At 46.6% G+C, this 72,089-nt stretch overlaps 1 protein-coding gene across 1 annotated transcript; it reads right to left on the bottom strand.

Annotated features, from left to right (window-relative positions):
- Positions 1–16,580: 16,580 nt before the first annotated feature.
- Positions 16,581–69,284, bottom strand: LOC141153694 (alcohol dehydrogenase 1-like). Its single transcript, XM_073638745.1, has 9 exons — positions 69,113–69,284; positions 66,016–66,117; positions 60,645–60,786; positions 42,874–42,958; positions 39,677–39,896; positions 38,029–38,289; positions 30,231–30,366; positions 28,479–28,617; positions 16,581–16,819 (listed from the first exon to the last, which is right to left on the bottom strand). Exons 1-9 carry the CDS (start codon positions 69,128–69,130, stop codon positions 16,795–16,797), a joined length of 1,128 nt encoding a protein of 375 aa, XP_073494846.1. The 5' UTR covers positions 69,131–69,284; the 3' UTR covers positions 16,581–16,794.
- Between the last annotated feature and the right edge of the window lie 2,805 nt (positions 69,285–72,089).

Below are 72,089 nucleotides of genomic sequence, written 5' to 3'. Positions count from 1 at the left end.
TAAAAGAGGCGCTGCAGGATGAAGTTTCTGGACGTGATCAAAACCTAGAACGACTGCGCGAACAGTTCAACCAGGAGCTGTGTGAATCCAAGAAGAAGTGTGGTGAACTCAGTAAGGAACTGCAACAAATTAAGAGAGACTATGAGGATCTCCTCAAGGTTAAGGAAAAACTAGAGGATGATAAGGCGGATGCAGAGCACATGCGCCAAGTGATTGAGACCACTTTACAGGACACTCGTGATGAGAATGATGATCTCCGCAGAAGAATCCAGGGACTGGAAGCTCAGGTGAAAAAGCTGCAGATGTGGCGCCCTGCTGTGCATTGGTGCCACAGATCCTAGACGGGTGCATGGACGGATTCCTCCACAAGAGGCCCTCATAGCATTCACACACCTCCACCTTCCACCTCAGACCAGCAGAGGGAGCCCGTTAGGGATATAAATAGGGACGGTGGAGCTAGGCAGTCAGTCAGTCTGGAATCTACAGTCTCGAGTCCACAGAGAGTGAAGTCTGTGATAAAGTTAGCCTGCTGCAGCCAGAGAGGTTGGCAGTCCAGCCCAGACTCAAGGAGCTCAGGTTAGTGAGCCTAAGAGCGGTGAAGAGTAGCGAGGCCTACTGCCAGTGTGAAGCCTAGTGAGGGCCCCGAGCTTGGCCGAAGGCAAGTGGAGTAAGCGAGCTACATAGGGGGCAGAGGAGCTTAGTCAGCTCACCCCAAGACCATATACCGGACACCGGGTCCGCGTCTGCAGGGATCTCTACGACCAGCAGAAACTACAGGAACCCCTGGCGAACTACATGTCCCAGGAACACCAAAAGCTGACTGATATACCAGGGTCAGGAGTCACTGAGGCCCAAGAGACCAGGGAGTGTGAAATCCATCAGAAGGCCATACCACCAGGTCAGCCGGTGCAAGACAGAGACCAAGTTAGGCCTAGCTCCAGGCAGGTCATAAACTTATCAGGAAAAGGCAAGAAACAGGAGGCCCCACACCCGCTCACTGGGGAGAGTCCTGAAATGCACCCTTCACCCTACAGTGCCCTGGATCGTGCCTGAAACACCACCAGTAAAGGTACCGAAGTGAACTGATGAGTGTGCCTATTCTTCCTTTGACCCGGCTGGGTCCCCTCTGTCCTGCATCCCTTCTCCTACGCTTCCCTGAGGCCCTGCTCCACCTGTGGAGAGCCGCACCAACTAAGCTGCCTTATCACCGGCCTCAGAGGACTGTAGCAGCGCTGGTGAGTCTCACCAGACACCACGGGTGGCGTCACGAACTTTCCCCTTTCCCATACACCTTTTCCCCCATTAATCCCTGCTTTTAAGGGTGACCCCAGGGTACGGCCCCGGGAGCCGGCCACCGCGGCATCCCCCAAAACCAAACAGCAAGGCCCGGGCGCCGAGTCCCCATCCCTTGGGCGCGTCATCTCTTCCTGGCGTCACGAACAGGATTACGTGCCCACTGCAACGACGGAGTGTTGTGCCCGTTGCCACCGGGTACTGTGCGCCTTTAATCAGAACTGTGTATTTTACTGTGGTGAAGATTGCCGCCATTGTTGTGCCGCCGAGCGGGAAGAAGGGCGTAACCGCGGGAAACTGAGAGGCGTACCTGCTGAAGCGCGCGAAGCCCCGGACACGCCCCACGCCTCGACGTCAAACCAGGAAGCGCCAGGTCCTGGAAGGAGTGCCGGTGAACGCTCTGACATAGGACGCAAGCGACGCAAGGTCCTGAAGAAGACCCTCACCTGTGGAGCTGCGGCCTACCGGAAGAAAAGAAAAGAAGGTAGGCCACGGTTCGCTAGGGGGGCGCCAGAATGTCCGAAGAGCAGCACAACGCCAGAGTGCCGTTTAACCGCCCTGATGTTCAACCCGCGCTCGGCGCCGAGCAGGCCGGAGCAGCCGCTCCACCAGCAGGGCTTGTAACCCCTGTCATACCCATGGCCCTACCGTACATCCCTGGAGCGAAGTGGCTCCCCCAGTACAGCGGCAAACCAGATACCCTGTCTGGATTCAAAAGGAAAATATGCGGTATACTGGACATGTAGTCTATGACAGGCAAGCAAAGAGCCGCTGTTGTGTTGGGACAATTGACTGGTGCTGCGGAGCGAGAAGTAGAAACCTGGTCGGCCGCAGACCAGGAGTCAGTGTCCGCAATCTTTAAAAAGTTACAGATTGTATTTGAGAATCGTACTGAGACAGACCTCCGGATGAGGTTCTACAACTGCTCTCAGCAACCGGAGGACAGTGTTCGGGACTATGCCTGGCGTTTACAAGGGGCCCTGCGAGCTCTGAAACAGGTTAGTCCAACCAGCATTGATAGTGAAAATAAAATGCTTAAGGAACAGTTTATCTGGAGACTGAGGTCTCAAGAGGAGAGCAGGACTGTGCGTTGGTGGTCCCTGGATCATCCAGATGCCACCTTTGACACCCTTAAGGACATGGCTATAAAAGGAGCCCCTGGAAACAACTGCTATCCAATGTTACCAGGGTGGGGCAACCCCAGTGCCTGCAGCGTCCACCTTTTCCCTGGTGGCTGCTGAAGCCAAGGTTCCAGCAACGTCCCCTAGTGAGCTGGACAGCCTGCGCTCTGAAGTGAGTCAGTTGAGCAAAGCCCTGGCCACTGTACTGAGTGCCCTGCAGCTGCAGACGGAGCCCGAGGAGGAAGGAAGGATCCTGCTAGCCGACAGCCCTGAGGATGTACCCTGGATGAGAAGGAAGAGGAGGACAACGCCACCCCCTGGGAGGACCAGCGACTTAACTGCCAGAGGGGTAGTGGATGTATGCAATGGGAGGGTGCCCGTATGCCTCCTAAACTATGGGGAGGACGAGGTTAGATTACCACGCTACGCCACTGTTGCCAAACTGTACACAGTAAATAACAACTCCATACACGGCGGAGTCCTTAACCTCACCAGACGAAGTAGAGGATAATGACCCGGCAACCCAGGTGGAGGATTGGTGGCAACAGCTCCATGTTGGGACAGACACCACTCCTGCCCATCAGAAGCAGGGTGTACACCGGGTGGTTCAGGAATACGAGCAGGTATTCAGTAAGCACCCACTTGACTTTGGGAGGATTAAGGGGGTTCAACACCATATCCCCACAGGTGACCATCCACCCATCAAAGAACGTTACAGGCCTATACCACCAGCACACTACCAGAAGGCGAAGGAGATGTTGCACGGCATGAAGAAGGCAGGGGTAGTAAGGGATAGTTGTAGTCCCTGGGCAGCTCCCCTAGTTATAGTCAGGAAAAAGGACGGAAGCATGAGAATGTGTGTAGATTACAGACAAGTAAATCGCATTACACATAAAGATGCATACCCTTTACCACGTATAGAGGAATCCCTGGCTGCCTTAAAGTCTGCAAATTACTTCTCCACCCTTGACCTCACTAGTGGGTACTGGCAAGTAGCTGTTGCTGAGGAGGATCGGGAGAAGACGGCCTTCACCACCCCGATGGGACTCTGCGAGTTCAATAGTATGCCGTTTGGACTCTGCAACGCCCCCGGAACGTTCCAGAGATTGATGGAGTGCTGCCTGGGACACCGCAACTTCGAAACTGTACTACTATACCTGGACGACGTGATAGTGTACTCCAAAATGTATGAGGACCACTTGAAGTACCTGGCGGAGGTATTTGAGTCGCTGTCCCGGTATGGAATGAAGCTGAAGCCCTCAAAGTGCCACCTGCTCAAGCGAAAGGTACAGTACCTGGGGCACATCGTTAGTCCAGAGGGAGTAGCACCAGACCCAGAGAAGGTCACTGCCATCCAGAAATGGCCGGAGCCGAAGAGCCTCAAGGAGGTACATCAGTAATTGGGACTAGTCGGGTATTACCGGAGGTTTGTGAAGGACTATACTAAGAAAGCGGTGCCTCTGCAAGACCTCCTGGTAGGACAGTCCCCCAGAGGCAGAAATCCCCCGTTCCAGTGGGGTAAGGAGCAGGCTGAATCATTTAATGTGATGAAGGAGATCCTGACCGGCGAAGAGATCCTAGCCTACCCTGATTACAACCAACCGTTTCTGCTGTACACTGATGCCAGCAACAAAGGATTAGGAGCTGTACTGAGTCAGAAGCAGAATGGCCAAGAGAAGGAAATTGAACTACCTGCCTTTCATCGGAACGGGATGGTCCATGAGCAACGAGCCTCCAGGAGGCCTCGCGGCAAGACGTTAACCACAGCTGGAAGGAGACCCAGGACAGCGACCCGGTTGTCAGCCGTATCAAAGAACTGATAACCCAGGAAGGTTCCTCACTGGAGAAGGAAGCGTCTCTCCAAGCCAAGCAGCTGTGGAATGAGAAGAGCCGGCTGTTCATCTATAGAGAGAAGCTGTGCCGGAGGTACGTCAACCCCAAAACCCATGAGATGGTATGGCAGATAGTGGTACCCAAGACAGACATCCAGATGGTGTTGGAAGCCTACCACGATCAGGTGGGGCACTTTGGCTGGAAGAAGCTAGAAACCCTGCTGAAGTGTCGGTTTTATTGGTTAGGAATGCGCAGTTCCATTGAGAGGTGGTGCCGGAATTGTGGACGCTGTAGCCTCAGAAGAAAAGACTACAGCAGCCAGAAGGCACCCCTGCAACCCATCAAGACAACGCGACCTTTGGAGATCGTGGCCCTGGATCATGTCAAGCTGTCACCCAGCAGGTCAGGATATTCCTATGCCCTGACCATGGTGGATCACTACTCCCGGTTCCTGGTGGTTGCCCCGTCAAGGACCTGACGGCAGAAACTGCGGCGAAGACGTTTCAGGCGTACTTCTGCAGGCCCCATGGATACCCGGAGCAGGTGCTGACAGATCAAGGCCCAGCCTTTGAAACCGAACTGTTCAAGGAGTTCTGCCATCTGTACGGGTGTAAAAAGATCTGGACTACACCGTACCACCCCCAAACCAACAGTCTCTGTGAAAAGATGAATAACATCGTCATCGACCTGCTGAAGACCTTACCACTAGAGGAGAGAAATCAGTGGCCAGACCTACTACCTGATCTGGTAGATCTGTACAACCACATACCTGTGAGTTCCACCAATTGTACTCCAGCATATCTCATGCGAGCCAGACCCGGGAAGTTGCCCATGGACCTGGAGCTTGGTGTAGTAGAACCAGAAGAAGATTTGTCCACTGAGGACTGGGACACGACCAGACAGGAGCAGTACAGAAGAGTACAGGCCTGTGTCTAAGACAGTCTCACTCGGGTAAGGGACAAGCAGGAAGCCCACTACAATAAAAGTGCGCCCGCAGAACCCTTCACACCAGGAGAAGTGGTGTTAAAGAGGAAAAGGAGAAACCACAAACTTGATGACCAGTGGGAGAGAGAACCCTACACTGTGTTAAATTCAAGATTTGATAACAAGAAGACCTGTTTGATTAGCAAAGACGGAGGAATAACGACTGCAACGGTATCTAGAGACCATCTGAAGTTATGTCCAGACCTGCTAAAGCCCCAAGAAGAAGTTCCTCTCACCGTACCGGAGGAGCCTAAAGAAGCAGTACTCCATACTGACTTAGGAGATTTCCCGGCAGATTGGCCTCAACTAGGAGGAGCAGTAATAATACCTGTGATCCACTTCTTTTAACAGCCAGAAGACCCTCCACAGCAAGTAGAGCCTGTAAGTGCTTCAGAAGAGCCTGCTCATGAAGAATCCCCAGAAGAAGGATCCCCGGTTGGAGCAGAGCATGAAGGCCCAGCTAATGGTATACTTGCCAGTCCTGCAGAGAGGTTAAGGCAACCCTGCAGTTCCTCAAAACTGACAGAATGGGAGGTAGTGCAAATACTAGTGCCTCACGCATCCCAGTACCACGTAGGTCGACACGTAGCACACGAGGTCAGACCCCTGCCAGATACAGAGAGTAAAGAAGGAAACTCTGACAGTGTAGATAGTTGCCCCTGGGGTATTTTCTTGTGTATTTTCATGTATATGTATTTATTAACTTGTGTTTTGCCTTATAATGGACAATCTAAGTGAAATGGACACTTTTCTTCTTTGCCTCTAACTACCCGTTAGGGTACATACAGAACTTTGTGGCTGAGGACTATGTGCAGCCCAGAAACTGCTTCTTGTAAATAATTGCACTCCCTGGAGTGCCCCTTTAGGTGACCTCAGAAGAGAAACCTGTCTGGTGTGGCACAAGCGGAGGTCCAACTCAGGATCGCCATGCCCTGCAGCCACCCCAGGGCCTACGTGGAGGGTTTGCTTTGGACAGGTCCCTCAAGCTACCAAGTACTCTACCCTGTGAGATGGACATCCTGTAGGGGACCTCACCGGAAGAGACTTGAAATCTGAGGTTGCTTATTGAATTGTATATACCTATTTATTATTTACAATGTTTTATATGTAATGTTTAAGCAAAGTGCCTCCCATAAAGGGAAGAGTTATTGTTATTGTTGTTATAAAAAGTACTTCAGTCCTGGAGTACTGAGCTTTGCTAGGGGGGAATGTGGCACCCTGCTGTGCATTGGTGCCACAGATCCTAGACTGGTGCATGGATGGATTCCTCCACAAGAGGCCCTCATAGCATTCACACACCTCCACCTTCCACCTCAGACCAGCAGAGGGAGCCTGTTAGGGATATAAATAGGGAAGGTGGAGCTAGGCAGTCAGTCAGTCTGGAATCTACAGTCTGGAGTCCACAGAGAGTGAAGTCTGTGAGAAAGTTAGCCTGCTGCAGCTAGAGAGGTTGGCAGTCCAGCCCAGACTCAAGGAGCTCAGGTTAGTGAGCCTAAGGCATGCCGACGCCATAAGAGCGGTGAAAAGTAGCGAGGCCTACTGCCAGTGTGAAGCTTAGTGAGGGCCCCGAGCGTGGCCGAAGGCAAGTGGAGTAAGCAAGCTACATAGGGGGCAGAGGAGCTTAGTCAGCTCACCCCAAGACCATATACCGGACACCGGGTCCGCGTCTGCAGGGATCTCTACGACCAGCAGAAACTACCGGAACCCCTGGCGAACTACATGTCCCAGGAACACCAAAAGCTGACTGATCTACCAGGGTCAGGAGTCACTGAGGCCCAAGAGACCAGGGAGTGTGAAATCCATCAGAAGGCCCTACTACCAGGTCAGCCGGTGCAAGACAGAGACCAAGTTAGGCCTAGCTCCAGGCAGGTCATAAACTTATCAGGAAAAGGCAAGAAACAGGAGGCCCCACACCCGCTCACTGGGGAGAGTCCTGAAATGCACCCTTCACCCTACAGTGCCCTGGATCGTGCCTGAAACACCACCAGTAAAGGTACCGAAGTGAACTGTTGAGTGTGCCTATTCTTCCTTTGACCCGGCTGGGTCCCCTCTGTCCTGCATCCCTTCTCCTACGCTGCCCTGAGGCCCTGCTCCACCTGTGGAGAGCCGCACCAACTAAGCTGCCTGATCACCGGCCTCAGAGGACTGTAGCAGCGCTGGTGAGTCTTACCAGACACCACGGGTGGCGTCACGAACTTTCCCCTTTCCCATACACCTTTTCCCCCATTATTCCCTGCTTTTAAGGGTGACCCCAGGGTACGGCCCCGGGAGCCGGCCACCGCGGCATCCCCCAAAACCAAACAGCAAGGCCCGGGCGCCGAGTCCCCATCCCTTGGGCGCGTCACAGGCGTTCTGTGATGATCTCCAGAGGGCAGAGACGTGCCTTAAGGATAGAATCTGCAGGATGGAAGTGGAGCGGAAAAAGATGGAGGAGTCTATCGGAGAAGCCACAGACCAGGGTCAGGAGTTGACCACTGGAGATGGGAGGTATGAAACAAATACCTCCTCGAATAATACGAGCTCGGGTGATTCGGTGGATGTAAGAGCCGAGATCAAGGAGCTCAAGGAGTCGCTACAAGCCCATTTGAAGCAAGAGAAGCTTGAGAGACTGGCTGTTGAGAGCCGAGTGGGCGCATTGGAGACAGAGAGGTCTGAGAGAACTCTACTGTTAAAGGAGAAGTTGAAGCCGGAAGAGCTTCAGAGATGGGTTGCAGAGAGGCGAGTAGCTGAGCTAAAGGAAGAAGTTGTCGAGCTCAAAGGTCGCCTGGCAAAGTACCAATCAGTGAACGAGGCCTCCTTGGAGAAGGAGAAGGGCAAACAAATTGGGCTTAATCCTGTAGGCCATGAGAAGGTGAACCTCAGGAGAGCTGAGAGAGTGTTAAAAGAAGATAAGCCAAGACAACAACAAGCTGAATGTTTTTACATTCGAAACGCGTCTGGTAGTTACAAATATTAATAGCTTCACTATGTTCCCCTTTACTGTGGAGTATATCTCCGTCATTTTGTTGACCTCATCTCTTGGATTTTAACCATGAAAGAAATAAAGTATTCACATGTTTTTAATTATCCTTGGCTTCCTGGGCGCTGGATCAACTCTTCCTTCTTAGCAATTATCAGAGCGCCTGCAGTAGCGCTGATCACGGACTCCGGGCTGAATACAAGCAACAGAGGGTGAGCTGGTATTTTTATTTGTCTTTTTCTACTTTCTGCATTAGACCAGGTGGAAGATAATGCGAAGGAACTGGAGGCACTCTCAGCCATCCAATCTAACACCTTTTCAACGTCTTGTGGCCTCACCATTTGTGCAGCGTTATTCGGGCTGAAGGGAGGCATAGTGTCCTGTCGCCTGCGAACACCAGAGGAAGGTGTTGTATTTGGGCACATGGGAGGTACAGAACGACGACGTCTTCTGCCTGCATCAGCTACATCACCACCACCATCAGCAGCTACAACAGCACCACCATGGCCATGGCCACGTCCTCTATTGGATGCTCTCATCATTTTTGGAAGTTGTTTTTCTGCACACTACTTGCAAAGAGATGGCGGAAGAGTAGATTTATTTATTTGCAGCACTACTAGAAAACACACAGCGCTCCTAAAAAAATATTTTTGTGTCTAGAAATGGCAATGAGACAGTTGATGCCAATTATTTATTTCCCAGACAACTAAAAAACACATTTAACAACTAACGTCTAAATCAGCACAGTATATAGCTGTCTAGAAACAAGAGATTCCAGCTTCATGATAAAAATATAATTTTTATTTAATCAAAATTATAAAAACAACATTTAAAAAGAAGGGAAACAACCTCCCAGAAGGGAGAGGACACATGCATTAGTGGGATTATAATCCCCGTACAGTCTGTCAATAGTATAAAGATGAAAGTATGACACATATAGATATATAACAGGTCACACTCTGATATATGGAACAGGCAATATAAATACAATAAATACAATGAGAGTGTAATAGGTATAGGATTTAATTAAAAACATAGGGGATCTACATACTAAAGGTACAATAGATTACTTCGAAAACTATCAAGCAATCAATAATAAAAAAAGCCCCATAAATATGTGCAATATCTGAATATCAAATTCATTGAATGTTATTAAAATTAATACATTTAAGGGAAGAAAATGCTAAGTGCAAAAAGGTGCATATGTGAAAAGGAGTCAATGGGGATCAATGGGGAATAGTGCACATATAGAAATATCAAATAAGTGCTAAAGTGCTTCTGATGAGACAAATTACAGTATCTCCTATTAGGGCGCTGTGACCATATATTAATCAATAACTACATATGTTAGAAGAGGTATATAATACCATCTGAAAGGTAACGTATATAATACCATCTAAAAAAATAGATATAAATTAATAAGTAAATTAGAGGAAAGGGATAAAGTGACTATAGTGCCAAGGTGGAAATAAGAATGAAAAAGGATAAAAAAAATATATACATATCACATTCTCTAATGAGAAAGCAAAATTCTACATGAAAAACCTGTATACAGTAAATATATGCATATATACATACATCAATTGTATATGTGTATGCATATATACAAAAATGGTAAAAGTGCAAAAAGTGCTAGGATACTAAAAGAAAAGAGACGAAGATCCAAAATCCAATTAATTAATTACAGTGCCAGGAAGAAAGTATGTATATACCACATGATCATATAATTAATACTCCTAAACAGGAAACAAAGGTCTCCAAGAAAAAACAACTAGAAATTACCTATTGTCAAGTCAAGGACATGCAGAGCGAGGACAGCAGCACACAGGGGGTGGGAGGCAAAGCACCCCAACAGGCAGCAAGAAGCAGTGTGGTGGCCGTAGACAGAAGGCAGGCAACCGTTCCCCATAATACCAACACGAAGGAAGTTGCCAGTACAACTGTTAGGTCTTTCCGAGTCTGGTTGTTTTTTAAAGACTCTGCCGATAGCCCCAAAAAGGCCATTTGCACCACCTGCCAGGCCAGCATCATGAGGGGTGGCAAAACTACCAGCCTGACCACCACCAGCTTGATCAGGCACATGGCAGTAAAGCACCCGACTTTGTGGGCCGAACCCCAGGGTCCAGGAACAGTGTCAGCGGTGGCACCACTGCTTCTTCCGCTGTTGTGCATGCAAGCCAATCCCCTGTCCATGTTACATATGAAGATGCCTCCTGCCCTGCACCTGTTGTTGCACACTCTCAAGTAGCAGCATCAGGAAGCACGTCCACGTCCTTGTCCCAGCGCAGCGTTCAGTTGTCTATACACCAGTCCTTGGAACGCAAGCACAAATTCGCAGCCAACGCCCCACAGGCCACACTACTAAATTCCCACATTTCACGACTGCTTGTGCTCGAAATGTTGCCTTTTAGGCTCGTAGAGACGGAAGCATTCCGCAATCTGATGGCAGCGGCCGTCTCTCGGTACTCTGTCTCCAGCCGCCACTATTTCTCCCGGTGTGGCGTTCCCGCATTACACAAGCCGTGTCCTCAACAACGCTGTTACCGAGAAAGTCCAATTAACCACGGACATGTGGACAAGTGCTTGTGGGCAGGGACGGTACATCTCATTGATGGCACAATGGGTTAACATAGTGGAAGCCGGGACCTAAGGCTCACAATCCTTGGCATCGTGAGGACGTGTTTCGTGCCAAGGATTGTGAGCCTTAGGTCAATCAGAGTTGCCCCAACAGTCTACAGCTCCTGCACCTCATCCTCCGCAGCCTCTTCAGCCTCCATCCTCCTCTGCAGCCTCCATCTCTGAAATGACCACATCAGTCACAAGCTAGAAGCACTCCAGCACTGCCTCGGCCAAGCGGCAACAGGCTGTGCTGAAGCTAATATGCTTAGGTGACAAACCGCACAATGATGAAGAGTTGTGGACAGCTCTGAAAGAGAAAGCAGATCTGTGGCTCACACCGCTGAACCTACAGCCAGGCATAGTCGTGTGTGACAATTGCTGGAACCTGGTGGTGGCTCTGAGGCGAGGCAAGCTCACACACGTACCATGCCTGGCCCATGTGCTTAACCTCGTGGTTCAGCAGTTTCTCAAATCCTCCCTGGAGCTGCTGGATCCGCTTGTTAAAGTACGCCGCCTGTGTGCCCATTTTAGAAAGTCACCTACAGCTTCCGCCACCCTTGCCGTGTTTCAGCAGCGTTTGCAGCTTCCGGCTCACGGACTGTTGTGTGATGTCCCCACACGTTGGAACTCTACACTGCAGATGTTGGGAAGGATTTGTGAGCAGAAGAGGGCAGCTGTTGAGTACCAGCATCAACAAGGCCGTCGGTATTCAGTTCTGACTCCACACATGAGAACTCAGGAGTGGACATGAATGTCAGATATACAGTACAGACCAAAAGTTTGGACACACCTTCTCATTTAAAGATTTTTCTGTATTTTCATTACTATGAAAATTGTACATTCACACTAAAGGCATCAAAACTATGAATTAACACATTTGGAATTATATACTTAACAAAAAAGTGTGAAACAACTGAAAATATGTCTTATATTCTAGGTTCTTCAAAGTAGCCACCTTTTGCTTTGATGACTGCTTTGCACACTCTTGGCATTCTCTTGATGAGCTTCAAGAGGTAGTCACCGGAAATGGTTTTCACTTCACAGGTGTGCCCTGTCAGGTTTAATAAGTGGGATTTCTTGTCTTATAAATGGGGTTGGGACCATCAGTTGTGTTGTGCAGAAGTCTGGTGGATACACAGCTGATAGTCCTACTGAATAGACTGTTAGCTGCTTTTTTCTTGCCATAATACAAATTCTAAGTAAAGAAAAACGAGTGGCCATCATTACTTTAAGAAATGAAGGTCAGTCAGTGTGAAAACTTGGGAAAACTTTGAAAGTGTCCCCAAGTGCAGTTGCAAAAACCATCAAGCGCTACAAAGAAACTGGCTCACATGAGGACCGCCCCAGGAAAGGAAGACCAAGAGTCACCTCTGCTTCTAAGGATAAGTTTATCCGAGTCACCAGCCTCAGAAATCGCAGGTTAACAGCTGCTCAGATTAGAGACCAGGTCAATGCCACACAGAGTTCTAGCAGCAGACACATCTCTTCAACAACTGTTAAGAGGAGACTTTGTGCAGCAGGCCTTCATGGTAAAATAGCTGCTAGGAAACCACTGCTAAGGACAGGCAACAAGCAGAAGGGACTTGTTTGGGCTAAAGAACACAAGGAATGGACATTAGACCAGTGGAAATCTGTGCTTTGGTCTGATGAGTCCAAATTTGAGATCTTTGGTTCCAACCACCATGTCTTTGTGCGATGCAGAAAAGGTGAACGGATGGACTCTACATGCCTGGTTCCCCCCGTGAAGCATGGAGGAGGAGGTGTGATGGTGTGGGGGTGCTTTGCTGGTGACACTGTTGGGGATTTATTCAAAATTGAAGGCATACTGAACCAGCATGGCTACCACAGCATCCTGCAGCGGCATGCTATTCCATCCGGTTTGCGTTTAGTTGGACCATCATTTATTTTTCAACAGGACAATGACCCCAACACACAGAAGGAGAGTGATGGGGTGCTACGCCAGATGACCTGGCCTCCACAGTCACCAGACCTGAACCCAATCGAGATGGTTTGGGGTGAGCTAAACCGCAGAGTGAAGACAAAAGGGCCAACAAGTGCTAAGCATTTCTGGGAACTCCTTCAAGATTGTTGGAGGACCATTTCCAGTGACTACCTCTTGAATCTGATCAAGAGAATGTCTAGAGTGTGCAAAGCAGTCATCAAAGCAAAAGGTGGCTACTTTGAAGAACCTAGAATATAAGACATATTTTCAGTTGTTTCACACTTTTTTGTTAAGTATATAATTCCACATGTGTTAATTCATATTTTTGATGCCTTCAGTGTGAATGTACAATTTTCATAGTCATGAAAATACAGAAAAATCTTTAAATGAGAAGGTGTGTCCAAACTTTTGGTCTGTGCTGTATGTACCATCCTCCAAAACTTTGAGGACTCCACCAAGATGGTGAGCGGCGATGACGCCATAATTAGCGTCACCATCCCACTTCTCTGTCTTCTGAAACGCTCTCTGCTCACAAAGAGGATGCATTGCAGGCAGAGCACGATGAGATGGAGCAAGGAACCATTACACACAGCCCAGCCTCTTCTCATCCCAACGTGGATTGGGTGATAATGAGGAAGAGGAGGAGGAGGAAGAACAGGACTACTGTCTATAGTAATGCGCTATTGACGGTACTACCTGCACAACTGTCATACCGTCTGTTCAGCGTGGATGGCCTGAGGACAGAGAGGAGGAGTACATGGTCAGTCATCCTCTTGGTGAGGACACGGAAGTCTTGCCTGTTAGCAGTCTGGCACGCATGGCTGAGTTTATGTTACGTTGCATTTGCCATGACCCTCGCGTTCTCAAAATTATGGGTGACAGTCATTACTGGTTGGTGACACTTCTAGACCCACACTACAAGGAGAACTTTCTATCTCTTATTCCTGAGGCGAACAGGTCTACAAAAATGGGGCAGTACCAGAAGGCCCTTGTTGCAGAACTATTAAAAAATTCCCATCTGAAAACACTGGCGGCAGAGATCACAGTTCGTTGGACAACCAAGGAGTACAGGCGAGAGAGACACAACTCCAATCCAGCAGAGGCAGGGGAACACTGTCAAAATTCTGGGAGAATTTTCTCAGCCCCTCCAATCGCACAGGCCCTGAGTCGCGGGGTACTCTCACAAGGAGTGCAAAGTTTGGGAACATGCTGAGGGAGTACCTTGCCAACCGTACTAACGTCCTCCGTGATTCCTCTGTGCCTTATAATTATTGGGTATCCAAGCTGGACACATGGAATGAATTGGCTCTCTACGCCTTGGAGATCCTGGCCTGCCCTGCCGCCAGCATTTTATCAGAGCGGGTTTTTAGTGCCGCTGGTGGAATTATAACTGATAAGCGCATCCACCTGTCAACTGAAAATGCTGACAGGCTGACTCTTATAAAAATGAACAAGGACTGGATTGGGCCAGACTTCTCAACACCACCGAATGATAGCAGAGTAACATAAACTCAAATCCAGTGTTGTTTTTTGGGAGGTGTATTACCATGCACCTCTTCACACCCACACATGGGTATACGCTTCCTTATTTTGGCTATTTGCTCTTGTCCTCCTCCTTCTCCTCATCCTCATCCTTCACCACCATATCACCAGGGTGACCGTGGTCAGTGATGCAATACCCACATAATTTTTTTAAAGGGTGTTTATGATGCCCGTAAAAAAAAAAAATTATACAGTATGTTCATGTATACCCCTCAGGTGTAAATGCACTTAGTGCATGGGCATTACAAGTGTAGGAGACCCGCTCCTTTCTAATGGGAACATTTTTTTATGAGGTCCTCCTCCATGTCTCTTCCAAGGGGCATTGGAGTGCCTCCCAATTTTTGGTGGCCTTTGCATTCACTGTATAGGCCAACACAATGGGAGACCCACTTCCTAATAATGGGAACATTGTTTTCAGGAGGCCCTCTGATCTCCACATCTCTTCCAAGGGGCATTGGAGTGCCTCCAAATTTTTGGCAACCCTTGCATTTACTGCATAGGCAAACACAATGGGAGACCCACTTCCTAACAATGGGAACATTGTTTTCAGGAGGCCCTCCTTTAAGTCTCTTCAAAGGGGTATTGGGTTGCGTCCAAATTTTGGCAGCCCTGCCACTCACTGCATGCGCAATAACAGTATAGGAGACTCACTCTTTAGTAATGGGAAAAACAAAACATAGCCAGCTGATGGCTCTCTAAGAATAGTGAGGGCCGAATGCTGGCCCTTTAAGAATAGTAAAGGCCACCCGATGGTCCTATAAAATTAGGCTTTGTGACTTTCAGAGTCCCTCATTCATAAATGAAACAGGATGTGTCTGATGATATCTCACACACCACATGGCCAGATAAGGTTGTAAAATATTAAAATGACAAATCCCGGTGAATGCATTTGTCACGGTTAAAAGCAATGCAAAAGTGCAAAAACGCATCAAAAACGCTAAGTGTGAACATAGCCCAAGGTGTGGAGGAGTATTTTTGTATTTGGTTATTTATTTTGCTTTATATACAAGTCATTACCCTGTAAAGGATGTTCCTTAACATATTTCCCAGGAAAATACATTTTGGTTTCGTTTTTGTATGTTTTATTGTAAGTCCGTAAAATTGGCGTAATACATCTGACAACGTTGTTCACAGCAGTGACCTGGGAGTCAGAAATGCTCCCAGGGGTCTTCCCCATGCTGTTCCCTTGTCATTTGAGCTCTAGATTTGGGCAATTTTTAGGCCCTCTGCAGACTGCCAGGGGGAGCCGCCTGAAAAATGCTCAAATTTCCCATAGACTTACATTGGGCTCTTTGCTCGGGTCGAGCACCCGAGTATTCCAATGTACTCGACCCGAGCATTGAGCACCCGAGCATTTTAGTGCTCACCCATCACTACTCTTAATTAGGGTTGAGCGAGTATGTTCTGTCCGAGTATGCACGGGCCAAGCACCGAGTATTTACAGCTGCTCGGTGATAAGGTTAAATCGCTCCCGTGTGCATGAATTGCAACAGTTTGACAGCTTTATTACATGTGAGGAATGTGTAAGAAGTATACATTCCTCACATGTAATAAAGCTGTCATACAATTGCAAATCATGCACACGGGAGCGATTTAACCTTATCACCGAGCAGCTGTAAATACTCGGAGCTCGGCCCGAGCATACTCGGCGAAAGGGTTAATAGAACATACTCGCTCAACACTACTCTTAATGAATCAGAAGCGTCTGAAGATCAGGGCTTCCGTGCATTTCGCCACAAATCTTCTGCTAGTCAGAGACTGGAGAAATATTCTGGTGTAAGGTATGCCACAGCTTGTCATCAATTAGAAGACCTGTGGGGTCACATCCTTGTCCTGCTCCACCTCAACCCATTTTGGCAGAGCTGGTTGAAACTGTTGTGAAAACACCAAACGTTGCAACATTTTTGAATAATAACTCTGCTTTTCATCACCTGTCTTACCTATTGCATTTTTTTTTTCTTGTGTGTCTTATTGTGTATAAATATACGACTCTTCAGATTTTGTGTTATACTATGCCTGATGAAGAGACTTGCGTAGTCTCGAAAGCTTGCAATTTGTTACCATCTTTTCAGTTAGCCATTAAAAGGTATCAACCACTGAGGACTCTCAAATCTAAACATTTTTGAGAAATCTGGAGTTGCCAAAAATTTTGCAACTTATCAAAGTGTCTGGCGAAAATTATTTGATGAATCGGAGCAATCTTCTGCCACATGGCTAAATGGAGATAAATATGAAAAAGAGCTTCCTTTAAGTAGTTACGGTGAGGAAGACAAAGAAACCAGCAGGGGAGTAGTAAGAGTTTTATTTATTTAATTAAAGATGATGACATATAAACCTACACGACTGTTCCGGATAACACAATACCCCATAGCTAAATCCGCATGTACATTAATTTCTGTTATAATGAAGGACTGAATTGTGGAATAATGTGTATGAAATCCCAGAGCTGGTCCGATACCGTGGTGCTAAAAACATTACTTGTGTAATCTTGAAAAGCAGAGTCATATTGTCAAGACTGTCCTAATGCTGCAAAATAAACAAGAAAAAGTCATCTCAAAATTCATATGCAACTGTTTAAGATTACAGCTTATATTCCTTTTATACAATATCAATAATGATACTAGTCAGATGCCCCAATAATGATAGTGGTGAATCATTCATTTCATCTTTTCTGAATAGAGGTTTGATACTTACACCTGTTATATGATGCCCCAAAAAAGTAATACGCTTTATGATATATTACATTTTATTATGTGTGTGAGCGGAGACATAACTACAGTGGGTGCTGGGCTTTAGTCAAACCCGGACCCTAGAGCCAAGGGAGATCCAAAATGTTTAGTTGTCCCATATAAGAAGACCAATAATATTAAAGACTTATAACAGCTGGGAGCCCCGTTGTTGATTTTGCCACTGTGTGTGTGATAGTGGGTAGGAGCCAAAGTTAAATTACTTTTTTTATTAGTGAACCCCAACTAGAGTCTGTAACTAAGACAGACCCTTTTCAACTAGGCAAAAAAAGTTAGCAAGTGCTCCTGTGCAGACAAAAAGTATATATACCAAAATTCCACTTGGGGGTTCTGCAACAAAGTTCTGCCCCCTAATTGACCATGTCACACAAGGGCACTGGTATGTAAGTCATGTGGATCTGCTCAGTCGATTAGCCAAAGTGGGAGTTGTGTGTTACTTAGAGCTAGTTCTATCCAGGCTGGGTCCTTTCAATGAGACATATGGAACATTAAAACACACATATGACCAAATCATGTATTGCTGCCTATACCACACAGTTATTATTGCAGCAACAAAACTGATCAAAGTGAAAAAAAGAAATGATTATGCCAGTGATGCTACAGTGGGGAAAATAAGTATTTGATACACTGCCGATTTTGCAAGTTTTCCCACCTACAAAGAATGGAGAGATCTGTAAATAATTCAGAAAATCACATTGTATGATTTTTACATAATTAATAAGCATTTTATTATGCTGCAGCAGGGATTTTGGCCCACTCCTCCATAGAGATCTTCTCCAGATCTTTCAAGTTTTCGAGATGTCACTGGACAACCTTGAGTTTCAGCTCCCTCCAAAGATTTTCTATTGGGTACAGATCTGGAGACTGGCTATGCCACTCCAGGACCTTGATATGCCTCTTACAAAGCTACTGTGACGCTGAGTCACTTTTCACGGCCAGGCCATGAGACGGAATAGTCAAGGAGTCCAAAGTCAAAGCCAGGAGGGTACGTCATAAACAGAGGGAAGAGGCAAAGGCGTAGTCAGGTAACGTACAGTTGGTCAGAATTCCAGGAGGACAGCAGATCAGAGCAGAAGTGGTTAAAGAGACGGATGGTCAGAATAAGGTCCAAAGTCAGGCAGCAGAGGATCAATAAACAGAACGCAAGGCACAGAGAACAAACCACACACACTAGCTGAATGTACGTCTGGCAGAGATCTGGGACAAACAGCTCAGTTAAGTAGCCAGGCATTCACCTGGGATAAAGAACACCTGAAGATAGTCAGTGCTTCCCAGTCTCAGATTGGACAGCCGAGCTGTCAATCACCACACTGAGCTATTGCACGCCCCTGTACCAGATTGGACGGTCGAGCTGTCAATCACAGTACTGACAGCTCCAGCACACCCCTGTACAAGATTGGACAGCTGAGCTGTCAGCAACTGCATCCCAGACACAGTGAGGGGTGGAACCGTGACAGCTACTCCTTAGTTGCCCTGGCTGTGTGTTTCAGGTCATTGTCATGCTTGAAGATCCAGCCACAACCCATCTTCAATGCTCATACTGAGGGAAGGAGGTTGTAGTCGTTCCGTCCCCTTTGTCAAAAAGCACCCCCAAAGTATGATGTTTCCCCCACCATGCTTCATTGTTGGGACGGTGTTCTTTGGGATGTACTCATCATTCTTCTTCCTCTAAACACGGCAAGTAGAGTTGATACCAAAAAGTTCTATTTTGGTCTCATCTAACCACATGACCTTGTCCCATGTCTCCACTGGATCATCCAGATGGTCATTGGCAAACTACAAATGGGTCTGGACATGTGCTGGTATGAGCAGGGTAACCTTGCTGGTTGGTAGGTGATCAAATACTTAGTTCATGCAAAAAAATGCAATTAAATTATTTAACAATCATACAATGTGATTTTCAGTTTTTTATTTTTAGATTCTGTCTCTCACAGTTGAAGTGTACCTATGATAAAAATTACAGACCTCTCCATTCTTTGTAGGTGGGAAAACTTGCAAAATTGGCAGCATGTCAAATACTTATTTTCCCCACCGTATATAGGCTATACATAAAATATTAAATAAAGACAATCTCTGCCTTTAGTATCTACAGTACTGTATATATATTAAAGGGGTTGTCCAGGATTAGGAAAAGAGGCACTGTTTTTTTCCCCACAAACACCATAAGGGTATATAGACTGTGTCTAGTTTTTCAGTTTTGTTTTATTTCATGTCCTTAAAACATACAGCGGGAGAATCATGTGGAAGCTGGACAGATGACGGCCAATTAGCACTAGCTAGCGCGAAATGGCAGTCATCTATCCAGTTCCCACATGATTCTCCCACTGTATGTTTTAAGGACATGAAATAAATATTTTTTTAAGAGGGCGGTGAGTGCCACCTTTTTTCTATTTTCAATGGACTATGCTGATTACACTTTTTTCATGGTGAGCACTAGTGTTGAGCGAGCATGCTCGACACTGCTCGGTATTCGCCCGAGCATCTCGCTACTCGGGATGTTCGGCGAGTACCGAGCATTTCCGGGTTACTCGGGCGGGAGCTCAGGTCTCCGCCCTGCACGTTTGGCGCTCTTTACAGAGCCAATGAACATGCTGGGATTGCCAGCCAGTCACTGTAATGCCGCAGCCATGTTGTTTGTGGGCATTACAGTGATTGGCTGGCCGCACAGCGTCACCTCGAGTATTTAAAACCGGGCGCCGCCATCTTGGACACAGTTGCCCGGGATCAGACAGTGTAGGGAGAGTATGCTGAGTTAGGGAGAGATATATAGTGCGAAATAGTTAGTGTAGGGTCTCTAAAGGCTGCCAAATCAAACAAACAGTCCTTCTCAGGACTAATATCCATCCCAGATATCAGGTAGGCAGGCTGTATATGAGACGCAGTGGTTATACCAACAAACAATGCATTACAGTCCTGTGTGCTCCTGCTGGTCAAATTGCAAGACTTATCCCCCGGTCTCAGGGGCCAGGAAAAATCCTTTTTTTTTTCCATCTAAATCCTGTATTTTTTTTTCCTCAGTCAGACTGTGCAAATATGCGTCTTATTAACCTTTTGGTATCGCCCCCCCCCCCAAAAAAAAAAATATTGAGTGTGTCTGTGACTGTTCAGACACCAATATATCTCTTTAAAATATTCTGGTGTAGGCCACATAACTATAACTGTGGTTTTGCAGTTCCACGGTTCAAATCTCAGTATTATCCAGCTTTTGGCCTTTTTTCCGTAAAAAAAAAACAATAACAGTGTCTCGCTGACTGTTCAGACACAAATATATCTGTTTAAAATATTCTGGTGTAGGCCAGATAACTAGAAGTTTGGTTTTGCAGTTCCACGGTTCAAATCTCTGTTTTATCCAGCTTTTGGCCTTTTTTACATAAAAAAAACAGTAATAGTGTCTCCCTGACTGTTCAGACACAAATATATCTGTTTAAAATATTCTGGTGTAGGCCAGATAACTAGAAATTTGGTTTTGCAGTTCCACGGTTCAAATCTCAGTATTATCCAGCTTTTGGCCTTTTTTGCATTAAAAAAAAAACAGTAATAGTGTCTCCCTGACTGTTCAGACACAAATATATCTGTTTAAAAGATTCTGGTGTAGGCCAGAGAAATAGAATTGTGGTTTTCCTCTTCCACGGTTTTAATCTCCTTTTTATTACCCTTTTTCTATTGATAGTGCGAGTGTAAGCTATTTTACTTCATTTACAATGGGCAAGGCGCGTGGCAAGGGACGTGGAACTGGACGTTCTGTTGATGGTGCGTGTAGAGGACGGGGCCGTGGCCATGGTGAAAATGTGCCACAACCAACAGCCACATCTTCTCGCTCCCACTTCTTGACCGAATTACTAGGGAAGCACACTACAACACCAGTATTGCGAACTGATCAGTGTGAACAGGTTATTAATTGGATAGCAGATAATACTTCCAGTTACCTGGGCACCACCACCTCCGGTCTGTCTTCCACACGGTCAAGTTTTAGTAGCCGTGAGTCTCGACCGCATACTCCTCCTCACCGTGATGCTCCTTCCTCCCACCATGCCGAGTGTCGTCAGACAGCAACTGATCCCACACTTGGATACTCTGAAGAGCTGTTCACTGGTCCATTTCCATATTTGTGCCCCTCGCCTGCTCCGCTTGAAGTGGTGGAAGAGGAGATCCCATGTAGCGATGAACAGCCACGGCCACAGGAAGTCGACACTGGCAATTAGTCACAAGAGGTGGACGATGACAAGACACAATTGCCACGAAGTGAGGAAGAGGATTGTGGTGTGCAAGTGGAAGAGGAGGAGATGGTGGATGATCTAGTAACTGACTCAACGTGGAAGGAGGACACGCTGAGCGAGGCCAGCAGCACACAGGGGGAGGGAGGCAGAGTACCCCAACAGGCAGGCAGAAGCAGTGTGGTGGTCGCACACAGAAGGCGGGCAACAGTTCCCCGTAACACCAACACGAGGGAAGTTGCCAGTACAACCGGTAGGTCTTCCAGAGTCTGGAATTTTTTTAAAGACTCTGCTGATAACCTCAAAAAGGCCATTTGTACCACCTGCCATGCCAGCATCAGCAGGGGTGACAAAACTACCAGCCTGACCACCAACAGCATGATCAGGCACATGACAGCAAAGCACCTGACTTTGTGGGGAGAACCCCAGGGTCCACGACCAGTGTCAGTGGGTGTCACCACTGCTTCTTCCGCTGTTGTGCGTGTAAGATAACCCCTTGTTGTGCGTGCAAGGCAATCCCCTGTCCATACTGCATGCAAAGATGCCCCCTCCTCTCAGTCTTCACTTGTTATGGCAGTTTCTCAAGAAACAGCATCAATGTCCACGTCCATGTCCCACCGCAGTGTTCAATTGTCAATTGTCCATATCCCAGACCTTTGAACGAAAGCGCAAATTCGCAGCCAACGCCCCACAGGCCACAGTCCTAAATTCGCACATTTCACGACTGCTTGCGTTGGAAATGCTGCCTTTTAGGCTGGTGGAGATGGAATCCTTCCGCAACCTTATGGCGGTGGCCATCCATCGGTACTCGGTCCCCAGCCGACACTATTTTGCCCGGTGTACCATCCCCGCACTACACAAGCACGTGTCCCAAAACATCTGCCGTGCCCTCAACAACGCAGTTACTGGGAGAGTCCACCTAACAATGGACACGTGGACAAGTGCTTGTGGCCAGGGACAGTACATCTCCCTGACGGCACACTGGGTAAACATAGTGGAAGCCGGGACCCAGTCGGACCTTGGGACGGAACACATTCTCCCCACACCGAGGATTGCGGGCCCTATGTCAGTCAGAGTTGCCCCCACAGTGTACAGCTCCTGCGCATCATCCTCCTCCTCCTCCACATGTTCAGCCTCCATCTCAGATATCACCACATCAGTTACAAGCTGGAAGCACTGCAGTACTGCCTCAGCCAAGCGGCAACAGGCTGTGCTGAAACTCATAAGCTTAGGTGATAAACCACTGCTTGTGAGTTGTGGACAGCTGTGAAAGAGCAGGCAGATCTGTGGCTGAGACCGCTGAACCTACATCCAGGCATGGTTGTGTGTGACAATGGCTGTAACCTGGTGGCGGCTCTGAGGCGAGGCGAGATCACACACGTACCATGCCTGGCTCATGTGCTTAACCTCATGGTTCAGCGGTTTCTTAAATCGTACCCCGAGTTGCCAGATCTGCTCGTCAAAGTATGCCGCCTGTCAGCTCATTTTCGGAAGTCGGCTACAGCTTCCGCCGCCATTGCTGTGTTGCAGCAGCGTTTGCAGCTTCCGGCACACCGACTGGTGTGTGATGCCCCCACACGTTGGAACTCTACCCACCACATGTTGCAAAGGATTTGTGAGCAGAAGAGAGCAGTTGTGGAGTACCAGCTGCAACAAGGCCGTCGATATTCAGGTCAGACTCTACACATAAGACCTCAGGAGTGGACCTGGATGTCTGACATATGTACCATCCTGACAAACTTTGAGGAGTCCACCAAGATGGTGAGTGGCGATGATGCCATCATTAGCGTCAGCATCCCACTTGTCTGTCTTTTGCAACGCTCTCTGCAGAGAATTAAAGAGGAGGCATTGCAGCCAGAGTATGATGAGATGGATCAAGAAGCCGTAATGGGCGATTACACACAGCCCAGCCTCATCTCATCCCAACGTGCATTGGGGGACAATGAGGGAGAGGAGGATGAGGAGGAGGAAGAACAGGAGCTGGTATCATGCGCTGTAGACGGTAGTACCTGTACAACTGTCATACCGTCAGTTCAATGTGGGTGGCCTGAGGACAGGAGGGAGGAGGAGGAGGAGGAGAGCATGGTCAGTCGTCATCTTGGTGAGGACACGGAAGTCTTGCCCGTTACCAGTCTGGCACGCATGGCTGACTTTATGTTACGCTGCCTTAACCGTGACCTTCGCGTTGTCAAAATGTTGGGTGACAGTCATTACTGGTTGGTGACACTTTTAGACCCCCGCTACAAGGAGAACATTCACTCTCTTATTCCTGAGGTGGAGAGGTCTACAAAAATGGGGCAGTACCAAAAGGCCCTTGCTGCAGAACTGTTAAAAAAATTCCCATCTGAACACACTAGCGGCAGAGGTCACAGTTCTTTGACCAACCAAGGCGTACAGGCGAAAGAGACGCAACTCCAATCCAGCAGAGGCAGGGGAACACGGTCAACATTCTGGGACAGTTTTCTGAGACCCGCCCAGCTTACAGGCCCTGAGGCGCGGGGTACTCTCACAAGGAGTGGACAGTTTCAAAAGATGGTGAGGGAGTACCTTGCCGACCGTACCAGCGTCCTCCGTGATTCCTCTGTGCCTTTTAATTAATGAGTATCCAAGATGGACACTTGGAATGAACTCACTCTGTACGCCTTGGAGGTCCTGGCCTGCTCTGCCGCTAGCGTGTTATCGGAGCGTGTTTTTAGTGCCGCTGGGGGAATTATAACTGATAAGCGCACTCGCCTGTCAACTGACAATGCTGACAAGCTGACTCTTATCAAAATGAACAAGGGCTGGATTGGGCCAGACTTCTCATCACCACCAAATGACAGCAGAGTAACATAAAGTCAAATCCACTGTGTTATTTCGGGAGGTGTATTCCCATGCACCGCTTCACACCCACACATGAGTATACGCTTCCTCATTTTGGCTGTATTTTGCTCTTCTCCTTATACTCAGCCTCCACCACCACTTTACCACCAGGGTGACCGTGGTCCATGTTGCCAGCATTGCAAGTTCCTCCGTCCTAATTTTTGGCAGCTTTTGCTTGGAAGCCATAGGCAAAGACTATGGGAGACCCACTCCCCAATAATGGGAATAATGTTTTGAATATGCTGTACTGCATGGCTCTTGTTTGCCAGCATTGCAAGTTCCTCCATCCTAATTTTTGGCAGCTTTTGCTTGGAAGGCATAGGCAAAGACTATGGGAGACTCACTCCCCAATAATGGGAATAATGTTTTGAATATGCTGTACTGCATGGCTCTTGTTTGCCAGCATTGCAAGTTCCTCCGTCCTAATTTTTGGCAGCTTTTGCTTGGAAGGCATAGGCAAAGACTATGGGAGACCCACTCCCCAATAATGGGAATAATGTTTTGAATATGCTGTACTGCATGGCTCTTGTTTGCCAGCATTGCAAGTTCCTCCGTCCTAATTTTTGGCACCTTTTGCTTGGAAGGCATAGGCAAAGACTATGGGAGACCCACTCCCCGACAATGGGAATAATGGTTTGAATATGCTGTACTGCATGGCTCTTGTAAGGGGCATTAAAATAGTCTTGTTAAGCTACTGCGACCTCCACCACTCTTCCAAGGGGCATTGATATTGTCTTTTTATTCCACTGTGACCTCCACGTCTCTTCCAAGGGGCATTAAAACCGTCTTGTTAAGCTACTGCGACCTCCACCACTCTTCCAAGGGGCATTAAAACTGTCTTTTTAAGCTACTGCAACCTCCACCACTCTTCCAAGGGGCATTGATATTGTCTTTTTATTCCACTGTGACCTCCACGTCTCTTCCAAGGGGCATTAAAAAGGTCTTGTTAAGCTACTGCGACCTCCACCACTCTTCCAAGGGGCATTAAAACCATCTTGTTAAGCTACTGCAACCTCCACCACTCTTCCAAGGGGCATTGATATTGTCTTTTTATTCCACTGTGACCTCCACGTCTCTTCCAAGGGGCATTAAAACTGTCTTGTTAAGCTACTGCGACCTCCACCACACTTCCAAGGGGCATTAAAACTGTCTTGTTAAGCTACTGCGACCTCCACCACTCTTCCAAGGGGCATTGATATTGTCTTTTTATTCCACTGTGACCTCCACGTCTCTTCCAAGGGGCACTAGAACAGTCTTGTTAAGCTACTGCGACCTCCACAACTCTTCCAAGGGGCATTAAAACCGTCTTGTTAAGCTACTGCGACCTCCACTACTCTTCCAAGGGGCATTAAAACCGTCTTGTTAAGCTACTGCGACCTCCACCACTCTTCCAAGGGGCATTGATATTGTCTTTTTATTCCACTGTGACCTCCACGTCTCTTCCAAGGGGCATTAAAACCATCTTGTTAATCTACTGTGACCTCCACGTCTCTTCCAAGGGGCATTAAAACCGTCTTGTTAAGCTACTGCGACCTCCACCACTCTTCCAAGGGGCATTGATATTGTCTTTTTATTCTACTGTGACCTCCACGTCTCTTCCAAGGGGCATTAAAACCGTCTTGTTTAGCTACTGCAACCTCCACCACTCTTCCAGGGGGCATTAAAACCGTCTTGTTAAGCTACTGCGACCTCTAACACTCTTCCAAGGGGCATTAAAACCGTCTTGTTAAGCTACTGCGACCTCCACCACTCTTCCAAGGGGCATTGATATTGTCTTTTTATTCCACTGTGACCTCCATGTCTGTTCCAAGGGGCATTTAAACCATCTTGTTAAGCTACTGCGACCTCCACCACTCTTCCAAGGGGCATTAAAACAGTCTTGTTAAGCTACTGCGACCTCCACCACTCTTCCAAGGGGCATTGATATTGTCTTTTTATTCCACTGTGACCTCCACGTCTCTTCCAAGGGGCATTAAAATCGTCTTGTTAAGCTACTGCGACCTCCACCACTCTTCCAAGGGGCATTAAAACCATCTTGTTAAGCTACTGCGACCTCCACCATTCTTCCAAGGGGCATTAAAACTGTCTTGTTAAGCTACTGCGACCTCCACCACTCTTCCAAGGGTCATTGATATTGTCTTTTTATTCCATTGTGACCTCCACGTCTCTTCCAAGGGGCATTAAAACCGTCTTGTTAAGCTATTGCGACCTCCGCGTCTCTTCCAAGAGGCATTAAAACCGTCTTGTTAAACCACTCTGAACTCCACAGCTCTTCCAAGGGGCATTGAAATGTTGTTTTTAATTACCTCTAACGTCCATGACTCTTCCAATGGGCATTGCATTTCCTCCTAATTTTAGTCAGCTTTTGCTTTTCAATGCATAGGCGAACACTAAGGGAGACCCACTACCCAATCATGGGTAGAAGGTTTTTAGTACGCTGTAATCCACGTCTGTTTCAAGGGGCATTGCAGTTCCTCACAATTTTTAGAAAGCCTTCCATTTACTGCTTAGGGCAACAGTGTACAGGAGACCCAGTTGCTATAAATGGAAAAAACGGTTTAGTTAAGGCCCTCTGACTTCCATGTCACTTCCAAGGGGCATTGGAGTGCCTCGAAATTGTTGGTAGGCATTGCACTCACTGTATGCCCTATAACTGTGTAGCCGAACCGCTCCTTTTGGTACAGAAACATATCCTACAAGACATGTGTGGTTGACTGGCCTGATATTGATGTGAATGGTCCCTGTTCCTACTGCTCTTTCTCCTTTGCCACCACCTCATCCATCATTCATCACCTGAAGCTTTGTTTTAACGGGAGTCATAGAACTGGGATAGTAGCAGGAAAACATCCAGCAATCCTCGGAGGAGGTAGGATATGCGCCAAAACGCTGACCACCTCAGGCCTAGCCGCTACTAAATACATGCGCTTGCATTCCAAGGAACAGAAAGCTAAGGAGATGGATGGCCTCATGATCATGAATAATTTACTCGTTGTGTAGGAGGCCGACCACTGCTGCTGTCTACCTTCTGAACTTTGTGTTGAAGCCTGATTGACCCAGGACCCGCAATCCTCTATGTCTGGAGGACGTGTTGCATCCCAGTGTCCAACTGTGTCCCGGCTTCCACAATATTAACCCAGTGTGAAGAAGTCAGTGAGATGGACCATCCCTGGCCACATTGACTTGTCCACGTGTTTGTGATTAGGCTGTTCTTCAAATAGGGGCGGCTGGGGACTGAGTATGGATACCAGGCCGCCGACGCAGCCATGACGCGGTGGCCAGATTCCGCATCCACATGCCTAAAAGGCCCAATTTTAAGTGCAAGCAAGCAGTATGATATTGCAGCCTGGGGGTGGGTGGGTGGCAGGCTGCATACTTGCGCTTGCATTGCAAGGAATGGGGGAGGTACAATTGAACAATGCCCTGGGACAAGGTCTTGCAGGGGATAGTTGCAAGTCTGCATCTTCTGATGCGGCAAGGATCACTTCTGATGGGCACACTTTTAGGCTGTGATCTGGGTGTCAGAGATGCTTCCAGGAGTCTTCCCCATGCTGTTCCCATGTCTTTTCAGCACTGTATGCATGTGTCACACAGCACATGGCCAGATAAGGTTGTAAAATGTTAAAATGACATTTCCCGGTGAATGCATTTGTCACGGTTGAAAACAATACAAAAGTGCAAAAATGCATAAAAAATCCAAGGTGTGGAGGAGTATTTTTGTTTTTGGTTATTTATTTTACCTTATACACAAGTCTTTACCCTGGAAAGGAAGTTCCTTAACATATTTCACAGGAAAACCGTTTCAGTTTCGTTTTTGAACGTTTTATTGTGAGCCCGTTAAAGTGGCTTAATACCTCTGACCACGTTGTTGACAGCAGTGACCTGGGGGTCAGAAATGCTTTCTGGGGCGATGCCCATGCTGTCCCCATGTCTTTTGAGCACTGTCACTATCGTTTTGGGCACTTTTTAGGCTTTCTACAGACTGCCGGGGGTGCCGCCGCAAAAATGCTCGGGTCTCCCATAGACTAACATTGGGCTCGTTGCTCGGGTCGAGCACCCTAGTATCACGGTGAGCTCGGCCCGAGCTTCGAGCACCCGAGCATTTTAGTGCTCGCTCAACACTAGTGAGCACCCAAGTTCCCACAACTATAGTGTAATCCACCTGTCCAGAATGGGCTTTACTGTTTCAGCAGGAGTCAGTCTCTGGTACCGACTTTTTTCTCTTTTTTTGCTATGACACATGGCACTGTTTCTGAATAAAAAAAATTTTGTGATGTGAACAAACAAGAATTAATACCTACCAGTAATAGTCATCGTAATAATATATAAAGTGAAAAGGAGACATATTACAGAAACTATACATACCTTTCACCAGTCTGCATGAGATCAAATCCTTCATTGATCTTTTCCAGTGGTAGGTTATGTGACACTAGTTTTTCCAAATCAAACTTTTTCGCGTTGTAATCTGAAACCAACTGTGGAACAAATTGTCTACTTTTCACACCTAATAGAAATAAAACAAGTTTTAGGCCTACTGCACACGTCCGTATAGAACACATACATGAAAAAACGATACCGGTGTCATCAGTGTTTTGCATCAGTGTGTCATCCATATGTCCGTTTTTACCATCAGTGTGTCATTTGTGTTTTTCAAGAATGGATAAAAAAATAAATAAAGTACAAATCTTCTCCTATACTTTGCAATGTTAAACATGGTGTAGCATCAGCGTCTCTGCCCCCTGCCAGGCAGAGACGCCGTCCCTCTCACCGCCGCGCTCCCTGCCCGGCATCTTCCAGCGTTCCTCTTCCTGCTTCTGCTGCCAGCGCGCGCAGCTTCCCGGGCACTGTGCTTAGGGCGCGCGCTCGCTCCCTCCCTCTTAAAGGGGCCGCGCACGCCGCCCTAAGGAGTCCCCGGCCAATTGCCGGAGGCCCTCCCATATATTAGGCACCTCCTCCAAAATGGAGGTGCCTGAGCAATAGTTGATGCACAGTGTTCTAACCTCTTCTTCAGCCCTCAGGTCCCGCTGTTAGCCTGATTACTAGTCCTGCCCGCCAGCCTGACTATCAGTCCAGTTTGCCAGCCTGACTACTCTCCAGCCCGCCAGTCTGTCTTCTATTCAGTCCGCCAGTCTGTCTATGGGCTTCACCCGCCTGCTTACCTGGAAGCACCTGCCTGTTAACTGTCAGCCTACCTGGAGGCTCCTGCTCGTCACTTGCCGTGACCACCTGTCTGCCTACCTGGAGGCTCCTGCCCGTCACTTGCCGTGACCACCTGTCTGCCTACCTGGAGGCTCCTGCCCGTCACTTGCCATGACCACCTGTCTGCCTACCTGGAGGCTCCTGCCCGTCACTTTCCGTGACCAGCTGACAGCGTACCCAGAGGCTTCTGCCTGTCACCTGCTGTGACCACCTGACAGCCTACCTAGAGGCTCCCGCCTGTCGCCTGCTGTCTCTGCCAGTTCATCTACCCGGACCTCTCGTCAGCCTGCCTGCTGTGCCCATCTGCAGTATCGGTCAGTCTCAGCCATCTGACCCATGGGAGTCACCAGCTCCCTTACAAGGTCGTCCCCAGAGTAGCACCTGGTCCCTCTGCTCAGTCCCTCCCTGGTCACGGAGTCGTTAGCCGCCGTACAACCTGGGTCGGTCCGAGATGACACTTAGTTACGCCCCTCTGGTTCCCTCCTTGCACCGCCGCACAGAGGTTCCACCACCCGGATCCGTAACACATGGTCAGCATATGGATGCCATCCGTGTGCTGTATGTGTTTTTCACAAACCCATAGACTTCTATTGGCCCTTATCATCCGTGCTGCCAGAAAAAGAGTCTAATATTTAAGGATGCAAGCACACACCCACAAAGAAGATTAGGAAGAAACACCCAGTTGGATTGCAAAGCAGAGATTTCACATATTGCCCTCCAAATGTGAATATCATTGCTATTGGAATGACTCAGCACTAAATGGGACAATATTGCAGAATCAGAGGAGCTCAGGGAATTTTACAAGGTATTTCACTCAATTTTTTTGAGCAAGCAACAGGTCCTCTTTAATTTATACATTTCAAAGTCTATCATATAACAGTGATATGGGACACATCTTGTAGATACATATTACTGTACCTCCAAATATTGAGCTTTTTAGGGTGCGCCCAGTCATCAATACCAATGGATCAAACGTAATGGTTTTTGATAAACCTGCAACTCCAATGAACACTGTTGTCCCATAAGCAAAGTGACTTGAATGTATGGCAGAAGTCTGTAGGACACAAGTATAGTACTGAAATGCAGTGTAAAATTTAACAAAGATATATATGAAATAATGACCAATATACCTTACATTTAGCCATCTACAATAGGTCAAGTCTATCTGATAGCAGATTTCACAAAGTAAACTGCATACATTATTAAATAGACCTGACGAAGCTGGTGTGCTTACTGAGTAAATCCACATTAAATGGGCGAGCATGAGTGTCTGCTCCTCAGTGACCCTCCTCCTTGCTGCTGCTGAAATCTCATAGACGCAGCTGACATTCAGGCTGGGTGGGAGGAGTAGAGTCAAGAGCTTTTATAATATGCTAATTTTAATATCAGAATTGTACAGCCATAATTACATGCATTTTCAAACTTAGCACACCAGGCTCAACAGGTCTAAGATATGTATGTAATAAGGTATGCAGTTTGTATTGTGAAATTTATCAAACAACACAAATTCAGCATTATGCTCTGCTCACACTGGCATTAATAGTTTCCATGAGAGTGTGGTATCTCACAAAGTGGCCATCTCCATGGGATACTGGATGTATATATAGTGTATTCCACCCAAATAATGTGATTTCTGTGTAAATTGTATGTTGTAACATATTGTGAGACAGCACTCAAAGGGTTCAAATTCCCTCTCATGGGCTTGTTTACATGACTCAGGTCTGCTTGGTATACAGAAGTTTCTGGAAAGAGCTGGAGCAAGCACCCCTGACAGTCAGCCAATGACTATAGCTAAAAAGAGTTACAAGAGGGAGAAGTCAGTAGAGGAAGGCAGATTGCAAGGAGGAAATGTTGATCTCCCACTGCTGGGTCTGAAAGGGACTGATGAAAAAAGGGGAGCTGACAGCCTTAAGATCGAAGAATTCCTATTGCACCTCCAGGAGGAAGAAACCGCCTCGGAGAAGCACAGCTCTGCCCTCAGTAAGGAATATTTAATGAGGAATACCGTAAAGGACAGCCTGAGAATAAATATATTGAATTGATAAGACAAGTATCCCACAGAGATCTGCCTGTGTGCATGTATGGGTCAACCTTCAACTGTGAGTGTAAATTTGTCCACCAATTACCTACTGTTTGCATATAGTTACTTACCCAATATCATTACTAAAGAGACTGTTCTTTCCAAGTTAATGCTGCTTCTTCATGATTGGGGATTAGGTGCCACAAACAACCACCACCACCAATATACTCTACTTAAAAAGGCAGCTATTGTGCAAATTAACACTCTCCACATTATCCTCTCTGAGGTGCACGGATTTGTAATTCGTTATGAGCCGTGCTTTCAGAGGCCCATCTCCATCTGTCCGTGACACAGCTGGTGTTGCAACAAACTATTTCCCACTGTTACATTTTTTTAAGTATTTTTATTTGGGGGAACTTTGTGTGCGAGTAATTGAAGAGGGAGAAGAGGCTCATCTTAACCGAAAGCTTGGCTACTGTGACACAGATTATAAACTGCCAGGAGTGCAACCCTCTGCCGTACACCACATGAGGTTACCGCAACAGTATCCCTTATGTAGCATCGGCGTCTCTGCTCCGTACTAGGCAGAGACGCCGTCCCTCTCACCTCCTCGCTCCTGGCGCGGCGTCCTCCAGCGCTTCTCTCCCCGCTGCTTCCGGCATGCGCTCCTTCCCCGGCAGTGTGCTTAGGGCGCGTGCGCGCGCGCTCCCCCTCTCTTAAAGGGACCACCAATTGCCGGAGGACTTCCCATATTTAAGGCACCTCCTCCAAAATGGAGGTGCCCGAGCAATGTTGTTGCAAAGCCTTCACTCTGCTTCAGCCCTCAGGTCCCGTTACCAGTTACCTGCCAGTCACCTGCCGGATTCCTGCCTGTTACCTGCCAGTTACCTGCCAGATTCCTGCTTGATTCCTGCCTGATATCCGTTTACCTGCTTGCAAGCCTGCGGTCCGACGGTCTGCTTTCCGACACCTGTCAGTCTGTCTATGGACCAGCCAGCCCGCTCACCTGGGAGCGCTCATATGCTACCTGCCTGCTAGCCTACCTGGAGGCTCCGCCGTCACTTGCCGTGACCACCTGCCTGTCCAGAGACTCTTGCCTGCTCACCTGGGAGCGCTCACCTGCTACCTGTCTGCTAGCCTACCTGGAGGCTCTGCCGTCACTTGCCGTGACCACCTGCCCGTCCAGAGACTCTCGCCCGCTCACCTGGGAGCGCTCACCAGCCACCTGCCTGCTGTCCTTCTACCCAGAGACTGTCCCTGTCACTTGCCGTGAGTACCCGTCTTTTTACCCAGAGACTGTCCCTGTCACTTGCCGTGACTACCTGCCCCTCTACCCAGAGACTGTCCCTGTCACTTGCCGTGACTACCTGCCCGTCTTCCCTGGGAGCCACCCGCTTCCTTACAAGGACTGCCCCCTTGTATAGTTGCACAGAGGTTCCACCTCCCAGACCCGTTACAGTTTGCTCGGGCCATGGAACCCGGTGGCCCCCAGATCTCTGATCTGCACCAGGAAGTCTTACGTCAGAAAACTCAGCAGGAGGTGGTACTGTCCTATCTACGGTCCGTTAACTCTCGTCTAGGCGCATTGTGTGACTTGTCTATGTCTACCTCTGGTCCAGCCGTGCCCATTCCTGCGGTACAGCAATCCAGTCCCTTCATGGTACCCGACTATGGACCTCGGCTTCTGGCACCTCCACGCTTTGCCGGCGAACCTACTTTAGCTCGGGGTTTCATAAACCAGTGCACCCTGCACTTTGAGCTATTGGCATACCAGTTCATCTCCGACCGGGCCAAGGTGGCCAAGGAGGCTCTGGTGTCCGTCTTCTGGGAGGGTCTTTCCGGTCGGATTAAGGACGAGTTAGCTGGTCGGGACATTCCTACCACTCTGGATGACCTGGTATCACTAGCTACCCGGATTGGCATCCGGTTCCAAGAACGTGCCAAAGAGACTACCTGGGAGAAAGACTTTTCTTGCTCAGCTCCTACTTCCCTGAGACCTGCCTCTCAATCAGTCACTCCGCGGGTGCCCTCGCCTGAACCTATGCAGATCGACCAGACCAAGATGGTCAAATCTCGCCAAGAATCTCGCCGAGCCGAGGGAAGTTGTTTCTATTGTGGCAGTATGGAGCACTTCATCCGTTCCTGCCCGGAGAAGCCGGGAAACGCCAGTGTCTAGGACCGCTCGGAGAGGTCGTCCTAGACAAAAGTAAGCCCTCTCCGTCTCTGACTTTACCGGTCTCTATTGCTTGGGGAGAAAACCGTCACTTTGAACTTGCCCACCTGGATTCTGGAGCTGCTGGAAACCTCATCTCCCAGTCTCTGGTAGAGAGATACCGTATTCCCACCAAGTCCCTGGCTGAACCATTATCAGTCGCCTCCGTGGATGGAAGACTTCTCTCGGAGACCATCCTGCTCGTCACTGAACCCATAACCCTGCAGGTGGGAATGCTGCACTCTGAGGAAATCTCATTCCATGTGTTGTCCGGACTTTCTCACTCCCTGTTGCTAGGTCTACCTTGGCTCCAGACACACAAACCCGTATTGAACTGGCGATCCGGTGAAGTACTCCAATGGGGTCCAGACTGCCATAGGACCTGCCTGGTTCCGGTCCGCCCAGTTCGCCCTCTGCCTACTCCAGCTAATTTACCAGGTCTCCCGGCTCCTTACAGGCCCTATGCGGACGTCTTCGGTAAGAAGGAAGCAGAGACGTTGCCACCCCATAGGCCATATGACTGCCCGATCGACCTGGTACCTGGCACCACTCCTCCCCGTGGGCGTATCTACCCGTTGTCTGCAGCCGAGACCGGTGCCATGTCTGAGTACATTGAAGAGAATCTGGCTAGGGGATTTATCCGGAAATCTACCTCCCCGGCTGGAGCCGGATTCTTCTTTGTCAAAAAGAAAGACGGCTCGCTACGCCCCTGTATTGACTATAGAGGACTCAATCAGATCACGGTTAAAAATAAATACCCCCTTCCGCTCATCTCTGAGTTATTTGATCGTCTTAAAGGCGCCAGGATCTTCTCCAAGCTGGATCTACGTGGAGCTTATAACCTGGTCTGTATCCGTCAGGGAGACGAGTGGAAAACAGCATTTAATACCCGGGACGGACACTATGAGTACCGTGTGATTCCCTTCGGTCTCTGCAATGCTCCCGCCGTCTTCCAAGAACTGGTCAACGACATCTTCCGTGACCTTCTTTACTCCTGCGTGGTGGTATACCTGGACGACATCTTGGTCTTCTCTCCGGATCTTCCCACACACCGGAGGGATGTTCGTCAGGTCCTGCTTAGGCTCAGGCAGAACCACCTCTATGCTAAATACGAGAAGTGCCTTTTTGAGCAGACCTCTCTTCCTTTCCTGGGCTATGTTATCTCCCAGACAGGCTTGCGAATGGATCCCGAGAAGCTCTCTGCTGTCCTAAAGTGGTCCCGTCCCGAGGGCTTGAAGGCGATACAGCGATTCCTGGGCTTCACTAATTACTATCGTCTCTTCATTCCTCACTTTTCGTCACGGACTGCGCCCATATCTGCGCTCACCCGTAAGGGAGCAAATCCCAAGGTATGGTCATCCGAAGCTGAGGAGGCCTTCCTTTCCCTGAAACAAGCCTTCTCCTCTGCCCCTGTGCTGCATCGTCCGGACTGCAACAAACAGTTCTACCTGGAGGTTGATGCCTCCTCCTCTGGAGCCGGAGCGGTGCTCACCCAGAAGTCTTCCTCCGGGAGAATGGTAACCTGCGGCTTTTTCTCTAAAATCTTCTCCTCCTCTGAGCGCAATTACTCCATAGGAGACCGAGAACTGCTTGCCGTTAAATTGGCGCTGGAGGAGTGGCGTTACCTGCTTGAAGGGGCCCTATACCCGGTGATCATCTATACGGATCACAAGAACCTGGCATATCTCCAAAATGCCCAGAGACTTAATCCACGTCAAGCCCGGTGGTCTTTGTTCTTTGCCCGCTTCGATTTCATCCTTCATTTCCGCCCGGCGGACAAAAATGTCAAAGCTGATGCCTTGTCCCGATCCTTCCTGTCCTCCGACCAAGAGGAGGAGCCTATGCACATTATCGATCCCTCCAAGGTGATGAATGTGGCCCCCTTGGATTTGACTCGTCTTCCACCCGGCAAGACGTTCGTGGCGCCTCCAGACCGTGAGAGGGTTCTTCGCTGGGGTCATTCTTCTAAACTAGCTGGCCATGCCGGCCAAAAGAAGACCTTCCTACTCATTTCCCGGCATTACTGGTGGTCTACCCTGCGTAAGGATGTGGTAGACTTCGTCTCTGCCTGTTCATCTTGTGGCCGCAACAAAATTCCCAGACACTTACCAGCTGGTCATCTCCTGCCGCTTCCCATACCTGTTGCCCCGTGGCAACACATCGCTATGGACTTCATTACTGATCTTCCTGTCTCTGCCGGGTGTACTGTCATTTGGGTGGTCGCGGACCGCTTCTCTAAAATGGCCCACTTCATTCCCCTGCCTGGTCTTCCGTCTGCACCTGAGCTGGTTAAGGACTTTATTCGCCATATCTTCTGTCTCCATGGCCTACCCCTCCACATCGTGTCGGATCGAGGGGTTCAGTTTACCTCACGCTTCTGGAGAGCCACATGTAAACTGCTGGACGTCACCCTGGACTTCTCCTCCGCTTACCACCCTCAGTCCAATGGTCAAGTGGAGCGGATCAATCAGATCCTTACCAGCTATCTCCGGCACTTTGTTAATGCCCACCATTCTGATTGGGTGGACCTCCTTCCTTGGGCCGAGTTCTCTAATAATAACCACGAGAGCGAATCCTCTTCCAAGTCCCCGTTCTTTATTGTCTATGGCCAGCACCTCCGGATTCCGCTCCCTGTCTCCGTTTCTGTGGACAACCCTGCTGCGGAGTCTCTTGTCAGCGAATTTTCTACTATTTGGGAGAGTACCAGGTCCGCTCTTCTTCTGTCCTCTGAGCAGATGAAGAGATATGCTGATAAGAGACGTCTGGATCAGCCTCAATGCCGTCCGGGAGACAAGGTTTGGCTCTCGTCCAAACATGTGCGGCTCAAAGTACCCTCCTTCAAGTTGGGCCCTCGATTCATCAGTCCCTTCGAAGTCCTCAGGCAAATTAACCCTGTGGCCTACAAATTAAAACTCCCGGCCACCCTACGGATTCCCAACTCCTTCCACGTATCTCTCCTCAAACCCGTTGTCTTTAACTCTTTTTCCAATAATCCAGGTGCCCCTCCTGCTCCGGTTTCCGCTGATGACGTCTTTGAGGTAGAGAGTATTCTGGCCTCCAAGAGGGTAAGAGGAAAGACCTTTTTTCTGGTAGATTGGAAGGGGTTTGGTCCTGAGGAGAGAACTTGGGAACCCAGGGAGAACATCAACGCCCCGCTTCTCCTTGAAAAATTTCTTTCTGGCCAAAAAAAGAGGGGGCCTAAAGGGGGGGGTACTGTAGCATCGGCGTCTCTGCCCCGTACTAGGCAGAGACGCCGTCCCTCTCACCTCCCCGCTCCTGGCGCGGCGTCCTCCAGCGCTTCTCTCCCCGCTGCTTCCGGCACGCGCTCCTTTCCCGGCAGTGTGCTTAGAGCGCGCGCGCGCTCCCCCTCTCTTAAAGGGACCGCTCGCGCCGTCCTAAGGAGTCCCCGGCCAATTGCCGGAGGACTTCCCATATTTAAGGCACCTCCTCCAAAATGGAGGTGCTCGAGCAATGTTGTTGCAAAGCCTTCACTCTGCTTCAGCCCTCAGGTCCCGTTACCAGTTACCTGCCAGTCACCTGCCAGATTCCTGCCTGTTACCTGCCAGATTCCTGCTTGATTCCTGCCTGATATCCGTTTACCTGCTTGCAAGCCTGCGGTCCGACGGTCTGCTTTCCGACACCTGTCAGTCTGTCTATGGACCAGCCTGCCCGCTCACCTGGGAGCGCTCATCTGCTACCTGCCTGCTAGCCTACCTGGAGGCTCCGCCGTCACTTGCCGTGACCACCTGCCTGTCCAGAGACTCTTGCCTGCTCACCTGGGAGCGCTCACCTGCTACCTGTCTGCTAGCCTACCTGGAGGCTCTGCCGTCACTTGCCGTGACCACCTGCCCATCCAGAGACTCTCGCCCGCTCACCTGGGAGCGCTCACCAGCCACCTGCCTGCTGTCCTTCTACCCAGAGACTGTCCCTGTCACTTGCCGTGAGTACTCGTCCTTTTACCCAAAGACTGTCCCTGTCACTTGCCGTGACTACCTGCCCCTCTACCCAGGGACTGTCCCTGTCACTTGCCGTGACTACCTGCCCCTCTACCCAGAGACTGTCCCTGTCACTTGCCGTGACTACCTGCCCGTCTTCCCTGGGAGCCACCCGCTTCCTTACAAGGACTGCCCCCTTGTATAGTTGCACAGAGGTTCCACCTCCCAGACCAGTTACACCTTACAGTTTCACACAGCTTTTTGACTAAAAAGTGCAGAAGTTCTTGTCAGTAGCTAGTGCCAGGGCTGCTGATTTGGATACATATTGCATATTCCTATTTAATTAATTCGTTTTTTTGGCCCGGTGTGTTCACTTTCCATTTCATCACAAGGACTTTTCAGAATGTGGTCCCCTTATAAGATGTCAATCCTGAGGTTCAAGAGCCTGTATGCGGCCACCAGGTCATCCCCTGCAACATTTTGTGCCTCTGTTTGATATACATAGGCATTGATGGACTCTCGCTAAGACACTTTTCACACATTACTTACCATAGTTTCAATATTGCCAATGCATTCAAAGACATAATCGATTCCACCATAAGATTGTTCCATCAGCAGCTGTGCAATGGGTTTGTCAAAGTCTTGAGGGGCAATGCATTCAGTTGCACCAAGATCTTTAGCTTTTTCAAATTTAGCTTTCTTGATATCTATTCCAATGATACGAGAAGCTCCTGCTATCTTACAGGCCATGACAACTGCGAGTCCAACTCCACCTAATCCAAACACAGCACATGTAGATCCTGGTTTTACCTGAACAATATCAAAATAAATATCATTGCAAAAAGCTCAAGTTCAAAATGCTAATATTAAGGGTATATTCAGAGACGTTTTATTTATTGCAAAAATATCTCTGACTGTCCTGCATAGAGAAATTTCTGCCATACAATAAGGTTTTGATTCACCAAAGCAATTTCGCCAGCTTTCTGAAAAGTCCCAATTTTTTTTGTACAACTCAGATTTGTGCAAAATTTTAGTGACTTTAGTGGCTTTTTTACACCAGTTTTCCCCATCTCTGCCAAAATGGGCGGAGATGTGGCGGGGCGTGACTGGGGCGGATGCCATAGCTCGTAATTCATGACGAGATGTGGTTTTCCTTACGCCAGAAATCTTACTCCAGTCAGGCACTGCAATAAGATTTGTGGCAGGGCGCATGGGGGTGCAAGCCACTTGTCAGATAATCTTGATTCATTAAGAGGTGCGCATGATCTGTATGAGTCCTACACACCCCCCCTCCTAAATCGCTGGACTTGATGAACCGGGCAATGAGTAATGGAAATAAATAGATAAGACAGCTGCACCACACTGATTTCAGCAACCCCGGCTGATGATCTAACTGGGACCTACCAGGTCTCCCACTCAAAGATGTTGAGGTGAAGGATAGCACATGGACAGATTATGGTCTGTGGCTGTTTTCCCATATGCATGTCCTAGTTTAGTCCAATTCACAGTTCAAAGTCATTCATTTCAATGATTGGGTCCATGATATGAATAGACGGCACATGAATGGTAACCATGCTCCATACTTGTGTTGTACGTTTTAAGCATGGCTGTGTGAATTTGGTCTGAGTTTCATATACCTGATCTTTTGTTCCTGGAAAAGATGAGCCACTGCCTGAAGGTGTCTTCAGGTTATTTCCCTCTCGTCATTGAAATTAACATACACAGCTTCAATGAGCATTTTTCTGTCTCATATACTGATAACTTAATGGCTGTAAAAGTTGATCCATTATAATTATCAACAGATATAGCAAATTAGTCAGAGAGCCATAGGGTGGGATTTATCACAATTGGAATTTCATACATTAGTCTTGAACCTATAGACCATAGGAGAAAAGTGAGCCTAAATTATTAAGGGATGCACGATTAAAAAATTTGGTACATCTTTTGGGTGGACCGTGTACAAGCAAATGAAAATAATACCTATTTTCTGGTGCATATTATAGTACATTTCTTGGACTTTGGGAAGTCATACCCCCTCTTATTATGTTTTGCTCACTTTTTATAAAAAGAGAAAATTATTCAAAATTACCATTTCTGATAAATGTTATCACATTGTGACACCAGGGTGACCTAGAGGGGATGATAAATTCCATCCAGTTTATTTTACGATATAATTCTAGCTGTCGTATCTTCGTACCTCAGCAGTCTTTACAACAGATCCATATCCTGTAGTGAAACTGCATCCTATTAAGCAGACATTACCCAGTGGGGTCTCATCATCAATTTTTACGCAATTGATTTCATTTACAACTGTATATTCAGTAAATGTGCTGGTGTTCATGAAATGGTGAATTTGCTTTCCTTTGCAAGTAAATCTTGTTGTTCCATCAGACATCAAACCTAATGTTGTGGCCATGCTGGTAAGAGAGAATTGTAAGGGTGGTTGTAAGAGATATAAAAAATTAGACAACAAAGTTAATAGAATAGCTGCATTTGACAGGTTAACAGCCGTGGGTGGAGCTCCGCTTCACCCGCGGCTGGTACAGGGAGATGGTGGTTGATTATCACATCATCTGCCATCAAAGATGTGGGATTGACTTGCAAGTCCGCATCAAAGTCAGGGAGATGGCATATAACGCACCCTGTACGTCATACGTTGTTAAGGGGTTAATGGGAAATGATCAAAATACAGCTCCAAGTACACCATAGCAGTGTTTTCCCATTAATATCATTAGGAAATGTATTTAAAGAGTATTTTAAAGCCATTTTTAAGAATTTGCTTCTACATCCTTGTAAAAGATTCTGTGTCAACATACAATTAGAGTGCTGATTGGAGAAGGTTGGCACTCTAGAAGTAAGACTTGATGTATCAGATATTTATGCCATATTCTTTCGATATGCCATACATTTCTGAGAAGGTAATGCCCCATTCATTTTTATTGCAGTTCTCAGGAGTAGTTCAATCTAACAATGTGGTCTTTGGATTATAAAAGGTAAAGTGCATCCAGAAAAGGGGTGCGGCAGGCACAAAAGGACAAATTTGTGTGCAACAGTACTTGAAAACTTCTGTAAAAGAAATGGTGAATCAGACCTAGTGTATTGTGTCCACAGCTCATAAGCAGATCTACACTGACAAGCAAAAGGATAACAATGTTTTGAACTTTTGACTTTCAGGCTCCATATCTCACCATCTTCTACTGCTTCAAATATGAGACTACCATCATTTTATAGACAATCATCTTGGCTATCTCATACACAAATTTGACTTGGAACTATTTAGCACATGATTAGTTATGCAGATTCTTGTCATGTCACTGCATTGTTAATGTTTTGCTCCTGATAATGGAAAAATCTTTTTCTTCCTGTATACTGCAAATTACAACCTGTTCTCACATTCCTTAATAGCTCAGTGTGTTATTAGGTTGATTCCCAATCGAAAAGTCACTAGTTCGAATCGAGGAGCAGCCATGAAGAAGATTTCCCAAAAAAAGAGAAGCAGCAACAGCAGCATCCAGCTCATTGATAGCGGTCTCTCGGCCAAGAAAATTACCAAACTGCATCATGTGAGTGCCATGACAGTTGGAAGAATACGAAATGAAGTCTGTCCATCCATTCAAAAGCTAAGAGGTGGAAGTCCAAGCAAAATATCGGAATCAGCAAGTTGGCTCATTACATGGTCTATCAGTTCTGGAGCAACAAACACAGCATTGGAGGTGGCTCTTATGTTTTGTAATAGTGAGATCACAGACGATCGTGCAAGCACCATGCGACGCACATTACATAAGTCTGGAATGGTGGCCAGGAAAAAGGTGATGAAGCCTTGACTTCAATATCGTCATAAGAAGCGTTGGCTCGAGTTTGGATAAAAGTACGAAAAGTGGACATTAGAAGATTGGAAACGGGTGATTTGGAGCGATGAGACGAAAGTCAATAACTAGGCTGTGATGGGTGCAAATGGGTCTGGAAGAAACAAGGGAAAAAGGGGCTAACAGATAGCCATATTGAAGGAACTGTCAAGTTCGGTGGAGGAAGCCTGGTGATATGGGGTTGTTTGACAGCCAAAGGCGTTAGATACTTGACCAGGATGGATGGTGGTCCCAATGCTGAGCTATACGTGAGTATCCTAAAAGACAAGTTACTTCGTACACTCGAGTACTATGGGTATGAAAAGGATAACATAGTTTCCGGCACGATAACGACCCAAAGCATAAGTCGAGGTTGGTGAAGAAAAGGTTCAATGACAATGAACTAGAGGTGCTGGATTGGCCCCCACAGTCCCCAGACCTCAACCCAATTGAGCACTTGTGGGTAGAGTTGAAGAAATAGCTGTATACATACCCAAGTGGGTCGACTATTATGCACCAACTTTGGGAATGCGTAGAAGAGACCTGGGATCAGATTTCTGTTGGGACATGCTTGAATTTGATTGACAGCATGCCCAGAAGAATTCAGGCAGTGGTTGATTTACAAATTTAGATTTTTAGGAGCAAAACAGTAACAATGTAGTGACATGACGAGAATTTGCATGACTAATCATATGCTGAATAGTTGCAAGTCAAATTTATGTATAAGATAGCCAAGTTGATTGTCTATAAAATGATGGTAGTCTCATTTTTGAAGCAGTAGTGGATGTTGACATATGGTGCCTGAAAGTCAAAAGTTCGAAAAATGTTACCCTTTTGCTTTTCAGTGTATTTGCCTTTATGAGCCGACAGTCCTTTTATCTTCAATGGAATTAGCGAATATGACTGCAGAACAAGACTACACATGACATTCTCATTAGTTACTCTGAAGACCAAGTTTAGGAAGCAATTACATTCTCATTGAAAGATTAGAGAAATCAGATTTCATAATGAATTATGATTAAAACTTTTTACTAGTAGATAACAGTTCACAATGCTTCAGGAAAAGTTTTTACATAGATACAATATTTTAAAAAAAATTAATACACATATTCCACACTGAGTTCCAAACACTTTAACTGAACTAGATTGGGTTACAGGTGAACAAGTTTTTAAAAAAGCTGTACCAAGTTTGGAAATTATCCTCTATCCATGAAACCCCCAACAATCCCAAGAACAGGGCTTTGAAGAGCGGAGGTGCACATGCTCGACTTCCGCTCTATTCATTCTCAGAGGGACTGCCAGAGATAGCCAAGCACTGCGCTAAGCTGGTCTTCGGCACTCCCATTAAGGATGAATGGAGCAGAGGTACGACTGCTAGACCAGCACACAATTCAGACTGGGCTCTTCAGCCCAACGGTCAAAACACCAGTGAAGTTATCTATTATAAATTCCAAACTTAATGCAACCCCTTTACATGAATTAAATCCATAAAGAATTAACAATTACAGCAATGTATATATGTAGTTAATTAGGACCTATATAAACTTACTTTGAAAAACAGAAATTGCTTCTTGGGTCCTTGCAAGAGGGACATTGGTCACACTGACCCGCAAAAAGTGGGATAACCTTATCACCTGCAGAATAAAATATGATGTTGGTTGCCAAAATAGCAGGTAAAGTCCTTCAATATGTCCAGCTACAATCAGTTGTGGTAGATAGAAATGGATCTTATGCGTTACTGCTCCCAATTACAACCAACCTATGTAAACACGGGCTCTCCTGACAACACAGAAGCAAATTTTGAATGCAAGTTTAAAATGGTACTAAATATTGGATGGGCAATATGATAAAAAGGAGAGATGAGAGGATCTGAAAAAAATTTGAATTTCACCAGGAAATGCAATTCAAGGCAAAGTTATTCTCTGCTAATTGAATGTTCCCTTTCATGCTCTGGGGTCTCCCAAGACCCCGGAGCATAATAAAAGTAAGCTGTAAAAGAAAACAACTCATACTCACCTCATCAGCCACCTCTCTCGCTGCCCCCGCTGCTCCCTGCCCACTGTCCAGTCCTCTGTGCCTCCAACACATTGCATCTCTAGCCCGGTCTTCAATCCTTGCTGTGACTTCCAACCGTGAGTAGCCTCGCAATACCGGCAATGAATGGAGTTCATTGAAAGCCACAGCCTGGAGTAAACACCTAGACGTTGATAAGGGGCAATGGAGGCACAATGGAGCAGAAAGTGCGAGGGAGCAGTGGGGAGTGGCAGGAAAGGTGAATGATTTATAGATTAATACATATTACAAAGGTACATTTGAAGAAATATAGGGGGGTTGGCAGGCGTTAATGAATGTGGACAAAAAGATGATATTATCACTGAGCCCTGAAAAATGGCTCTTTGAACCAAGCAGCATAAATATGTATATATATGCCTATATACCAAAGTATTATGCAAATTGGATTTACGTGTCATAAAGATGTCATTTGTTTATTTTTCACATAAACTCATGGATAGTGTTGTGTCTCACGGCTCTTTGAATCAACTAAATCAATCTCAGACACCTGCAACTTACATTATTAAGCAGGCCACAGGCTTCAAGCAATATGGGAAAGAGAAAGGATTTCTCTGCTGCCAAAAAGTGTCAAATAGTACAATGCCTTGGACTAGATATGAAACATTAGATATTTCACGAAAACTTAAGCATGATCATCGTACTGTGAAGATGTTTGAGGCTGATACAGAGCACAGACGGGTTTGTGCAGAAAAAGGCATAATGAGACAGGTTTCTGCCAAACAAACTTATTGTATTAGGAGAGCAGCTGCTAAAATACCTTTACAAAGCAGCAAACAGATATTTGAAGCTGCTGGTGCCTATAGAGTTCCGCAAACCCCAAGGTACAGGACCCTCCAAAGGCTTGCAGTTCTGCATAAACCTACCACTCTGCCACCCCTAAACAGTGCTCACAAGCAGAAACGGTTGCAGTGGGTCCAGACACACATGAAGACTAATATTAAAACAGTCTTGTTTACTGATGAGTGCCGTGCAACCCTGGATGATCCAGATGGATGGAGTAGTGGATGGTTGATTGATAGCCAAAATGTCCCAACATGGCTGTGACGTTAGCAAAGAAGTGGTGGAGCATGTTTTGGGTCAGAACCATGGAGAGAGTTGATAGGCCCTTTTAGCGTCCTTGAAGGTGTAAAAATTACCTCGGGAAAGTTTATAGAGTTTTCAACTGACTACTTTCTTCCATGGTACTAAAAGAAGATCTGTGCAATCCATAGAAAAATCATCTTCATGCATGATAATGCACCATCTCATGCTGCAAAGAATACCTCTGCGTTATTGGCTGCTATGGGCATAAAAGAGGAGAAATCTATGGGTGGCCACCATCCTCCCCTGTCCTCAACCATATTGAGAACCTTTGGAGTATCCTTAAGCAAAAGATCTATGAGGGTGGGAGGCACATCAATACAGCAGCTCTGGGAGGCTATTCTGACATCCTGCAAAGAAATTCAAGCAGAAACTATCCAAAAACTCAAGTTCAAAAGATGCAAGAATTGTGAAGGTGTTATCAAAGAAAGGGTCCTATGTTAGCATGTAATTAGGCCTGTTAAGATGTTTTGATTTCAGTAAATTTGACCTATGAAATGCTGCAAATTCCACAAATTACCATTTTCAGTTGTTTTCATTCTATAAAATGCTTGGAAACTCTGTAATTTGCAGCAGTGCATTTTGAGTTTTTTTAGTTTTGAAAAAAATACTGTTATGATGATGTACAGTAATAATCATATAAACATTATACTGACTCATTCGCATCGATCATTTAGGGAAATCAGAGAAACATAGCATTTATTTGCATAGTAAATTGGAAAGTGGTGTATATGGATGTGTGTGTGTGTATATATATATATATATATATATATATATATATATATATATATATATACACTGCTCAAGAAAATAAAGGGAACACTCAAATAACACATCCTAGATCTGATTGAATGAAATATTCTCATTGAATACTTTGTTCTGTACAAAGTTGAATGTGCTGACAACAAAATCACACAAAAATCATCAATGGAAATCAAATTTATTAACCAATGGAGGCCTGGATTTGGAGTCACCCCCAAAATTAAAGTGGAAAAACACACTACAGGCTGATCCAACTTTGATGTAATGTCCTTAAAACAAGTCAAAATGAGGCCCAGTATTGTGTGTGGCCTCCACGTGCCTGTGTGACCTCCTTACAACGCCTGGGCAAGCTCCTGATGAGGTTGCGGATGGTCTCCTGTGGGATCTCCTCCCAGACCTGGACTAAAGCATCCGCCAACTCCTGGACAGTCTGTGGTGCAACGTGACGTTGGTGGATGGAGCGACATATGATGTCCCAGATGTGCTCGGATTCAGGTCTGAGGAACGGGCGGGCCAGTCCATAGCTTCAATGCCTTCATCTTGCAGGAACTGCTGACACACTCCTGCCACATGAGGTCTGGCATTGTCCTGCATTAGGAGGAACCCAGGGCCAACCGCACCAGCATATGGTCTCACAAGGGGTCTGAGGATCTCATCTCGGTACCTAATGGCAGTCAGGCTACCTCAGGTGAGCACATGGAGGGCTGTGCGGCCCTCCAAAGAAATGCCACCGCACACCATTACTGACCCACTGCCAAACCAGTCATGCTGAAGGATGTTGCAGGCAGCAGATCGCTCTCCACGGCGTCTCCAGACTCTGTCACGTCTGTCACATGTGCTCAGTGTGAACCTGCTTTTATCTGTGAAGAGCACAAGGCGCCAGTGGCGACTTTGCCAATCTTGGTGTTCTGTGGCAAATGCCAAGCGTCCTGCACGGTGTTGGGCTGTGAGCACAACCCCCATCTGTGGACGTCGGGCCCTCATGGAGTCGGTTTCTATCCGTTTGTGCAGATACATGCACATTTGTGGCCTGCTGGAGGTCATTTTGCAGGGCTCTGGCAGTGCTCCTCCTGTTCCTCCTAGCACAAAGGCGGAGGTAGCGGTCCTGCTGCTGGGTTGTTGCCCTCCTACGGCCCCCTCCACCTCTCCTGGTGTACTGGCCTGTCTCCTGGTAGCGCCTCCAGCCTCTGGACACTACGCTGACATACACAGCAAACCTTCTTGCCACAGCTCGCATTGATGTGCCATCCTGGATGAGCTGCACTAGCTGAGCAACTTCTGTGGGTTGTAGAGTCTGTCTCATGCTACCACGAGTGTGAAAGCACAACCAACATTCAAAAGTCACCAAAACATCAGCCAGAAAGCATTGGTACTGAGATGTGGTCTGCGGTCCCCACCTGCAGAACCACTCCTTTATTGAGGGTGTCTTGATAATTGCCAATAATTTCCATCTATTGTCTATTCCATTTGCACAACAGCATGTGAAATTGATTGTCAATCAGTGTTGCTTCCTAAGTGGACAGTTTGATTTCACAGAAGATTGATTTACTTGGAGTTATATTCTATTGTTTAAGTGTTTGAGCAGTGTATATATATATGTATATATGTAGCGCCCCGAGGGTTCGGCCGCTACAGGGGTATTGCACCTCTGCCAGAGGTGTGATATTCCACTCCCGGGTAAGGATGGAGTATGGACCAGGGCTCAGTTAGCTGCATACAGCACACACACCCCATTTCCGAGGGACAGCTCAACGGCGCTCCCACTAGACAGAAGTGCAGGCACGACCGACTATGTCCCTGTCTGGAGTGGGGAAGGGGGTGGAACACCCAGTGCTGTAGGGGCAGATAGGGGTTGGTTCCTGAGCGTAGGAAGGAGCCCATTGGTTGCTGGTCACCTGGGCACATGTTTCTAGAGGGAGGTATAAAAGGTGGGCACCATCTTAGTTCTGGGTCAGTTCAAGCAGGAGGAGGAGAGAGAGGAGTTCGGCCAGAGAGGGCTGACAGGGAGCTGTGGCTCAGTCTGGGCCCAGCTCCATGAGGCAGGCCTGAGGAGAGGGCCAGGAACAGAAAGGAACAAGAACAGAAAGGAACAGAAACAGAAAGGAACAGCAAAGAAAGAGAGGAAGAAACAGAAGGGCTCAGGAACAAGAAGGTGGAAGGGACCCTAAGAACCCACGAGAATCCAGGGTGAAGGGTCAGGCAGATTAAGGGTACCGGATCCCAAGTTGGTGGAGGAGAAACAACCCTCAGCCAAAGACCGGAGGTCGTGATCATTTATTGGTGCGACACCTCATCAAACCTGCTAGGAAGGCACCATATAGGACAGCGGAGGACGGGGCCCACGTTTAACCGCACAAGTCCACGGTAGCTGGACAAAAGTGGGTCACTGGTGAGGCAGGCCAGAGAAAGGAGAAAAGGGGGTCTTGAGCCATACTCCTGAGCTGTCTGGGAGTTGACCGAGCCCCTCACCTGGTGGACGCAGCACAGCTCGGGCAGTCATTCCCTGCAGAAGTGACTTGGATATTAACTGTGAGTAAAGACCCTGGACTGCAGTACGTTGTCTGTGTGCTTTTTCGCTCCTCCGGCATTACCGGTACTGGGACTCTCACCACCATCACTCCCACCATTCACTACACTGCCCTGGGGCCGCACTCTTCCCGTGGGGAGTCACACCATCCCAGCTGCGTACATCATCGGCCCCAGCGGTCTGCCCTGCAGCGGCGGTTCCTAATAACCGCAATCCACGGGTGGCGTAGTCGGACATCTCTTAAAACATCTAAAAGACTGCCATTGGTCTGACCACCCTGGACTACGGGACCGGGTCGCCACTACTACCCCCATCGTCTCCCTATCGCCCGGTTCCGAGTGCCCCACGGCCCAGGGGGCGAGTCATATACACTGCTCAAAAAAATAAAGGGAACACTCAAATAACACATCCTAGATCTGAATGAATGAAATATTCTCATTGAATACTTTGTTCTGTACAAAGTTGAATGTGCTGACAACAAAATCACACAAAAATCATCAATGGAAATCAAATTTATTAACCAATGGAGGCCATAATCATCAACATTAACAGAAATAAACACTTGACCTGGTACGGCCAATATGGTTTCTTACCTGATGGTTTACCTTCTCCTGCCTTACCCGAGGACCCCGTCCCCAAAATAAAAACGCTACATCCTGTTGTTCTTTGGATAAATTTTGGCCACAGTGGCCATTTTATTAACACACAACAATAACAATCAAAATATCAATAAAATAAATATATATATGGAGGGAGGGTTCTTGGAGCTAATAGATCTGGCTTTGAAATAAACTAGAAGAACTTGACCACCATGTTACCCTCAGCCGTGCACCACCAGCTCACGGGCACCAAACTTCCACAGTCTGTGAAAGACTAACCAACTAAAAGCTTCCAGGGTAAAACCCCATCCAGAGCCCAGAACCGACTGCCAGATCACCCCCACTCAATTTAAAACGACCTGGAATTTTTCCAATTCCTTCCACCGACAATTCAGTACCAACTCCAAGAACCACACCCCCCGCCAACCACGAACAGCCCTGAAACCTTAGGCTCGTGAGTGCCCGAAAACCACCAGTGCTCTTTCAATCCCCTCCTGTATCGCCAGGGCCCAGAGATCAATTCCAATAGCGTTTAGATGAACACCGTCCTCTAACCAGAAATTACCAACCCCAGATTCCAACTCAAAGTGCCTAACACTTATCCTACCATTCCTCGACACAAAGCTCGATATGGCCCTATTTAATTTCACTCTTGCCCTATTAATCCCTTTCACTGATCTGGCCGCCCGCCATTTCTGCCTAGGCACTATGTCTGACCACACAGTCAGAACCCCCGGAAAAGATGTCCACAACCTCAAAAATCAAAACGAATATCCTGAATTAACTCTCTAACAGTCCTAGCCCCCAAATCATTCCCTCCCATATGCATAATAAAATATCGGGTGTTCTGTCCAATCGAGCCGCTTTGTGAAATTTGGACATAACCCGACTCCATACCATCCCCCTAAAACCTAGCCAACGGATAACTACTTGTTCCCTCAGAAAACCCAATTCTCAGAAAACCCAATTGCCTACCATCACGCCTTACATCAGCACGCAGTGCCCCCCAATGCACAAACGAATGTCCGAAAATCCAGGCTAACAAGGGAACGCCACCTAAAAAGAATAATAACAAGCATATTCAACAACTCAAAATAATAAATTCCTGTGGTATTCAACGCCGAACATACGTCAAATAATGGTCCGAACTCCACCTGTCAATCCGCTTTATCACCTCAGCACCCAAACCTCGCCCATCAGCCTCTGACGCAGCGCCAATCCTTAAAGAATGTGAACCGTACACATCTGAACTAAGGCCCAAGTCTTGCACCCCCTTTTTAAGGACTGCTATAAACTGAAATCGGGACAGAAATGCACCGTTACAGTGGCATAAAAGTGGGCCAGATCTCCCCGACCACACCTGCCAATATGCCTCCAAGCACCTCCTTGGACATATCAAAGCCCCGTCTACTCTACCTAACAGATCTGTCTTTGCATGTCTGATCCAAAAATCGATGCCCCCAGCCCAGCAACTTACGTCTTCGGCTAATAAACCCCCTGCCCTATTCTTGCTGGGGGGCCACCATTTCACCTACTCTCATCGCCTCGAAAAAAGCTATGGAAAAAGTTAGTTTAAATAGAGCCGACTCGAAACTAGAACAACAAATCCTTTCCAATACAACACCTAGCCTTTCCAACATACTAAATGAAACTGGCCTACGCTTATCCAAAATCTTGCTACCTTTTTTAAAACCTTTTAATGCCTGCTTGACTAAAAAGGATTTTGTGACATCAGACCCTCCCTGAAATTTGAAACCGAATGCAAGCCCGGCAATAAATTTACTAACTCTAGATACCGACCACCCTAATTCTGCAGCCTTACCAACTAAAAAAAAAAGCGCCAATGTTCTATCCTCGTCACTCTCTACCACCCCCCAATGGGACACCCAGCTTTGCCATACTCGCCACGATGCCTCGTATAAAGACCAGGTTGACCTCGCAACTGACTCCTGAATCAATCTTCCAGCTCACCCGTAATCAGCTGCCACAACTGCGAAGGGCATTCCACTCCAGCGACTTCTGCCTCTGGTGACAGTGCCCGAAAACGCTCCCACTGAAAACGAGACAATGCATCCGCTATAGAATTTTGCACACCTGGCACATGTACCGCCGAAATCCACGCATTGAATTCCAGACAACGGAGTACCAGTTCCCTGACCAGTTTAATAACGGGAGGAGACAAAGCCGACAAACTATTAATCACCGCCACCACGCTCATATTATCGCAGTGGAACCTGACTCTCTGATTCGAGAAAAATTTGCCCCAAATTGAGACCGCGACTACGATTGGGAATAATTCAAAAAGAGCAAGATTCTTTGTAAGACCCCTCTCCTTCCACGAATCGGGCCATTTTCCAACGCTCCACTTTCCCTTACAATAGGCCCCGTAGCCAGCCCCGCCGGCAGCGTCCGTATAAATCTCGCAATCAAAGCTGTTCAAAAACTCCTGCTGAATCAATGACCTACCATTGTAATTGTCCAGAAAGCACTTCCATACCAACAAATCCTCCCTGTGATCTCTATTCAAATGAATAAAATGATGCGATGCCCGCACACCTGCTGTTGCCCTTGACAACCTGCGACAAAATATTCTGCCCATAGGCATAATCCTACATGCAAAGTTCAATCTCCCTAACAGCGATTGCAGCTCCTTCAATGTCACCTTGCGCAATTTACCGATTCGCTCAACCTCCTGCATGAGCAATGCTAATTTGTCCTCGGGCAACCGACATTCCATTCTTTCCGAATCGATCAATATTCCTAAAAAACTCAACACGGTACAAGGACTTTCAGTTTTTCTTTCACCAATGGAACACCAAAATGTTCTGCAACCCACACCATGGCTACTAACAAATTACCACAAACAAACGAATCTGGGGGACCTATGAACAAAAAGTCATCCAGGTAATGAATAACGGACTGCACACCTGCAACATCCCTAACCACCCACTCCAGAAAAGTACTGAAAGTCTCAAACAACGAACATTAAATCGAGCAACCCATAGGCAAACACCTATCTAGGTAATAACCTTTGTTCCAAAAACAACCCAATAACGGAATGCTAGCCGGGTGAACTGGAAGAAACCTGAAAGCCAATTCAATATTGTTTTTTGCTAACAATGACCCAGGCCCGTACCTGCGCACCCATGACACCGCCATATCAAATTATGTGTATTCTAGAGAACATAATTCTGGCGCTCTACCGTCATTGACCAAAAACCCCTTCGGGTACGACAAATGCTGAACCAAACGAAATTTATTCGGCTCCTTCTTGGGAACAACCCCCAAAGGAGAAATGATCACCCCTTCACCCAGCAAACTCACAAACGGTCCTGCCATACGCCCTAACTCCACCTCCTTTGACAACTTTACACTGACGACCTCTGGATGCAATAAAGCAGACCTCAAATTCTTAACTGAAAAAGGAACTTTATGATCAGGTGGCAGGATCCTGAAACCTTCCAAAAAACCATTCCGAATAATTGTAGCCTTCAATTGATCAGGATATCTACTTAGAAAGGGGGCCATCCCTAGCAGCTTCACTGGAGTTACCCCCTTGACCGGTACCCACAGACAGCTTTCCTTTTCCTTTTTTGAAGCATTTTGAGGCCCCATGGGAGCTCCCATTGCAATGGGAACAAACATGTTTGAACTTACAGCTGTTTCCATATTTGCACTGCCCATCATTAAATTGTGCCAGACTTCGCTTTTCCTCCCTGTGCTCCCTGACTACCTCCCCCCCATGTCCCGACGGTTGACTCCCGCTACCTCCGCTCCCATGAAAGGACTGCCCGTACCTAGCTAGGGTCATCACTTTTAACCAGTGACCAATATCCTTCTGATCCCACTTAATCTCTGGCTGCACCCCCTTCCTCTGCCTGAATTGCTCATCATACCTCAGCCATGTCTGACTCCCGTAAGTACGATGTGCTTCCCCAATAGAGTCTAAATAGCAGAATAAACCCGAGCAATTCTCAGGAAACTTCTCCCCAATGACACCGGCCAATATAGCAAACGCTTGAAGCCAATTTACAGATGTCTGGGGGATTAACCGCCACCTGCGCTTCTCCTCCTCCTCCTTTTTGCTATCGTCCTTCTTCCCTTTGTCTAGATTAAACTTTTCCAATGGAAGGAGGGAGAAAGTTTCGACATATTCATCGTTCCAAATTTTCTCTTTCACCTCTTTTTTCAAATGTGCCCCCAGTGGCCCCTCAAAGCACACATACACCTCACCTTTTGCCCTATCGTTCAGCTTCACCGTATCTCCTTTGTCTTTTTCCGTCTGAACCGATACTGAAACCCCCGTAGATGCTACCCCTGCGCCCGCCGCAGACCCAACCGCTTCGTAACTAGACTGTGGCAACACGGCCTGTCCTGGCAACCAGGCTCCTACGGGAGGATGCCCTTGACCCCCTCGCTGCCCCGCCCTCCATTCTAAGCAAAATCTGTGACATACTGTGCAAGATATCCCTAATCCCCGATACCTCTGCGCCACCGGGCCCGCCTAAATTCCTCCCCCTGGCACTACCAACTGACTCCTGCCTTCCTCTAGCAATACAGCTCCTGCGGACGACAAACCAGACATAAAGTCATACTCACGCTGCAACGCAGGTGCTGTGTCCCCGCCAGCCGGAAATCCTAAATCCCGACGATCTCTTCCTCCGTCACGGTCGCCGCTGGAATCAGATCCCTCTGAATCAGGTCGCTGCTCAAGGCTCGCGCCCCTGGCCTCCCCATCACCAGGGGGTACCTGAGCAGTTGCGGATGATGTAGCCGGCCTTCTTTCAGAGGATCACCTCCCGCCAGACCTCCTTGCGCTCCTAGCTGCAGCTCTGGACACTCTTTGATAACCAGACCCAGACGCATGGGTCTGGTCCGTGCTGACAAGACACAAGCTGCCAGGCAATATGATGTTGCCCTCCTTTACCCCCACTCCGCGTCGGCTGGGTGAGCCAAGCAGCAGGGGTTCTCTGCACTGCTGCCTGCCCGCAGAACCTTGCTGAGATGCTCTCCTGGTGTTCCTCCCAGCAGGCACCCCGACAGGAACATCACCAGTGGTGCCTGCCGCATGGGGTCCTTCTCCCAGCGTCCTTCTGGTCCCTTGCCTGCTCCTGTGGCCCCCACCGCGATTAACAGCTGGCCTTTGCAGCCCAGTTGCTGTGCTCATGCGCCGGTCGGCCGGGGCCCGGACCTCCGGCACCGGCAGCACTACTGATGCAGGCCGCACATCCGGTGCGGCCCTGACTTCCGGCACGGCCCGCGATCCTCGCCCTACTGTGCCCACAAGCCGGCTGGATGGATTCCTGCTGGGGCGAGCGCGGCGGGAAGGGCCTCCCGCAGGGTCTCCGGAGGGGAGCCTGCGACTGTTGCGCGTGGTTACCTCCGGTGACAGTCCCTCCAGGGGCCGGGTCCTCCTGGTTCTCCTCCCTGCTACTGATGGCACATCATGGGTACCAGCTGCTCCCAGCAAAGCAGACAGCTGGAATTCGAGCCATCCACCACTCCGAGACCGGGCAACGTCCCTCTGCCGCACCATGAGGGATTCCAATAACTCCATGGTAAAACTCTCTTGTGGCTGCTCCTCCCAGAATGGCGGTTTTCCCGCACTTTTCCCTATATACCCCAGCTAGTGGCCTAGCTAGTCTCCAGACCTTAATCCCATAAAAAACTTATGGAGGGAGTTGAAGCTCCAAGTTGCCAAGCGACAGCCTCAAAATCGGAATGATTTATAGATGATCTGCAAAGAGGAGTGGACCAAAATTCCTCCTGACATGTGCGCAACCCTCACCATCAACTACAAAAAACATCTGACTGCTGTGCTTACCAACAAGGGTTTTGCCACCAAGTATTAAGTGTTGTTTGCCAGAGGTATCAAATACCGTACTTATTTCTCACTGCAAAATGCAAATAAATTTATTTAATTTATACAATGCGATTTTCTTGATTTTTTGGGGGGATATTCTATCTCTCAATGATACAATTTACCTACCCTTAAAATTATAGACTGTTCATGTTTTTGTCAGTGGGAAAACTTACAAAAACAGCAAGGGATCAAATAATTATTTCCATCACTGTATATATGCACACATATGTATACTGTATGTGTAGCACCACTGCGGGTCCAGTTGCCACAGAGGTACTGCATCTCATCCAGAGGTGTGGTACCCCACTCTCAGGTAAGGAGGGAGCACTACATGGGAACCAAACCACTCACATCCAACACTACACCACTTCCTAGGGAAGGTCCACATAGCTCCTAATGGAGAGCACAGGCCTGGTCCCTGTTAGGAAGGTGGAACTAAGTAGACGAGGTGGGTGGAGGAAGTAGTTTAGGGGAGCACTGAAGGAAGAGTATAAAAGAAGAGTAGAAACATCTAGAAGGGTCCATTCTCCTGTTCCAGTGCTTGCAGCAGGAATACAGTTCAGTCTGGTCCTACAAGTGAGAGAGGAAGGGAGGACCGTGGACGAGTCAGAGAGGCCCAGGAGGAGAGTGAGGAGAGAAGACCGGAGCAGTGAGGAGGGCTCCAGAGAGAGAAGGGATCCTAGGGGCACGGCGAGTGTGGGATGCCACCAGTGCGACCGAGTTCACGCTGATCGTGGAGGGATCAGGCCACAGGAGGGGACCAGCCCCAGACTAGTGGGGGACTACAAGACTCAGCTAGCAAACCGGAGGTTGCGGTATCTTCATGTGCCGTAGCCAAAATCCATACACAATCGCTGAAAAGGTGGCCATATAGGCCCAGGGGACAGACCGGACGTCGCCCCACAAGGCCTGCGGCCACTGGCTCGGGACACTGTGTGTGAGGCGCAGGGCAGGAGGGAGAGAGCCAGCGCAGAGAGACGACCTGGGAAGGTACATAAGAAAGGGGTCCCGTTCAAGTGCACCCAAATTATCTGAGAGTTGGCTGGATCACTTCCCCGGAGGACACAGGACGACGTGGGTGGTTATAATTCAGCGGTTGTAATCTGGAGCATCTTAATAACTGTGAGTAAACACTGGAAGACTGCACCCCACTGTGTCCTTCACTTAATTGCTGCGTCACCTGCTTTGCACTACACCAACAACATCTACCTCATCAATCACTATATACTGCCCTGGAGCTTAGCTCTGCCCATGGAGAGCTGAATCATCTCTGCTGCGTCACCAACAGCCCCAGTGGATCTGTACCGCAGCGGCGGCCCCTATAGCCGCATACCACGGGTGGCGTCACGAACATTATCCCCAAACACTTTATTTCCCAAATTGACTTTCACTTTTCATTTATTGACCGTCCTGGGCCCCAGGGGGCGGGACATATGTATGCCTTTACATGTATATATATGCCTTTTACTAGAGATGGCAAAATTTATTTGAGCGGAATTGAATCCTACTCGAGTTTTAATTCTGTAAAATTCAAGGAGAATTCAATTCAAATCAAATAAATTCGCAGCTCTCACTTCCTCCGGATGTATGTGATTTGTCCGAAAGCAGGGAAAGTGAAGCCAGCGCTGATTGACTGCAGGAATCACATAAAATAACAATATCACACAATCCCCAGGAGAGCCAGAGCTAACACTGCTGGAACGGTGAGGGCACCGGAAGTGAGTATAACTGATATTATTTTACAAGATGGAAACATAAGGATTGAGAAGGGGTTGTCTGAGTAGTGGACAACCCATTTAAGAGAGATTTAGAGCTTGTTCAGATGAGCATATTATACATATGTGTAATGTACACTGCTCAAAAAAATAAAGGGAACACTCAAATAGCACATCCTAGATCTGAATGAATGAAATATTCTAATTGAATACTTTGTTCTGTACAAAGTTGAATGTGCTGACAACAAAATCACATAAAAATCATCAATTGAAATCAAATTTATTAACCAATGGAGGCCTGGATTTGGAGTCACCCCCAAAATTAAAGTGGAAAAACACACTCCAGGCTGATACAACTTTGATGTACAAGTCAAATTGAGGCTCAGTATTGTGTGTGGCCTCCACGTGCCTGTATGACCTCCCTACAACGCCTGGGCATGATCCTGATGAGGTTGCGGATGGTCTCCTGTCGGATCTCCTCCCAGACCTGGACTAAAGCATCCGCCAACTCCTGGACAGTCTGTGGTGCAACGTGACGTTGGTGGATGGAGCAAGACATGATGTCCCAGATGTGCTCAATCGGATTCAGGTCTGGGGAACGGGCGGGCCAGTCCATAGCTTCAATTGCCTTCATCTTGCAGGAACTGCTGACACACTCCAGCCACATGAGGTCTGGCATTGTCCTGCATTAGGAGGAACCCAGGGCCAACTGCACCAGCATATGGTCTCACAAGGGGTCTGAGGATCTCATCTCGGTACCTAATGGCAGTCAGGCTACCTCTGGCGAGCACATGGAGGGCTGTGCGGCCCTCCAAAGAAATGCCACCCCACTCCATTACTGACCCACTGCCAAACTGGTCATCATGAAGGATGTTGCAGGCAGCAGATCGCTCTCCACGGCGTCTCCAGAGTCTGTCACGTCTGTCATATGTGCTCAGTGTAAACTTGCTTTCATCTGTGAAGAGCACAGGGCGCCAGAGACGACTTTGCCAATCCTGGTGTTCTGTGGCAAATGTCAAGCATTCTGCACGGTGTTGGGCTGTGAGCACAACCCCCATCTGTGGACATCGGGCCCTCATACCACCCTCATGAAGTCGGTTTCTAACTGTTTGTGCAGACACATGCACATTTTTGGCCAGCTGAAGGTCATTTTGCAGGGCTCTGGCAGTGCTCCTCCTGTTCCTCCTTGCACAAAGGCGGAGGTAGAGGTCCTGCTGCTGGGTTGTTGCCCTCCTACGGCCCCCTCCACGTCTCCTGGTGCACTGGCCTGTCTCCTGGTAGCACCTCCAGCCTCTGGACACTACGCTGACAGACACAGCAAACCTTCTTGTCACAGCTCGCAATGAAGTGCCATCCTGGATGAGCTGCACTACCTGAGCAACTTCTGTGGGTTTTAGAGTCCGTCTCATGCTACCACGAGTGTGAAAGCACAACCAACATTCAAAAGTGACCAAAACATCAGTCAGAAAGCATTGGTACTGAGATGTGGTCTGTTGCCCCCACCTGCAGAACCACTCCTTTATTGAGTGTGTCTTGATAATTGCCAATAGTTTCCATCTATTGTCTATTCCATTTGCACAACAGCATGTCTCTTCGACAACCGACAATCCGGCTTCCGCCCCCACCATTCCACCGAAACTGCCCTTACCAAAATCACCAATGACTTACTTACAGCCAAAGCTAACAGACAATTCTCTGTACTCCTTCTTCTTGACCTCTCCTCTGCTTTTGATACAGTTGACCACTGCCTCCTACTACAGATACTCTCTTCCTTTGGAGTCAAAGACCTTGCCCTATCCTGGATCTCCGCATACCTTTCTAACCGCACATTTAGCGTCTCCCACTCCCACACTACCTCCTCACCCTGCCCCCTCTCTGTTGGAGTTCCTCAAGGCTCTGTCCTAGGACCCCTACTCTTCTTAATCTATACCCTTGGCCTGGGACAGCTCATAAAATCCCATGGCTTCCAGTACCATCTGTACGCCGATGACACCCAGATCTACCTCTCAAGGCCCAGATGTCACCTCTCTGCTGTCCAGAATCCCAGCATGTCTAGCAGCCATATCCTCCTTCTTCTCATCCCGCTACCTCAAGCTCAATGTGGACAAAACTGAACTCATTATCTTTCCCCCATCTCGCATATCTTTCCCACCTGATCATTCTATCACAATAAATGACATCACTCTTTCCGCTGTACCGACAATCCGCTGCCTCGGAGTAACCCTTGACTCTGCCCTGTCCTTCAAACCCCTCATCCAAGCTCTCGCCACCTCCTGTCGCCTCCAGATCAAAAATATTTCCAGAATCCGTCCTTTCCTCAACCCTCAATCTACTAAACTGCTTGTGCATGCCCTCATCATCTCCCGCCTCGACTATTGCAACATCCTCCTCTGTGGCCTACCTGCTAACACTCTCGCACCCCTCCAGTCCATCCTCAACTCTGCTGCATGACTTGTTCATCTCTCGCCTAGCTACTCCTCTGCTACCCCCTTTGCAAATCCCTTCACTGGCTCCCATTCCCCCAGCGTATCCAGTTCAAACTACTAACACTGACCTACAAAGCCATCCATAACCTCTCTCCTCCGTACATCTCTGAACTAATCTCCCGATATATTCCCTCATGTAACCTCCGGTCCCCCCAAGACCTCCTTCTCTCCTCCACACTTATCCGTTCCTCACGCAATCGCCTCCAAGATTTCTCCCGAATATCCCCCGTCCTATGGAATTCTGTGCCTCAACACGTACGATTATCCACCACACTTGGATCTTTCAGACGGAACCTGAAAACCCATCTCTTCAAACAAGCTTACAGCCTGCCATGACCCCACTGCCTCCTCAACAACACCGGAGCTACTGCAACCCCTCAACCTACTGTCTCCGCCCCATTCCTGTAGAATGTAAGCCCGCAAGGGCAGGGTCCTCTTCCCTCCATACCGTTCTATCATTGTTAGTTTGTTTACTGTAAGTGATATTTGTATTTGGTATGTAACCCCTTATGTACAGTGCCATGGAATCAATGGTGCTATATAAATTATTATTATTAATAATAATAATAATAATAATAATAATAATAATGTGAAACTGACTGTCAATCAGTGTTGCTTCCTAAGCGGACAGTTTGATTTCACAGAAGTTTGATTTACTTGGAGTTATATTCTGTTGTAAGTGTTCCCTTTATTTTTTTGAGCAGTGTATATTATACATATGTATACTGCGTGAGTTTACTCTGATAGAATTTTGACAGCACACTGACGAATGTAATTCAATATGGCTAATAAGATGACAGTTTTTTCAAAAACTCCAGCATGCACTATTTTCTTCATTCTTTTCGAATGAGACTTGTCGATTCAAATCTATGGGTGCGCAAAAACAAAATCAGGGACCAATTGTATAGCATGCAATTTTTACAGATGCATTGTCATTATTAAAATGGGAAACTGTATTTGATCATGTACATTTTAATCTGTTGGTATATAAATAAGAATGCAACACGGATGTAAAAACGGGACACAAGAATGGAATATGGATAGCAATACAGATGAAAGCCGGACAAGTTTTCTGGATGAAAATCGTATGATTTTTCATACTCTTGCCTGAACTCAACCTTAGGAGGAAATTTAACATCCTCCCCTGTGCTAGTTTTGATGTATAAAAAATATAATTTTTGGCAATAATTTGAGACTTTTTCTGGCATTCACTTTATTAAGTTGCCAGGGTTTAGTGGGAAGAGCATGGCCACTTGAGGCTTCATAAATTTACTATAATTTATGCAGGAGTTTGGCAGAAATTATAGCTCAAGTGTACGTCAATTAGGTGCATTTTATTGCCATTGTCTTTTTATTAAATCCTTCAAAAATTATGACAAAAGTATTCACTCTTATGTCACTGTGGTTACATAGTAATGAATAGTGTTTAACAAAACTAAGTTTACAGTTGGCAGCACATAGCCCTGTGATTCTGAAGCTATGCTTCTCCTTTTCATACCACATCCTACCATATTCTGTTCTTAAAAATTATGAACTTTGTAAATTACAGCAGTTTTGGCATTTGTCGATGGAAATTTTTGAAGGCCGATGTGTTTTTGATCTTTCCATTGTTTTTGGCTTATTTAGTAAAATTAAGCAGATCAATCATTTTGTTTTCTCATAACCCTAGCAGGAATAATTTTTCACGTTGGCATTTTGACAATTTTGTTTTTTAAAACCTGTTTTTACGTCTAACTTAACTTTTTCATATTGAGGTAAGACTAACGTTAGCTTAGTTTCTGCAGGAAAGACAATATAAATGGACTTGTTTCATCTTTTGAAATGTAAGTATTGTCTTGTAAAAATGTTTTTCCCAAAATGTAATATTGATGGCTTATTCCTAGGATATGGCATCAATATCTGATCTGTCAGGATCAGACTTATGGCACCCAAACAAGACCTACAGCAATGTACATGAGATACATGGCTATGTGCATGGCAAACAATGACTACGGCACACTAGAAGTTGGACCACCAGGTCTCCTTTATGCAATTGGCCAGCAGTGGTTGCAGAACTGGAACCTCCTTAAGATATGCCACCAATATTACAGCCCCAACAAAACCCCTTTAATCTATGGTCCAGACCAGAACTGTACCGAAAACCCAATCGCCAAAGCTAAACAATAAATAAATCATATGGAAACAGATGACTAAGAGGGTGAAAATTATATTGTACCTGGTTTAAATTCTTTAACATCTTCACCTACACTTTCCACAATGCCAACAGCTTCATGACCAAGAATGACAGGAAACTTCATATCTTTGAGATTGCCAGTGACTGCATGTCCATCTGTACCGCAGATTCCTGTAGTTATAATCTGACAAAAATGTTCCAATTAAGCACAAAAAAATCAAACTTTTAAATTCATCTTTTCATTTCATAGGAGACAGGCGGGATCAACTAGTGGTCTATATTAGGGGTGGACAATTCATTATCCCAAGGGGGCACATCAGACTCACAATCCAACATGCTGAGCTTAATTTTGTTAAATATTATTAATTTTACTATTATTTTAATTGTTATCACTTAATACTGAGCAGAATTAAGTCTGTTGACTAGCTGCTATTGCTAATGCATGTTACATTAGGGTTTATTGTAACATGTATTCTTACCAATAACAGATAATCAAAACCATATAATTTACTGCTTTTTATAAAGTTTATAAATCATACTGCTCCTGTTATTCAGCCTTATGTATAATAAATATGGGTGTACCTTGATAAGCTACTCCCCCCACACAGTATGAAGCTCCTAGTCATATGTACACAATATGATGCCCCACAGTCCTCTTCTCACAATATGATGTTCCCAATCACCCACACAGTATGATGCACCCACAGCTCCCCACACACAGTATGATATCCCACAAGTATGATTTCTTCATAGCCTCAGACACAGTGTGATATCTCCACAGTCCACACACATTATAATAGTTCCCACAGTTGAGCCCCACAAGTACTGATAGACAATTAAAAAAAAAACTCTGCCTCATTCTCCTGATGCACTGCTCTGCTCTGTGCAAAGTGTGGACTGAGGCTCCACCCAGCAGGCACAATCTAGTAATGTCACCGTGCCTGCTGTGCTGAGACTCACGCACAGGCTGAAGGGTGCAACATGGAGCCGACAGACCTCTCTTCCACCATTGTATTAAATGGTATTTTCAACCTGAGGATGCCGATACTGTGGAAATTGAGATGCTGAAGTGCAATGTTTCTAGCCCTTTGGCTATCCCAGTCCGCAGGCTGGACAGGAAAAGTCAAAGAGTCGGATGTGGCCCATGGGCCACAGTTTTTCAAGGTCTGGTCTATATAGAACAGATAGCACAATACCACAGAGAGCAATAATTGTCCATGTCTACAAATTTGACTTTAGTATTAAAAAATATTGCAGTAATAAAAAAATGTCTCCAAAGTGTTCCCAATATAACTAGAAAAATGCTTGTAGAAATGGACACAATCTTGAAAACACATTCTTTATGAATTCATGAGGGAAAAAAAAACCTGTGTGGCTCTATATATACAGGTGCATCTCACTAAATTAGAATATCATCAAAAAGTTAATTTATTTCAGTTCTTCAATACAAAAAGTGAAACTCATATATTATATAGAGTCATTACAAATATAGTGATCTATTTCAAGTGTTTATTTCTGTTAATGTTGATGATTATGGCTTACAGCCAATGAAAACACAAAAGTCATTATCTCAGTAAATTAGAATAACAACCCCAGCCTTGAAAGGATTGTTAAGAAAAGGCCATTCAAAAATTTGGGGGAGATTCACAAGGAGTGGACTGCTGCTGGAGTCATTGCTTCAAAAGCCACCACACACAGACGTATCCAGGACATGGGCTACAAGTGTCTCATTCCTTGTGTCTAGCCACTCATGACCAATAGACAACGCCAGAAGCCTCTTAGCTGGGCCAAGGAGAAAAAGACCCTTAATGTTGCATAGTGGTCCAAGGTGTTGCTTTCAGATGAAAGTAAATTTTGCATTTCATTTGGAAATCAAGGTCCCAGAGTCTGGAGGAAGAGTGGAGAGGCCACAATCCAAGCTGCTTGAGGTCTAGTGTGAAGTTTCCACAATCAGTGATGGTTAGGGGAGCCATGTCATCTGCTGGTGTAGGTCCACTGTGTCAAGACCAAAGTCAGCGCAGCCTTCTACCAGGAAATTTTGCAGCATTTCATGCTTCCCTCTGCTGACAAGCTTTTTGGAGATGGAAATTTCATTCTCCAGCTGGATTTGACACCTGTCCACACTGCCATACCAATACCTGGTTAAGGCTATGTGCACACGTAGTGTTTTTGATGAGTTTTCGCATTTTTTTTTAGCAGCGAAAACGCAATTTAATCCATCTGCCAGGTATTGCAATGGTAATACTGATGTGCTGTGCACATGATGCGGAAACTTCCACTCAGGATTACCATTGCGGAAAAAAACTCAGCATGTCCATTGTGCGCGCGTTTCCGCCGCAAATTTGTGCCCATTGAGGTCTATTGAACCGCAGCAAATCCGCAGGCATAATATCTATAACTGCAAATTTTCTGCGTTTCAATTAAAGCCAATTGGCGTAAATTTGTGGCGGAAACGTCAGGTTGATAACAGCGAGAGCGGCGTGGCTGAGGGGAGCAGTACTCTCCTCAGCCGAGCCGGTGTGCCCGTGGTGGTAAATTTAAAAAAAAAAAGTAAAAATTGAAAAAAAAACACTATACTGACCTGTTTTGCGCCCCTGGTGTCTTCCTGGTCCACGGCAATGTATCTTCAGCCCGGCAGCCGGCGATACACTGCTGGGAGCGCACTCACTCCCAACAGTGTACTGCGTTGCCATGACCTGCGATCACGTGAGCGATCAGCTGATCGCTCACGTGACCTCAGCGTGGGAACATTCTGGAGAAAGTTCCCACCAGTACTGGTGGTGAGCTCACCGGGGCTAATCAGCTGATCTTCAGCTGATGAACCCCAGTGACCTCACTCCAGCAGCAATGTACACTGACAGGAGTGATTTTACACTCCTGTCAGTATACATTGCTGTCTTCTACAGCAGTGACATCAGTGATTGCTGATGTCACTGATGTAAAAGTGACACGGATCGGTAAGGGACAATCGGTAGTAATTGTGGACTGCTTTGTGACGGCGGACAGGTGAGGGATATGGTTTTTTGATTTTTTACTTTTTTTTCAGAAGATCGAGGGATTAGGGAACTGAGAGAATAATAAAAAAAAATGTTTAAAACCGTGTGTCTTATATTTCTTTAAAATACTTTATTCTGGCAGTGTATTTATTGAAAAAGCAGCGACCACGTACCTACGCAGTTAGTAATGGGGGCGTCTTATAAACGCTCTCCATTACTAACCTGGGTTTCACATCAGCCACCAATACAAGGCTGACGTGAACCCCAACCCCACTCGCCACCGCTATAGGGCAGTGGGAAGAGCAGAGGCTAAGCGCCAGATTTGGCGCATCTTATGGATGAGCCATTTCTGGGACTGCTGAGGGGTGATATTATTAGCCGAGGAGGGGGCTCGTATCCATGGCTCCTTACCTGGCTATTAATATCAGCCAGCAGCTGTCAGTTTAGCTTTTTCTGGTTAGATTTTATAGGGGGACCCTGCGTCAATTTTTTTCTGGGATTCCCCTGTAATCTAGTCAGTAAAGGCTAAACAAACAACTGTGGGCTGATATTAATAGCCAGGGAACATTTTTGGCTAATGGCCCCTTCCCCGGCAACTAATATCAGCCCCCAGCGGTCTGCTTTCCCTCTGCTGGTTATAAAAAAGATGCAGGAGCCCACGCCAGTTTTTTTTTTATATTTTAGGCTCTGGGCCCACGATCCAGATGTAGCAGCGCTTTGGAAGCATATTTTTTACTGCATCCAAAACGTTGCATTCTATTGAACGCAGATAAATCTACATGTGTTCACTGAACCATGCGTATTTACCGCATTCTTCACTTTCTAGTGGTCAAATTTCTGTTGCGGAGATTAGCGACTTCACAAAAGAATTTGACATGCTGCAATCCTGAAAGACACGCCGCATGTCATTGTCCACAGGTGATTCGCAGCCTCTGATGCACGCATAGTGGACATGGGATTCTTAGAGATCCCATCTATGATGTTGTACCATCTGGACGCTGTGGGTTTGACGCTGTATAAACATGCAACTTCAAACCCGCAGCGGCTCCTGCTAGTCTCCACTGCAGATTTTGACCTATTGCAGTGTCATTATATGCGGTGGATTCACATGTACCGACAACAAAAGTGCAGCATTAGAACACAGCGTTTTGGAATCAACAAAAATACGCTGCGTCCAAAGCGCTGCTTGTTGCTGTTCGTGGGGACGTAGTGGCTAACGAAACAGCAGTGAGCTGTTATAATAGCCAGGGACCATGTTTGACTAGTGGCACCTTCCTAGGCTAAAAATAGCAGCTCGCACCTGCCCCAGAAATTACATGAATAGAAATGCTAATGAAGATTGGGTGAATGGGATTAGCTGACAACTAGCTCTTTTGTTTGGTGCTGACATGGTGTCAACAGACCCTTTGATCACCTAACCTAATTAAAGTAAAGTAAAGAGTTAAATAAACACACAGACACAGAGTAAACATTTTATTTGAAATACAACAGACACATTCTTTAATCATTTAAATTAACCAATATACTCACCCCAGTTCTGATGGTAATCCAAGGGTTAAACCAATGTCCCACCAAATAACTTTATTTAGCTCCAAATAGCATTGATTGATGTACAAAAACGCTTTAAAAAACACATCAAAAACGGGCAAAACCACACGGTTTTTCCACAGCATTTTACCTGCCAAGGAGATGCAGAAACACTCAGGAAATTTCTGATTCAAATCCTGACCGTGCACACACAGCCTAAAAAACAACAATATCACTGTGCTTGATTGGCCAGCAAACGCGCCTGACCTTAACCCCATAGAAAATCTATGGGGTTTTGTCAAGAGGAAGATGAGAGCCACCAGACCCAACGATGCAGATGAGCTGAAGGCTGCTATCAAAGCAACCTGGGCTTCCATAACACCTCAGCAGTGCCACAGGCTGATCGCTTTCATGCCACGCTGCATTGATGCAGTAATTGATGCAAAAGGAGCCCCGACCAAGTATTGAGTGCATTTACTGAACATACATTTCAGTAGGTCAACATTTCAGATTTTAAAATCATTTTTTAAGCTGGTGTTATAAAGTATTCTAATTTACTGAGATAATGACTTTTGTGTTTTCATTGGCTGTAAGCCATAATCATCAACATTAACAGAAATAAACACTTGAAAGAGATCACTCTGTTTGCAATGACTCTATATAATATATGAGTTTCATTTTTTGTATTGAAGAACTGAAATAAATTAACTTTTTGATGATGTTCTAATTTAGAGAGATGAACTTGTAGCATCATTGGAAGCATATGAATGTACATTATGGGCTGATACTTTATATAGGGGAAGTATTAAGTACATGCATAATACAGATCCATAATAAAGTTCCCTTATTAAGTTGTTATGACTATAAAGGGAAAGAAATACAGTACTTACTTTGATTCTTATTTCTCGCTTTATAGGTGGACCCACTTCGATTTCTTCCAAAGAAAATGGTTGATTTGCTTCCCAAGTCACAGCTGCCTTGCACTTAATTATCTGTAATAATTCATAATATAAGACTAGATTTAGAAATGCCAGTTAAAAATTTTGTGCAGTGTGGAATTGCACACAAATTTTGTGAATTTTGGTGTTTTCACCTTAGTTTGAAGCAGCTCCACCAAATGGGCAGAGCTGGGGAGGAGCCGGGATGGGTTGGGGCGTAGCCTGTCAAATTCATCAAATTTGCTGTTGCTTTGTACAATAGAAATGTTACTCAAGTCATTGACTGGAGTAACCAAGGCGCACGGAGGTGTACACCACTGAGAAGATGTGCCAAATTCAGTAAGTGGCTCTTAATGAATTTGGCGCATCTTACACTAAGATTGGAGTGCACAATGCCAGTATTAATGAATCAGCCCCTAAATGTTTTTTTACAACATATTACGGTTTTCTTCTAAACCTGCCCCTTCTGATTAAAGTATATGCATCTAATGATCATTCTCATAGTATAATAAGTGTAACAGTATGGCTACAAAACTCTGTTCTGTATTGTAGTTTGGTGCCACCGGTAAGTGGAATATGCAAATATTAACAAAAAAGGGTCAGCACTACAAATTGTGGGCACTCTTCTATATGTCTGCTTTCTTCCAAGTCACACATGACACCATTAATAGGCTACGTTCCCATGTAGCGTAAAAGCTGTTTTAACAGCTGCATTTTTTTAGTGTAGAAAATCTATATAGCATTTAACAGTGCAAACAAAGTGGATGTGATTTCCTGAAAATTCATGTCCCGTTTGTTTAAAGGGAATCTGTCACCAGGTTTTTGTCACCTAATCTGACAGCAGCATAATGTAGAGACAGACTCTGATTCCAGCAATATATCACTGGGCGGCTTTCTGTAGTTTTGATAAAATCAACTAAAGGACCAGCGTTCAGAAGAGCTCAGTATGCTGTAGCGGGAACGCTGTTAAGGGTCCTTAGGATAAGCCGGTATTCTGGCGAAACGCACATAGGGACACATGTCCCGCACTTGTGCCATGTGTATGATAGGGTCAGACAAACACATAGCAACTGAGATAGGGTTGATTAACTCAGATATAGAGCGGCACTCCAGCTGTGGCACCTACTGACAGCGAGCCCGCATACTGAGCGCTCCCGAACACTGGCGTGGTCTCCTATATGGCGATACCACGCCACACTACTGATGCAATCTTTGCATGGCTCTGGTGCTGACCGTACAGAAGGTCCGTGCGGCTTAAGCGCCCTGCCATCCTTGGCAGACACTCAGTGGAGACATATTTACTGTAGATCCCCTCTGGCCCTCACTTTATTATGGTCTCCTATGTCTGATATGAGCCATAATAATAATTAACCCTTTCTCTATAAATAATTATACTTATATGACCCCCTATTATTATCACTAATTTTTGCTACAAACAATTTTTTGCTATGTAAAAAAAAAATTTCTACAACAAAGTCCTGACGTTGTATTTATAAGGGACATTGGTCAGTAACCCATTGACAATTTAATTGATATATTTACATCTTGGCACAACAAATGAGACTTTAGTGGGTCACAGCTGTCTGATTTATACCATAACTTTTATACAGCAGAGACCCAATATACCACCTCAATTGGGTGTATGATACACTAGTTTATAGTACTATATTTTATACAAGATAATAAAAGTTATATTTTAATCACAAACTTTATTCCCCTCTTCCCTATTAATCTACAGTTTTCTAATGGTGTACACTGGTGTGAATAAATGTCCGATGAGATCCGACAATAAATTTATTGCTTTTTGTAAACCTAAGTAAACCTCTTAAGGGTATGTGCACACAACGTCTTTTTCTGGTGGGATCGCCTGTAAACCTACCTGGAAAAGCACTCATAAGAATGAATACGTATATGCATTTTTATGTAAGAACTACAAGTTGTGCTTATGTTCAGGCTTTTGAGCGTATTTTAAAGGGAATCCGTAATCAAGTTTTTTTACCTAATCTGGGAGAAGCAGGATGTAGGGGCAGAGACCCTGATTCCAGCGATGTATCACTTACTGGGCTGCTTGTTTGCTGCAGTTTTGATAAAATCGGTTTTATTTGCTGCAGATATACCAGTTCTCTGAATACTGAGCTCCGTATAACCCGCCCACACCACTGAGTGACAGATTTCTGTGCATAGGCAGAAAGCTGCCAATCAGTGGTGGGGTTATACAAAGCACATGAATATGAAAGACTACATGGCAGTAGGCTTATTAGTCCTCTAGTGATAATCTCCTCCTGATAAAACAATTATCAAAACTACAACAAGCAGCCCAGTAAATAACATATCACTGGAATCAGTAATTCTGTCTCTACAATATTCTGCTCTCAGATTAGGTGGCAAAATCCTGGTGACAGATTCCCTGTGACTACTTCAGGTTTCAAAAGACACCAAGTAGCTAAAAGAAGTGAGCAGATTATTCTTTAGAAGGCCTCCACTGTGAAGACGTTACATACTTACAATACAAGTCAATGGAAAGGTTCGAAAATTCCGGGGATTGTAAAAATAAATGTCAGGTGCACATACCCTATTTAATCTGTTACAATGAACGGCCAGTGCACTGTATGTTGATTCCACCAGGGGAAATTATTCTGAAGGCCGCTCCACCTATTCCACCTAAACACTTTTAAGCATGAATTTTTATTGCCATTGTAAACTATGGTTTAGTATAGGCCATATCACTAAAATATTAAAGGTTAGTTAAAAATAATAAACCCCAACAGCCAATGATAAGCAAGAGGCCAGGCTATTGTCCGTACACCATACACCGGCCATTCTGTGCATTCTCTGACCTCTAGTGTGGTAATGTGTATTTAATTAAAATTAAAAAAAAAATTGCACTTGCAATTGGAAGAGCTTGGGGTCTAGTTGATAAATACAAAATTACCTTGTCAGGTACATTTAAAAAATAAAGATAGAGTGAGATGATTGTATTTCTGAAAAATCCAGGTATGTAATATGAAGCAAAAGCAAACGTAGGTGTATGAAGAAGCTGCGCACTTACCTTGCCTGCTGTCTCCATCTCTTTTCTGGGCCGTCAGTGAGGTAAAGAAAAACAAAGTATATTGCTCTGACTATTCAGCAACAAACTTTGTGCCAAACTATTCTGGCTTACATGATGTTATATATGTGCTCCAAAAGTTAATAATTCCTCACAGATCTATCTGTACTTATAAAGAAGGAGAAACCTTTGGTCACATTCTTACAACCTTCTCATATTTCATTTAGCAAAAGTCGTTCAAAGGTTTCCTTGTCTGAATTACCTATATGGTTGACCCATCATATTTTGCTGCAGCTTTGTTACTTGCACCCTCATCAATGGTTAAAGGCACTTTGAGCTCTGTGCCATAGCAATACTTCCACATACAGTATATATTTATCAGAGCGGATCGATAGTGCACTAGCGCCAGGGTTTATTAAACCTTCATGAACAATAGTGTCTAGTCGTGAGCCTAATAGTGTGGTGCTCAAACGTTCCCACAGTCCGTCATTCATAAGCTGACAGACAATGCCTCCAAATGATCAACACTGTACATGATAGCTTTTGTCATTAGCATCTCTATGGCGTTTTACACTATGTCAATGAGACTGGAGGACCCGACATCTGTGAACAAGCTTGTAGACATGGCTTCTATTTTCAGTCAAATCAATTCATCGGCAGCACAAAACTTCCTTTGTCAAAACATGGGCTCATATTGCTGTGGCTTCATTCTTGTGTGCTTTGCACCATAGTTCTGGCTCGTAGGCCCCGGTTCATCATTGCCGTTGAGTCTATGTTTTTGTCTATTTTATCTGTTTTTCACCTTTTTATTGTTTTCACCCATTTCATGATTCTATTGGAACCAACGTGCAATTTTTGGTGCCAAAAGTCGCGAAAACAGTTCAGAACGGGAAGAAAACACATTTTTGACTTTGCGCCAAAATCATGAGTCGGGATCCACAATTTTGATGAATTTAGCACCAAAAATGGCAACTAATACCACAAGACAAAAAAGGAAAGTGACTTAAAAAAACGAAAACGATGAATCTCGGTCAAAGTTTTTTACACAGATTTATTAATTTCATATGCCAAAGAAATTACCATAGTTATTACTGCCCATAACAACTGTACATCCTCTTTTGTCCGACTTTTTAATGACCAAATTTTTATTCTTTTTAAGTGACTGAATAGCATCGATGTGTGAAGGAGAAAGTATTTTGTGGTATTTTATAAATAAAAAAATGTGTTTTTAGATATCCAATTGGAGGGCAGTACATCTTTGAATGCTGTTCACACAGGAATATACTGCAAGTCCATCAGCGGCAGCACCACTTACTGGCTAACAATTGTCACCCTAGCCACACAATTTAAGCAATTCCTTACAATGAATTAATACGTGCACGACGTATATGTTCAGATATATACACATTGTTGTGATGAGAGCAATAAAGCCCCATACTGAACTCTTAATGTGGTAATGCGACTCACTTGTCTGTGTAACATCCCTGGCGGCATGCTTGCATAGTGCACCACCTCCAACTATGCAAGACCGCAATCTTACCTGTCAGTCCAGCCTGAAAATCTTGCTCCAGTTCATGATGTGTGCATGTCTCTTGACTGACTGCTTAGGGCGGCGGCCCAGTTACTTCCTGATTCTTATAGCTGCTGTGGGCGCACCCCTAATGCGTCTCCAGCCTATTGCTGTGAGTCTCTGGATATTTAAACCGCCACCACCCAGTAGGAGGTGCCTGAGCAACACTAACATTCAGTGTGCTCCTTGACTCTGAAGTTGCCAGGTCCAGTTCTGCTTCTTGACTGTTTCCGCCATCTCTGGGGGCTGCATACCCAGACCTGTTATCTGTGTCTTCTTGTCCATTTCCGCCATCTCTGGGGGCTGTATACCCAGGCCTGTTATCTCTGACTTCTAGTCTGTCCCGCCACTCTGGGGGCTGTATACCCAGGCTCGTTCTTGTATCTCATTGCAGTAGCAGTTCCTATCTGAACTGTATCTTAGCCTGTTACCTGTTTGTCTCTATGTCTGTACCTTCCCTTTTCCTGCAGTATCTGAACCGGCACCTAACTCCAACTCGTTGTCTCTGTACTTCAGTTTGTGAGTTTTGTGTCCACTCGCTACTTCATAGGAAGTACCTTGTGTGTATCTGGTTCTGCTTGTCCCTTTTCCCTTCCTCCATATCTTCCTGTATTTTCCAGTCTGTTCCATGTGAACAGAGCCCTGTCCTCTCTGCCTTGTCCACCGCACTTGCGGTTTCGCTCAGCTCTGTCTTGCCCACCGCTCCGGCGGTTTCCCTCTGCTCTGCCTTACCCACCGCTCCGGCGGTTTCTCTCTGCTCTGACTTGCCCACCGCTCCAGCGGCTTCTCTCTGCTCTGACTTGCCCACCGCTGCAGCAGCTTCTCTCTGCTCTGCCTTGCTCACCGCACCAGCGGTATCTCTTTGCTCTGACTTGCCCACCGCTCCGGCGGCTTCTCTCTGCTCTGCCTTGCCCACCGCTCCGGCGGTTTCTCTCTGCTCTGCCTTGTCCACCGCTCCGGCGGTTCCGCTCTGCTCTGCCTTGCCCACTGTACCTGTGGTTTTAGCTCCGTTCTGCTTGCTCACCACACCAGCAGTTCCTCTCTGCTCTGCCTTGTCCTCCACTCCGGCGGTTTCGCTTTACTCTGCTTGTCTACCGCATCTGCGGCTCTGTACCTGTCTCCCAGTCTGTACTGGACCCTATCCAGCCTGCGCTCCAACCTGCTAGTACCTCTCAGTCTGCACTCCAGCCGTGCTTGCCAGTATCTCCCTGTCTGCATACCAGCCATGCTTGCCAGTGCCCACCTGTCTGCATACCAGCCGTGCTTGCCAGTGCCCACCTGTCTGCATACCAGCCGTGCTTGCCAGTGCCCACCTGTCTGCATACCAGCCGTACTTGCCAGTACCCACCTGTCTGCATACCAGCCGTACTTGCCTATACCGACCTGCCTGTATGCCAGTCTAACCTGCCT

Source organism: Phyllobates terribilis, unplaced genomic scaffold (assembly GCF_046119375.1).
Source record: "Phyllobates terribilis strain yellow unplaced genomic scaffold, ASM4611937v1 Scaffold_1__5_contigs__length_1240528914, whole genome shotgun sequence".
Classification (NCBI taxonomy): domain Eukaryota; kingdom Metazoa; phylum Chordata; class Amphibia; order Anura; family Dendrobatidae; genus Phyllobates; species Phyllobates terribilis.
Note: the sequence above shows the minus strand (reverse complement) of the source record. Positions and strands in the feature narration are given on the sequence as shown.

Coding starts and splice junctions, on each gene's coding strand:
- LOC141153694 (XM_073638745.1), bottom strand. Junction 60,787..66,015: donor AGCGAGAAATAAGAATCAAA/GTAAGTACTGTA, acceptor CATTTTTGTCAG/ATTATAACTACAGGAATCTG. Junction 38,290..39,676: donor CTGTTGTAAAGACTGCTGAG/GTACGAAGATAC, acceptor GATATTGTTCAG/GTAAAACCAGGATCTACATG.